Raw genomic sequence first — 72,089 nt, 5'->3', positions numbered from 1 at the left:
TACCACTTGATTTAGAGATCGAACGCACGCTTAGCAGGATTCGAAAAGCCAAGAAATCTATCAATCTTGAATTAGAGTCAGAATCTGAATCCGAAGTAGAGATGGCGGACAACCGTACTGTTTGGGATCTGATTAGGCCGCCAGTTGAAGTTTATGGATCTAGCATAGTTCGCCCCGCTGTTGAGGCTAACAATTTTGAGCTGAAACCCTCTACTATTCAGCTGATCCAATTGCAAGCTAGATTTGGGGGCACATCTGTGGAAGATCCCTACGCTCATCTGGAGCGATTCCTGTCAATCTGTGACACATTCAAAGTGAATGGGGTAACATCTGATGCAGTGCGACTGCGATTATTCCCATTTTCTCTATAAGGCGAAGCTGTTGAGTGGCTAGATGATTTTCCTACTGGTTCAATTACTACATGAGATCAACTTGTTCAGACTTTTCTGAACAAGTATTTTCCTCCCACGAAGATGGCAAAACTATTTTATTACATCATCTTATTCAGGCAGAAGGAAACTGAATCTCTACACGCGGCTTGGACCCGATTCAAAAAGATGTTGAGGATGTGTCCTCAACATAATCTTACTCAGAGCCAGCAGACTCAGACCTTCTACAATGGGGCGGATCAATCTGTTCGATCCATGTTGGATGCTGCTGCTAACGGAAGCCTATTCAGGAATTCACCGGCGGAGGCATGGGAAATCATTGGAAATATGGCTGAAAGCAACATTGGATGGCCAGATGCTAAAAAGGAGAAAAAGGCTGGAATACTAGAAGTTGATGCATTGACAACACTGAATGCCAAAATCGATGCTCTTACTCATCAGATGGCAGTTATGCAGGAAACTTCAGCCAATCAAGTGCAAGCTCAACAGCCCGAGGAACAACAAGTATTTGAGGTTGATGCGGCAAATTTCATGGGAAATCAATGGAGACAACCATACAATCCCTACAGCAATACTTACAATCCTGGCTGGAAGAATAATCCAAACTTCTCATGGAAAGCTGCAGATCCCACAGCCAACACATCAAAGCCGGTCTAGAAAAAGCCCTCCTTTGAAGAAATCATGATGAAATATATAGCTGGTACTGAGTCCCGTCTACAGAATCAGGAGGCAATGTTGCAGAAGTTAGAAATACAGATGAGCCAGATAGCAACACAGCTGTCAACTAGGCCAGCAGGATCGTTGCCTAGTAATACTGAGAGGAATCCCAAGGATGTCAATGCTATTCTTGCGGTGACTAGATCGCAAGCAGATACTACGGAGAAGAATACCGAGGATGAGGAAGCAAGTGAGCTAATCAAGGAAAAAGGGCTAGAGGAAGCGCCAAAGCAGTCAGAATCGATGCCTACGGGCAAGAAAGGTAAGCCCTCTAACCCAATTATTAATGAGATTATTGATTTGAGTAAACTTCCCTTCCCCCAAAGAGCAAAGAAACTGCAATTGGATAATCAATTTGAAAAATTCTTAGAGATTTTCAAAAAGCTTCATATTAATATTCCCTTTGTAGATGCTTTGGCTCAAATGCTCAGTTATGCAAAATTTTTGAAAGAGATTTTGTCTAACAAAAGAAAATTGGTGGATTTTGAAATTGTTAAGTTATCGGAGGAATGCTCTGCTATTTTACAAAATAAATTACCTCCAAAACTTAAGGATCCCGGTAGCTTTTCAATTCCATGCACTATTGGAAAATCATTTTTTAACAAGGCTTTATGTGATTTAGGTGCAAGTATTAATCTTATGCCCAATTCATGTTTTGAAAAGCTAGGAATTGGTGAAGTTAAGCCAACTACTATCTCCATGAAATTAGCTGACAGATCTATAAAATATCTAAGGGGAATTGTAGAGGATGTGTTAGTTAAGGTTGATAATTTCATATTTCCAGTGGACTTTGTTGTGCTTGATATGAAAGAGGATCGTGAGATACCTCTTATTTTGGGTAGACCGTTTTTAGCCACTGGAAAGGCGTTGATTGATGTGCATAAGGGAGAGTTGATTTTGCGTATGAATGATGAGAAAGTGATATTTAATGTTTTTCATGGACTTTGATATCATGTAGACAATTCTGAATGTTTCAAAATTGATATTACTAATGATTTGGTTGAGTGTTATTTGCGAAACAGTTGTCTGTGGATCCGTTAGAAATATGTTTGACAGGAACAATTGATGAGGAGCGTGTCAGCAAGGAAGTTCATGAAGTGGCACGATATCTGGATTGGAGTTTACCCTTTGACAGACTCATCAATACCAATATGGGGGAGCTTGAACATACCCCAAAACCACTGAAGCCATCCACCGAGGAGCCCCCCAATCTTGAACTTAAACCACTCCCTTCTTATTTGAAATATTTGTATTTATTAAAGAATGACAAACCGCCAGTAATCTGTTCCTCTTCTTTGACAGGTTGTAAGCAGGAAAAACTGTTGCGGGTGATTCGAGAACACATAAGTGTTGGATAACTCGGCGATCAGATCAATTAGGATTGATACCCGGTGCAGCGAAAGTTTAAAATTTTTTTATATGGAACGATTCCATAATGGGTACCAACCTTACGATTAAATTGTGTGTGTAAAAATTAAATAACGATTATAAAATTTTTACCTTTAATCTCGAATCGAGATTTTGGACACCAACAGATTTCTCTGATCTTGTTGTATATCCCTGGAACTGATGGACGAACTGTTCTTCAATCAGGTCCACGAACGGATATTTAATCCCTCTGATAGATTGCACTAGAAAATCTATCAGAAGTTTCTACGAAGAGATTAACGAATTTGATCCGTTAAACCAGACTGTAATTCAAAATCACAGGCTGGATTTTACCGAGTAGAGAGGGAGGGGGGGCGGCCACTATTGATAGAAAATACTTAGGTTTTCGAAAATTGTGACCTGTTGTGTGTAATTTCTGTACTGCAATAACTTATTTATAATGTAGGCCACTAACAGCTTAGGGCCCATTAGTCATAAGTTCAAGCCCGACAAGCAAAGCCCGCATGTTCAGAAATTAATATAAAATTCATCGTGACTCCGATTGATAAACTGATTTCATCAATGTGCACAGAAACCATTTCTGCACCTTTTAAAGTCAAGATAAATTTTTCTGAATCCGAATTCAGTGATTTCCAAAAATGCCCATCCCTATGTCATTTTAGGAAATCTTACTCCTCTACTCATATTTAAGAAGTCCAACTTCTTTGTTCATTAAATTTAACTCTTTAAATTTAACTATCTCAACGGGGATTAAAAATCCATTACACTGTGTGACCCTCAATGGTTCAGGGATACAGCTAGCCGTGGGCTCACAACTTCTTGTGACTCGGAACAACAATTTCCGACTTGCCCATCGAATCATGGTAAGAGCGTCTAGCAACATCGCCCCATGATTCCCTAGGTATCACTGATAGTGCCTACAAGAACCAATAGATTTTGGTTAGCGTACAGTATGGTCCCTTCATCCATATATCCCGATCGAATCAACAACCATTGGTATATCGAGAGTCGCTCGAGATTCGATAACTATGCAACACATCTTGAAGATCAAATAGTGACATCGCATGTGCTACTAAGAAACCATTTCTTAAACCACATCATGTACTCTGGCCAGAGATTCGTCACACTAATATCTCCTCAGATCGCATAGGATATCCACACTCGCAAGTATGTGGTGAATCCTTGACAACAAAGCATCGACTCCTATATGTGTTGTAACTGTACCCAATCCCGACACCTGATGACCCCAATAGAGTCGGTAAACGAGTCAAAGCACAGTACTAGCATATAGAGTCTCAATGATGTTTCAAGTAGTAAGGACTAATGGTGTACAACCAAAACCGCGGACTATATCCACTCGATAAGTGATAACCACTTGGAAAGTCCGGATAGGGTAGTTCGATCATTCATAATATGAATATCCATTTGCATGCTTTGAACATCTCTATGTTCCTTACCAATGAAACGTGGTACTCCGCATCGCAAATGCTAGTCTCAAACTCGAGCGATCCTTATCCTTATTATCGGACGGCTCAATCGACTAGGAACAGTTTAGAATATACAGTGACTATAAGATGTGTTTCATGATAGACATCTTCATGTTCTACCACATCTTACATACACTATAGTATATTCAAGGTCTTTATCAAAACAAAAATAGTATATCACAATATAACAATATGAAGAAAGATAAAGTCATTGCCATTAATAAAAGTGTAAATAATATTAAACAAAAGATTGTTTATACAAAGAGTCATCAAAGCCCTTAGCCACAAGTTGGCTCACCGGGCACCCACTCTTTCAATAAGAGCCATAGGATGGAGCCTGGCCGATATAAAAGGGATTAGTCCAACCATGTGCATGCACAAAATATTGATGAAAGTGGAGCACAAGACATCTACTCAATCACAGACGACACTCAACCCAGCTATGCAAGAGGTAGTGAAAAAGGAGGTGACAAAACTCCTGGATGTAAGTATTATCTATCCTATATCTGATAGTAAATGGGTGAGTCCAATTCAAGTAGTGCCTAAAAAAGGAGGGATGACTATTATTGAAAACGCAAATAATGAATTGATTCCTACTCGAACTGTTACGGGGTGGCGAGTTTGTATTGATTATAGAAAATTGAATGATGCCACTCGTAAGGATCACTTTTCCCTTCTCTTTATTGATCAGATGGTTGAGAGACTTGCAGGACATGCGTTTTATTATTTTTTGGACGGTTATTCCGGATATATGCAAATTCCTATAGCACCTGAGGACCAACATAAAACCACCTTTACATGTCCTTATGATACTTTTGCATATAAACGGATGTCGTTTAGTCTTTGTAATGCCCCTGCCACTTTTCAGCGATGTATGATGGCTATTTTTTATGATATGGTCGAAAAGTTTATTGAAGTGTTTATGGATGATTTTTCTGTGATTGGATCGTCGTTTGATGCATGCTTATTCAATTTGAAAAAAGTGTTGCAAAGATGTGAAGAGAGTAATCTTGTGTGGAATTGGGAAAAATGCCACTTCATGGTGAGAGAGAGAATTGTTTTAGGACATAAGGTGTCCGAGGTAGGTGTGGAGGTGGACCGAGCAAAACTTGAAGTAATTGAAAAACTTCCACCTCCCACGAATTTGAAAGGAATTTGGAGTTTTCTTGGGCATGCGGGTTTCTATAGGAGATTTATTAAGGATTTTTCTTCGATTGCTAAACCTCTTAATAATCTGTTAATCAAAGAGGTGCCTTTTAATTTTTCTGCTGAGTGTTTACAGGATTTTCAGATTTTGAAGCAGAAACTGATAACTGCACCAGTGATAGTAGCGCCTGACTAGAATTTGCCGTTTGAGTTGATGTGTGACGCTAGTGACACTACATTGGGAGCCGTGCTTGGACAAAAGAGGGACAAAGTACTTCATGTGATTTACTACGCCAGTATCACCATGTCAGCCGCCCAACTGAATTATGCAACTAATGAAAAAGAACTTCTTGCGGTAGTATTTGTCTTGGATAAATTCAGGTCATATTTGGTGGGAAGCAAAGTCATCGTTCACACGGATCATTCGGCATTGAAGTATTTGATGAGCAAAAAGGATGCTAAACCCAGGTTAATTCGTTGGGTATTGTTATTGCAAGAGTTTGATTTGAAAATTATTGACAGGAAGGGCTCGGAGAATCAAGTTGCGGATCACCTTTCCCGTTTGGAAAATCAAGGAGCTGAAACACAAGTAATTCATGATGATTTTCCAGACGAATAGTTGTTTGAGGTAACGAATTTACCATGGTATGCAGACATCGTTAACTATCTGTCAAGTAAGTTTCTTCCCTCACATTTAACTTATCAACAGAAAAAGAAATTTTTCTCAGATTTGAAATATTTTTTGTGGGAAGATCCTTTTCTGTTTAAGATATGTGCAGATGGTATTATTCGTAGGTGTATTCCAACGGAAGAGGTAAGTTCTATACTCTCACATTGTCACACAGGTTCGACTGGAGGTCACTTCGGCGCGGGTCGTACCACTGCTAAAGTACTTCAGTCGGGATTTTATTGGCCTTCGTTGTTTAAGGATGCATATGCCTATGTGATTGCGTGTGATGCTTGTCAAAAAGTTGGAAATATTTCTAGGAGATATGAGATGCCCTTAAATAATATTCTTATGTGTGGGGTTTTTTATGTGTGGGGTATAGATTTCATGAGACCGTTTCCTGCACCTGAAAGGGAACAAATATATTTTGGTTGCAGTCGATTATGTGTCTAAGTGGGTTGAAGCACTTGCATGTAGGACAAATGACTCTAGGGTGGTTGTGAAATTACTGAAAAAATTCATATTTGCTAGATATGGTACCCCTAGAGCCATAATTAGTAATGGAGGAACCCACTTTTGTAATAGTAAATTTGATACACTTTTGACAAAATATGGGGTCACTCACAAGGTGGCAACACCTTATCATCCCCAAACTAGTGGGCAAGTTGAGATTTCTAATAGGGAGTTGAAAAGAATTTTGGAAAAAACTGTGAATTCAAACAGGAAAGAGTGGTCGAATAAATTGGATGACGCATTATGGGCATATCATACTGCTTTTAAAACACCTATAAGAACTTTTTCCTTTAGGTTGTTATATGGCAAAGCGTGTCATCTTCCTGTTGAACTTGAGCATAAAGCACTATGGGCTACTAAATTTCTGAATTTTGATGTGCAGGCTACAATGAAGAACATTTGCTACAGTTGAATGAACTTGAGGAGCTTAGGTTGGATGCCTATGAGAATGCCAGAATTTACAAAGAAAAAACCAAGAAATTGCATGATCAACGCATTGTCTCACGTGAGTTCGAGGTAGGTCAATCTGTTCTATTATATAACTCACGTTTGAAGCTCATGCCAGGAAAGCTACATTCGAGATGGTCAGGACCGTTTACTATCAAGCAAGTGATGTCGTATGGTACGGTAGAAATTCATAGTCCTGCAATAGAAGAATTCAAAGTTAACGGGCAAAGGATAAAAGTTTATCGAGGTGGTATCGTGGATCAAACACAGACCACCGTCGACTTGCAAGATCCGATAAATTAAAAAGGGAGGTACAGTCGGGCTATACACTAAAAATTTAGCGCTGACCGGGAGGTAACCCGGTGCTCTTTTCCCTAATCTATTTTGTTTTGGTTTTCTTTTATTATTGTTTTAAGTTTTTTTTTTTAGTTTTATTTGTTTTCCTTGTTTTTTTTGAAAAAATTAAAAATATTTTTTTTTTCAATGTCTCGCTCGAGCGAGCACCCCAGCTCGCTCGAGCGAGCTATTCTCTGTTGAAGTTTTGTTTTTGCAAACTTTTCTCACTTGAGCGAATACCCTATCTCGCTCGAGCGAGAAACACTCTGACCTCGACGTTTTTTTGGTCTCGCTCAAGCGAGCTCCCTAGCTCGCTCGAGCGAGCGGGTCTTATATGAAATAAGTCGGGAAGCCCCCTTCTTCTCTCCCTCACTTCTTCTCTAAATTTCTTCGAATCCTAAAACCCCAAATCACTTGATAATTCAAAAATCTCACAAATTTGAAGGCTAAGAAATCCCGGGCATCCCACTACCATCTTCTCCGTCGGACATCACCTTATCATCTCTGATTGTGCGCCAGGTTCACCAGTTCGCCACACCACCGTCACACAAGTCTTGCCGGAATTTGCTAGTACACTTTAAATTTGATGTGTCCAAAATGAGCACGATTGGATGGCGCCTCTTTATCCCAACGAGCTGCGGCGTCTTCGTCTTCCTCGGGCATCGCCGAAAAATTTGTCAATGCCTCTGCAAAATACAGGTATGATCGAGCTAAACTGAATCGCACCCCTATTCCTGAGAGGTGTTGAATTAACTCATAGGGACAGTGCGGTCGCAATTTTTATTCATCATTGGAATTGGGATTTTTTCTGTCAACAACCAAAGGCGGCGGTTGTGCCTTTAGTTAGAGAGTTTTATGCTAATGCTGCTGAAAGAGAGGATGGTAAAGCCTATGTTAGAGGGAAAGTAATTTCTTTTGATGAAAATGCATTGAATGCTTTACTTCAGACTCCTGCTGTTGATGATAGTTTGTATCAGAGTTTGAAGGTCAACCCCGTTTATAATGAAATTTTGCAGCAATTGTGCTATAAGGGGGCGGTTTGGCATGACCCGATTGCATATCTACATTTTTCGGAAAAATATCTATTGTTGGGCGAGTCCACTTGGTTCGCATTTGCTGCAAAGCGTTTGATGCCTATATCTCATACTAGTAGTGTGAACATGGCGACTACCCTTCTGTTGTATGTCTTGAGTTTGGAGTGGCCGATCAATGTCGGTCGGCTTATTCCTAGTGAGATTCGTCGCTCCATCTATACGTCATCCCCCTTGGGTCTTTTCTTTCCAACCATTATTTCTGAGTTATGCATTCAGGCTGGGGTCCAGGTTCGAGCTGACGAGGAATGGCAGCAGCCACGACAACATGTTGATGCCGCACTTTTTGCGAAGAAGGAAGCGAAGAGGAAGAAGGACTTTCCTCAGGCCGGACGAGCGAGTTCTAGTTCTGCTCCTGCACCTCCACCACGAAATCCCCATCGTAGGCCATTTCCTGAGGCCATTCATGAGCTCACTGCTTTTGCTCATGTTCAGAATGATTTTATGGCAGCTGCGACTGCAAATTTTTAGAGGATGGATGCTCTTCTCTATGGCATAACTACACATTTGAGGCTCGACACCTCGTCTATTCCTGATGTTGTGCCATACCCGCATACTTACCATTTTCAGTACGCTGCTCCGGCCCCATCATTTCAAGATCACCCATTCCAGTACCCGCCTGCAGCTCAGGATGATTATGTTCCACAGCCTCCTCCAGAACATGAGGAGGATCCCGACGCTTTTGCACCGCAGTAGACCAGGGGAGTTCCTTTTTATGTTTTGTGCATTATGTTTTCAGTTTTATACATTGCATTTGTTTGTGTGTTTGTTCTGGGTTTCTGAAGCATTGAGGGCAATGCTTTAGATAAGTATGAGGGGTGTTTAGTTATCGTGTTTTGTTTTCATTCTGTTTGCATTCATTTTGTTTCGTTAGTTGCATCTAGTTCGTATTCATAGCATGTCCTTGTGTTGCTTATGTGTTGAGTCAAGAAAGAATTGTATAGCATGGCCAATGATGAGACTTTCTTTGCTTTGTTTTGAAACTGTAGTCCATGACCGTCTGCCTGTCTGACCAATTTTAACTTGTGAAATCAATTAGATGAATGATCTCTGATATACTCAATGATTTTTGCTAGAATCTGAGTTTGAAAAGTGCAAACATAAAGATGATTGAGGCGTTGTTTGGATTTTTGGGCCTAATTTTATTTGAATTAATTATCTCTAGATGCCCTTTTTGAGCCTACACTTATATGAGTACATGAGGTACATATTCTGAAATTTGTTGATAATCATCGTTCACTATTGATGATTGTTTGTTTCTGCATTGATTGAATTTGTATGATTTGATTGTGAATTGAAACTTGTCTAGAACTAGTTCAAACACTCTTCGAGGCACAATACGGGCATAACTGTGATTAGGAATGATTTAGGCAATTTTTCTGTGAATCGTTTGTGAAAGAGTAGGTGCCCGGTGAGCCAACTTGTGGCTAAGGGCTTTGATGACTCTTTGTATAAACAATCTTTTGTTTAATATAATTTACACTTTTATTAATGGCAATGACTTTATCTTTCTTCATAATGTTATATTGAGATATACTATTGTTGTTTTGATAAAGACCTTGAATATACTATAGTGTATGTAATATGTGGTAGAACATGGAGATGTCTATCATGAAACACATCTTATAGTCACTGTATATTCTAAACTGTTTCTAGTCGATTGAGCCGTCCGATAATAAGGATAAGGATCGCTCGAGTTTGAGACTAGCATTTGCGATGCAGAGTACCACGTTTCATTGGTAAGGAACATAGAGATGTTCGAAGCATGCAAATGGATATTCATATGATGAATGATAGAACTACCCTATCCGGACTTTCCAAGTGGTTATCACTTATCGAGTGGATAAAGTCCGCGGTTTTGGTTGTACACCATTAGTCCTTACTACTTGAAACATCATTGAGACTCTATATGCTAGTACTGTGCTTTGACTCGTTTACCGACTCTATTGGGGTCATCAGGTGTCGGGATTGGGTACAGTTACAACACATATAGGAGTCGATGTTTTGTTGTCAAGGATTCACCACATACTTGCGAGTGTGGATATCCTATGCGATCTGAGAAGATATTAGTGTGACGAATCTCTGGCCAGAGTACATGATGTGTTTTAAGAAATGGTTTCTTAGTAACACATGCGATGTCACTATTTGATCTTCAAGATGTATTGCATAGTTATCGAATCTCGAACGACTCTCGATATACCAATGGTTGTTGATTCGATCGGGATATATGAATGAAGGGACCGTACTGTACGCTAACCAAAATCTATTGGTTCTTGCAGGCACTATCAGTGATACCTAGGGAATCATGGGGCGATGTTGCTAGACGCTCTTACCATGATTCGATGGGCAAGTCGGAAATTGTTGTTCCAAGTCACAAGGAGTTGTGAGCCCACGGCTAGCTGTATCCCTGAACCATTGAGGGTCACACAGAGTAATGGATTTTTAATCCCCGTTGAGATAGTTAAATTTAAAGAGTTAAATTTAATGAACAAAGAAGTTGGACTTCTTAATTAAGAGTAGAGGAGTAAGATTTCCTAAAATGACATAGGGATGGGCATTTTTGGAAATCACTGAATTCGGATTCAGAAAAATTTATCTTGACTTTAAAAGGTGCAGAAATGGTTTCTGTGCACATTGGTGAAATTGGTTTATCAATCGGAGTCATGATGAATTTTATATTAATTTCTGAACATGCGGGCTTTGCTTGTCGGGCTTGAACTTATGACTAATGGGCCCTAAGCTGTTAGCGGCCTACATTATAAATAAGTTGTTGCAGTACAAAAATTAGACACAACAGGTCACAATTTTCGAAAACCTAGTTATTTTTCTCTCAAAAGTGGCCGCCCCCCTCCCTCTCTACTTGGGAAAATCCAGCCTGTGAATTTTGAATTACAGTCTGGTTTAACGGATCAAATTCGTTAATTCTCTTCGTAGAAACTTCTGATAGATTTTCTAGTGCAATCTATCAGAGGGATTAATTATCCGTTCGTGGACCTGATTGAAGAACAGTTCGTCCATCAGTTCCAGGGATATACAACAAGAGCAGAGCAATCTGTTGGTGTCCATAATCTCGATTCGAGATTGGAGGTAAAAATTTATAATTGTTATTTAATTTTTACACACACAATTTAATCGTAAAGTTTTGATACCCATTATGGAATCGTTCCATACAAAATTTTAAACTTCCGCTGCACCGGGTATCAATTCTGATTGATCTGATCGCCGCGTTCTTCAACAGTTTGAGCCTTTCAAGCTACCCATTGATACATTCTATCCCTAGTACCTTGTTTGAGCTTTAATGAAATCGAATGGCATGCGTGAAAACGTGTGGTAAACCCCCATTCGGCATCTTTTACAGATCCTGCACTCACTACCTAATAATAGCTTAAACACTAATTCCCACCTTAAAAGGAGTAAGTTGAATATGTGAATTGTATATCCTCCTGAATTTGAATTTGAATTTGAAGAGTGGAATGGTGTGAAAAAAAAAAAGAAAAAGAGAAAAAAGTAATGGTTGAAAAGAAAAAAAAAAATTGATAGAATGAGTTGAAAAGGAAAATCTGAAAAACAAATTGAATCAATGGTTTGATGAGGTGATTTGGAATGAAACAAGAAGAAGGAGGTGAATAATAATGGTTAGGCGTCATTTACTCCTTTCTTTGAACTGTTATCCTTCATTTGTAGTCATAAGCCAGGCCGAACGTTACAAGCTTATTAAGACCTCTTGACCGAGTCATAGTTGCCCAATATACTAGTGGAGAAGAGTTGTGAGAATTTAGCATATGGACTGTTGATAGACACTGTTGATGAGTATGAATTTTCAATCAAAACACGCACGCATGATTTTTCTTTGTATTAAACTGATTGTGAGTGTTTGATACCATCTATTTGATCCTATGTTACCTTGAAAAGTCCTCATGATCTATGAATGTGTGGATTGAACTTGTATGAAGGTACTTTGAAGCATGAGTTTAAGAGATTGTAAGTTTATGCAGGGAACTAGTTTATTTTTAAACTTTCAAGTGTTAGTAGGTTTGATGTGATTGGATTTGAATTTTTAAAAAATATTGCTGAGGCCATTGCTCCATAGTATTTCTTGATTCTTGTTTGTGTGTTTGTTTGGTCTTGCTCGAGGGCGAGCAATGCTTAAGTATGAGGGAGTTGTTAACTGTGTTTCATATGCATATTTTTTAGGTTAGTTTTGCATGCATTCATATGTTATTGTTGTTGTTTTATTTAGTTTTAGCATGTTTAATTCATCAATCTGCATAATACTCTTCCTGGTCCGTTTTGTAGGGAAACTCGGCAAAATTTTGGTTTTTTGACAGAGCTTCACTCGCTCGAGCGAAGGGTTATTCTCGCTCGAGCGAGATCGAGATAGCATGATTTTTCCAGAAGATTGCTCGCTCAAGCGAGAGGCTATGCCCGCTCAAGCAAGAGAAAGAGTGACAATCGAGACAGAATATTTCTCGCTCGAGCGAGAGGCTATGCTCACTCGAGCGAGCGAGGCGTGAAAATTTACCTTCGGGGGAGAGGATTGCTCGCTCGAGCGAGAGCCTATGCTCGCTCGAGCGAGCTACGCGTACAGAGTGTTTTAAAAAGGAAATTTTTGCTCGAGAAGGATACTATCTTTTGAAGACCCTTGAGCATATAAATAGGAATTTATTTATCAGAATAAGGGTTACACACATCTTTGAAGGCAAGGAGGCGGCCAACATTATCTTCCATTCTTCTCTTCTTGTTTTTATTTTATTTGTGATTTTTGATTGATGTTTTGGAGTAAAAACTCTTGTTGATGAATTATGTTGAACTTTGAGTAGTAGTTTTTCTTCGATCAAGGCCATGTGATTGGGCCAGACAATTTATGTAGAAAACTTGATTTTTTTATTTGAGATTTTCAGACTTGATTTGATGTTATTGGTTATCGAATTTATATTTGTCTTGTAAATTTCCTGGCCAGTTATTTGCTTGCATGTTAATTGATTCCAATTCGACAGAGGAGGTTTCGATTTTGATCACTTCGATATTCAACATAGTATAAAACTGACTAGAAATAGAATTTGATTTCATTATGCGGTTTGGGTGTAAACTGAATTTTCACAGTTATTCATGCATTCAAATTTGATTAGAATTACGAAAGATTAATCCGTCAAATTTGAATAGGTTTGCTTGTTCTAGAAATAGTATTTTGAACAAATTAGGAAAATTTTCTTGAATTAAGATTAAGTCTGATGTCTTAGATCGACTGCTTGTTACATGAATTGTCTGGTACCTACGTGAGTCCTTGATCAAACTTTTCCCATATTTGAATTAAACCAAATTTCTGCTGCGTTTTAATTAATTTTATTTTAATTGCAATTTTAATTATTAGTTTAAAAATCTGAATCACTTCTATTCATTGGTCTAGATTAAGTAGGAATAAATATATTTTGGTATTCATATTTATATAGTCCATGTGGGTTCGACATCTGGACTTTTGTCCACTATATTATAACTTGACCTGGTACGCTTGCCAGTTGATTTTTATCATACCGATTTAGCCGGTCAACTTGCCAGCCAACTTGCTTCATTGAAAAATATTTCCAAGCAAATTCTACACTCTCAGAGTCCTGTGAATCTATTGGCACAAGGCTTTCAGGGACCAATAGTTCATCCATCCAAGAAAAATCACAGCTCTTCTTATCCAGTACCTCCGCCACATAGACGCTAAACCCGGTTGCTTCGTTATTTTATCTACGATTGTATTTCGATTTTCTGACATTAAGAAATACACCCTTTGTTCTCCCACATACTTTGTTGGTTTATCAAAAATGGGGAAAACAATTCAGTACAAATTTAAGTCAGTTTATATCAGTTTTATCTGAGTTTCGATAAACACCAAAAATGGGAAAATTGTTGAGAATTAAGTTTCGATGTTTATAAGTAAAGTGCTAAACTGATGGAATAAACTGATACAAGTTAAACTGAAGAAAGCTCAACTGAAACTACTTCGAAAAAGGGGAAAGTACGATTTTATGAAAAAGGGAAATACGATTTCATGAGAAAAATTGCTCAACCGAATATTCAAGGAAAAAAGCCACTTTATTAAGAAAAGCGCTAAACTGAATGTCTTGCTTTCATGACAGCCAAACTGATTCTTCCCAGTTCAACTAAACTGAAAACACTAAATTGAATCATCAACTACCTAAACTGAAGTGTTAGACTGATCTTATGAAAAGCCTCACACTACATCAATCTACCATCACGATTATCAGTCTATCAACGCGAGTTGATTGGATAAAGTTTTCGATGTCTAGATTTACTAAAATATTTCGATTGCGAGATTAAATATTATACAGGGAAATCCAATGCAACTGCAGATGCCTTAAGTAGAAAGGTATGTTCTTTATCTTTGTCTACGATGGGTGTATCTCACTTGATGGAAGATTGTTGTATTTCTGGATTAGTATTTGAGACATATATGCAGCCTATCTGATTTTGTGCTATTAAAGCTGAGCAAGAATTTTTATAAGAATCAAAGAAGCACAAAAAGAGGATCAGAATATTCAGAAATCGATCGATATGGTCAGATCTGGGCATCAATTTGAATATCAGGTCAGTGCTGATAATGTGTTATATATGAATAACAAATTGGTTGTTCCAAATTTTTCAGACTTGAAACAGCAGATATTAAATGAGGCTCATAGCAGTAGATTCAGTATTCATCCTGGTGGCAGAAAAATGTATAATGATCTGAAGATGCAGTATTGGTGGAAACAGATGAAGTCAGATGTGACTGATTTTGTGTCCAAATGTCTGAATTGCCAACAGGTGAAAGATGAAAGAAAGAAGCGAGGTGGTCTATTGCATTGTTTATCAATTCCAGAATGGAAATGAGATCACATTTCCATGTATTTCGTTACACAGCTACCACGTTCATCCAGAGGGTGCGATTCCATTTGGGTGATTATTGACAGATTGACGAAATCAGCATGTTTTATTCCGTACAGAATGACATACAGACATGATCAGATGGCAGAGATCTACGTCAGAGAAGTGGTAAGATTACATGGTGTGCCTAAATCTATCGTTTCAGATCGAGACCCTAGATTTACATCACACTTTTGGCATAACTTGCAAATAGCTTTGGGTACTCAATTGCATCTGAGTACAGCTTATCATTCTCAAACAGACGGACAGTCAGAGCGGACTATCCAGACACTTGAGGATATGTTGAGAGCTATAGTACTAGACTTTGGTACGAGTTGGCAAGATTCATTACCACTTACAAAATTTTCTTATAATAACAGCTATCAGACAAGCATTGAGATGGTTCCATTCGAAGCACTGTACGGAAAGAAATGCAGATCACCGTTATATTGGGATGATATCTCAGAAGTACCTGGCGTTGGGCCTGATATGATTCGTGAAATGACTGAAAAGGTGAAGCTTATTCAGAAAAGAATGAAAATATCTCCATTCAGAGGTACAATCAGATTTGGAAAGAAAGGAAAGTTATCACCGCGTTTTATTGGTTCGTATGAAATTATCGAGAAGATAGGCGATCTTTCTTATCGACTCGCTCTTCCTCCATCTTTGTCTAGTATTCATGATGTATTCCATGTCTCTATGCTGCGGAATTATCAACCTGATCCTTCCCATATTCTTCAGCTTGATGAAGCTGAACTTGACGAAACTCTCAGTTATTTTGAGCAGCCTATTCAGATTCTTGATCGCAAAGACAAATAGCTCAGAAACAAGATTATTCAGTTAGTCAAAGTTCAGTAGAGTCGACATGGCACTGAAGAAGCGACTTGGGAGACTGAGTCAGACATGAGACAGAGATTTCCAGAGTTGTTTCATTGATATGAGTTCTTATTCTGTTTTCTGTTATTTCATTATCTTATGTGTATACAGATTGCATATGATTTCGAGGACGAACTCATGCCTTAAGGGGGGAGAAATGTAAGACCCGAGATTATTTAATTTTAATCCGAGAATATTTAATTTGGAAATATTTAGAGTTTAGAATTAAATTCTAATATCTTAAATGAATAAGGATTGAAATTGAATTAAATCGCTTTTCCGGAGACTGAATTGCAAATAGCCAAAAGTTAAGGGACTAAAGTGAAATTTGGCTATATATATCTTAATTCCCACTTGTAATATATCATTTGCATGTGCATAACATCAGATTATAAGGAAGAAGAAGAACATAAGGCTCCAAAACGCCATTTTCAACGTTTGGACCTCCGATTTTCTTGCGATCCGGCCGTCAAAAATTCGAGATAAATATATATCTGCGATCACCGCTCCGAGAGCTTTGTTTTGGTACAAGTTTCATTCACTTTTCTCATAATTGATTTTTATGTTGAAGATGGGTTGTTATTATTTTTTATTATATATGTGCTTGAGCTAGTACCGGTTCCGTATTCGCAGACGGATCGAAAAAAGACTGTTATTCGGATTTCTTGTGATTTATTGCAGCTATTTCAAAAATCCTCAAGTTTTGAATATTTTTTAGTCGTGTACATATATGCTTAATTTTTTAGGGATTTGGTTGGTTATGAATGTGGTATTGATATCGATATCATTTCGGTTGCCGGTTTTTAGCCGTTACGCCGTCGGTTTTAGAATTTCTACACATTTGAATGAGCTGTGTATTGTATTTGTTTAGAAGATGATATTTATTGTTCCAAACACTTCATTTCAGCTTGGTATCAAAGTGTGTTGAAGTCGAGACGGTAGCCTTCGAACCGAGAAAGATTGCAGAATGTTTGAAGTAGTTTGATTGTTTGACTTGCAACGAATTCGGGCAGATTTTGATTTATGTTCGTCATGTTATGTTTTCAGATTTGACGTGCTTTTAGACTCTACATTGAAAGGTATAATGACAGTATATCTAGATGGGATAGAACACTCAAGATAGATATGATTCTCGAGTATTCCCTTGTCAATCACATACTTGCTTGCTTATATGTCTTTACATGACTTTGATGAATGTGTTTCTTTGATTGCTTATGTGATTAGATGTTCAAGATGTTTTATAGTCTTTAATTCATACAGATTATGTTGCATTCATCTTGAACTTCAATGTGAAAATCACAGAGGGCTGAAAGGTCTAGAGTGCAGATGACGTTTGGAGGGCTATAGTTGAGTGGCACGGAATGTAGATTTACTTTCAGAGCTATATGACTCACTATAGTTGCACCAAAGTTGAGGAAAATGAGATACTTGACATCACCTCGATTGGTGAGTTGGTGATTGGTTGAGATTTTATTCCCCGGGATCCCAAGAACCAAAATTCTATTGTTATCAGACTTGATAGCCTACCTTTGAAGTATGCATTGCATTCATGCTTAATATCTTGCATGTTATGTTATTTATACTGGGAATTGTATTTCTTACCGGAGTTTTCCGGCTATTGCTTTGTTTTGTATGTGTGCATGGCAATAGGCGAGATCGAGTCAACAACGACCAGGATAGGTTGAGATAAAGCTTAGCACGTGAGGACTCGGGTTTTAAGCAAGAGGACATGTTATATGAATTTCTAAACATAATAGAAAGGAAACAAGATATTTGTATATATTTACTACTTGTTGTAACCTTGTTTATAACTTAGCTTTTCTTGTCTTTGGATCATTAGATGAATGTGTTATTACCTTGTGAACATGTTTAGAACTTGTTGGTAATGAATATGCATGTTTTAGATTGAAAAGAACAAGTGTTGAAAGCTATTACCCAAAGCAAGAAAAGGGTGCAGCAGACAGGGCTGGACACTGCCTATGGGAGCGCCCGAGCTGCACAATTATGCAGCCTGGGCGCAGCCCATAATTTCCCAACCCGTAGGTTGGGATAAGGGCGCCGCTCGAGCGGCCAAATATGGCAGCTCGAGCGCACCCCTCCATAAAAAAAATTGTTGATATTTTTGCGACGTGTTTTTGCATCGCCAAATATAAGGTTTTGCGTCGCCAATTTTCCTGTATTACAGATTGACTATTTATCGTTATTAATCTCCCTATAAGATTAGATTAGCACCCGAGATCCCCACAATATCTATTGGAAGTGAGCATAAGGTATGCAAACTTCAGAGATCTATTTATGGTCTCAAGCAGGCATCTAGGAGCTGGAATCTCATATTTGACGGTACAATCAAAGAATTTGGCTTTATTAAGAATCATGAGGAACCCTGTGTGTATAAGAAGGTCAGTGGGAGTGTTGTGACATTTCTGATACTTTATGTTGCTGACATTATACTCATGGGATATGATGTAGGAATGTTGCAATCAACTAATGTATGGTTAGCGAGTAAGTTCTCGATGCAAAACTTGGGTGAATCATCTTTAGTATTAAGAATACAGATCTATAGGGATAGATCGAAAATATTGCTTGGTCTCACCCAGTCCACATACATTGATACCATCGTGAAGAGGTTCTTGATGGAATAGTCCAAGAGAGGACATCTACCAATGTGTCATGGCGTGTCCCTATTCAAGTCTATGTCTCCCAAGACTGATGCAGAGATAGAGGCGATGACACGCATTCCATATGCATCTAAAATTGGTAGTATCATGTATTGGATGATATCTACACGTCCTGACGTGACATTTGCACCGAGTATTGCAATTAGATATCAATCGAACCCCAGTCTTCCACACTGGAAAGCTGTGAAAGACATCCTAAAGTATTTGAGAAATACTAAGAAAATGTTCTTGGTCTATGGGGGTGGAGGACTGAAATTGGAAGGCTATACTGACTCTAGCTTCCAAAGCGATATCGATGATTCGATGTCAACTTTCGGGTTTGTATTCATGCTCAATGGTGTTGTTGTCTCTTGGAAGAGTTTCAAGCAAGGCAGCACTGCGGATTCCACCACTGAGGCCGAATACATTGTTGCATCAGCTGCAGCTGCAGCAAAGGAAGCTGTTTGGATAAGGAATTTTGTCTAAGAGTTGAAAATTATTCCTAATGGAGTTGGTCCAGTCCCGGTGTACTGCGACAACACGGGCGCCATTGCTCAGGCAGAGGAGCCAAGGTTTCATAAGAAATCCAAACATGTACTAAGAAAATACCACATTATCCAAGAAATTGTGGAAAGAGGAGAGTTATCATTAGACAGAGTTGACTCCGCAGAAAATGTTGTTGATCCACTAACTAAGCCTTTGCGTGGACCATTATTCAAAAATCATAGCGAATCAATGAGTTTGAAGCATATGGGTAGTTGGCTCTAGTGCAAGTGAGAGATTTTTAGGGTAGGTGTCCGTCGAGCCAAGTTTTGGTGGTCGAGGGTCCTTATTATAATTATTTGTATGACAATATTTATTTTAATAATATTTAAAATAATTAATTTGACACATTTTTATCTGCATATCCATGCTAGTTGCATAGATAAAGTTCTTGAATATATAAATAGTAGAAAGAATATAAGATGGTCATGTGGTGACTGACCGAAAATTTCGGTTGGGAATAAATCTAGAAAGCGGACTAGGTCAAGTAATAGTAAATGAATGATGAGTCCAAGTATCGATCCCATAGAGATTGTAGTTAATTATCAAGATTTAATTATTTTACTTAATCAAGACAAAATAATAATAAAAAAAGTATGATGAGTTGAATAAAAATTCAATTACTATTAAAAAATAAGAATTAAAATAATAACTAATTATAAAACTATCTAACAACTAAAACTCAAGGAAAAATTCAATTAAAACGAGACAACCAAGACACACGAAGGTACCGAGCTAATTTATGCACCACGTAGCACAGATTGAAAATTATGTTAATTCCTATCACGGTTAATTTTCCTATATTATTAAAAATCTATTTCTAGACTTGCTAAACCTATTCAAGTTGGACAGATTAATTATTTTTAATTAATTCTAATCAAACTCAAACACATTAAATATTTATGAAAATTCAGTTAACCTAAAATCGCATACTGAAACCGAATACTATTTTTAGTCGGTTTAATCATATGTCGATTGACATCTATGAGGCTATCTTTAATCAATCCTCTTTCGATTCGTGATTAATCAAGAAACATGTGACTAGGTGATCAAGCTATTCACAAGAAATATTAAACTAACATCAATCAATAATTGAAAATATTCAAAATATGCAACCACGTGTCAAACATAAATTAGTCTCGACCCAATCTCGTGGTCTTAGTTGAAGAAAAAACTACTCAATAAACGCAAACATAATTCAAGAAATAAGTTCAATCATATAAAGAAGAAGAAAGAAAGAAGAAGACAAATTGTTCTTCAAAGCCTTCCAAATCTTCAAGACCTAGCCACCGCCTTCGATGTGAATCCCCCCTCTTTGCCTCTTAAAAACTCTCTTTTATATGTCTTTGAAAGCCCATGAAACAAAGCTCGGAAAGTCGAGAAATTTTGAAATCTTATTTTTCTTCCAATCTCGCACCGCAGTGCTTAGGTGCCACAAATCGGCGCCTAGGCGCTCGACTTCAAATACAAGGCACGGGTGTGCCCTGCGCTGCCCCTGCTTCTCTCACGGTGCAGCTGCGCCTTCTCAAGGCGCAGGGGCGCACAGGGTTCTTTCTTCTGCGCGCTCGAAAATCCTTCTTTCTAATGCGTTTGAGCGGCCAAATTTGCATGCTCGATCGCATAACTTCTGTTTTCTTCAATTTTCTTCTTGGTTTCTCTCTTTCTACCATATTTCTTGATTTTTCCATTGTACCTAAAATTAAACCAGGAGAAACGAGAAGTAGACCGTATGCATAAATATTAAATAAATAAAACAATAATGACCTAATGACGCAACAAATGCATACAAAATAGACTCGAAAAATACACAAAATAATATATAAAAATAACACTTATCAGTGACTCTCATGAAACTCAAATTTGGAATACTGTATATTATAAACCATTACTATTCGATTCATCCGCCACTAAGAAGGATAAAGGGCGCTTGAGCTTGAGACTAGTATTTGCGATGTGAGTACCATGTTTCATTGGTAAGGAACATAGTGATGTCCAAGCATGCAAATAGGTTCTCCTTGTAGAGTGCACTGAACAACCCTCCCTAAAGGACTTTCCAAATGGTTCTCACTTATCGAGTGGAAAGATACTTTTTTATGGTTGTACACTATTAGTCCTTATGGCTCGAGACAACATTGAAAATCTATGTGCTAGCACTGCAATTTAACTTGTTTACCGACTCCGCTGGGGGTCATAAGGTGACAAGGTTGGGTGTTGTGTTGAAACATGTAGATGTCGATGCATTTTAGTCGGGGATTCACTGCTTACTATCAGGTATGAATATCCTATGTGATCTCATGTATTTGTAGTTTGAAAATATCTGATCAGAGTGTAGGTGGTAATTAAGAAATAAGTTTCTTTAATTACACCTTCGATGCAACTACGACATGACACATAGTTATCGATTCTTTGAAAACTCTCGATATACCAATGGTTGTCAAATCAGTCGGGATATATGAGTTGAAGGGACCGTAATGTACGCTAACCATAATATAATGGTTCTTTCAGACACTATCATTTGATACCTAGGGAGTCATGTAAGCGATGCTAATAGACGTTTAACATGACTAGTTGGGTACCATCAGACTTGAGTTCTGACGTTCTTATTATCAAAGAGTTTATAAGTAAGAATGGAGCTTATTAGGGTAAGCTCATATAGGGACTTGTGTGACCCCGAATCACACGGAGATGTGAACCCACTGCTAGTTTTATTATTGAAACATTGAGAGTCGCATAAGTACTGACTTTATATATCCCGTTGAGAAGAAAAATTAGTTCAATGAGTTGAACAACTTATAAAGAATTTTATAAGCGTAGAAAATTAGAAATATGACTTCTAAAGGAGAATAAAGGAGAATGTAACTTTTAATTTGTGAAAGTGTTCCAAAATTAAAAGTTGACTTAAATAAATAATTATTTTTTGAAAATGATGATTTTCAAAACTATTTTTATGAACTTAATTAAATTAATTCAAGAGTAAGATATGCTCTTGGAAGCTTGTAGAGGAGGTCTACAATTTTCAAGAGCCAAGTTGTGTACAACATGGTTGAAGCCATCATCAATCTTTTAAGATTGATAGGTAAAAAGTTCTTAAACACCCTATGGAAGTTTATGTTTTTCGAATGCTACACAAGTGCTCGATTTTTATATAAATTTTGAAACTTCCGCTGCGTTTTCGGGCACGAGGAACTGGTACCCCAACAAATTGATCATTCTTCAAATAATTCCCCTTCAATCCTTGTCTTCTTAAGTTGATAAGCTCGTGAGGGTCCAGTTGCGAATACTTTGATAGTTTTTAAAGAAAATTCTTCAGTTCAGTAAAGGTAGTTCAGTCGTGATATCAGTTGGGCTTTCACCAGTTGACCTTCATCCAAGAACCAAAACTTATATTCTTTTCTTCAGTTTCCATTCTTCCACATATAATCATTGTGTCTCTTTGCATTCGAATATTACTTGAAGAGACATGAAGGATGATGAACAGATATGCGACTCTTCACATACTCAAGTTTTACTAAGCAGAGCTTGTCAATAAATACAGTGAAACTTCCTATATTTTAAACATACTACTCTTAAAAAAAATAACAACTGCAGATTATAAGCAAGAGATAAAATAAAAATGGACGCGGCAGGATCTTCGTCTACACCCTCAAAGAAAGACTTAGCCGAGGCTTTTGACAAGTCTATGCTAGAGGCTAGGAAGACGATGTGTAAAGACATCATCTTTCAGAAGACAATGTCTACTTGGTCAAAGATCGAGGAGATGCGGAAGTACAAGGATGCACCTCTCCCACCTAGAAGACTATCAGACTCCAGGAGACTGGCGTCTACAGAGAAAAAATACAAGAAAAGATTTGGCACAGTCAAAGCTGAGGACATTTTAAAATATGAAAATGTTCTTCTTCTATTGCTCATAAAAGAGCTTCAAACTCTGAAGAGAATCTCCTCTTCTTAGGAATTCTTGAAGTCATCCGCAGGTTACCTGTATGAAATTATGGATAAAAGAAATTGAGTGGGAGATAGATATTGTACAAGATAAATTATAAATAAAATGAACATATATTTTACTATGTTGTCTTTTTCTTATGCAAAGAATTACAACGAACAAAAAAAAATCAACAAAAAAATGTAACTATTAATCAATAAAACAAAATGATAAATATGAATCAAACTAGAGTCAAACATTTTTCAACCATGGGATAAGGTCAGTTGAGCTAAGAGTCCAGTTAAACTAGTCATTTGAACTCAAGGCCAACTGACTATGTCTTATCAGTCGTCCGTTTGAAACCAAAAAAATTAAAAACAAAAAGAGATACAAAAAGAAAGATAGGGATAAAAAAATCTTAGTTATAAGTCGTGGAGTGTCGTTCAGTTGTGGTATGCTCCAGTCATCGTTCTGCTGTAATGTATAAGTTTTGCATTGATATTCCCTTAAGTCATTACTATTTGAGCGTTCTGATCTCCATGGTTTCTCTTTAGAATCGATCTTCTCCTAAATTTCTGTTCTTGAACTGATGTTCTTCCTGAATCAATTCCCCATAAACTAATTTCCCTTCAATTTGATTATCTTGTGAAGGTTGGTATGTCTTGGTAGTTAGTTTGGCTATCAGATGTCCTTTGTCAAGACTGATCTCTAGTTCCTGTTACCTGAAAACACAAGATGAGATAGTTTTTGGTACCCATACTTACTTGGGTCCTGGATAGATTAGTCCTTTTGGAACCCAAAATTTGATCAATTTGATTGGTCGATCATTGAATGTGTCCCACAAGGTTTGTGCTTTGTACTGTGTGTATGGGTAATGTGTTTTTGTATGATATGTGTTATATGCATTGTGTCGTGTGTGCTTAGGAGGTGTTTGTCTAGATTGATTTTTCAAGTTAGGCCTCCGATATCTCTTTTGAACTGGTCTATTTTTGAAATAAGGTGGTTTTTTATGTACCTTCATAGAGCCTTATTGTAGTAACCTGAGTTCCACTTTTCATGTTAGAAAATACCATATAATTTTAAAAGTGGCAAAACATGATTAAGGAGTCATTATTTGGTGCAAAAATAAGTGGAAATCAGCTCTGAAAGTCCGAAAATGGTAGGAAGAAGCCCGGGGGTCTCAGAAAGTTCGGAAGCAGCCAAACCAGTTTGGAAGGAGCAAAGCAGTTCAGAGCTTCTAAACCAGTTCGAACCTTCCGAACTCAGCAGGAACCAGGTGACAAGGTGGATTGAACAAGTGGCAGTTTGTAGCTTCCGATACCAGTTCAGAGCTTCTGAACTCACCTGCGGTTTGAGGTGTCAAAATGCTCTCTACAAGTGGAATTCATGCGTAGATCGGAGCGTCCAAACCCAAATCAGACCTTCCGATCCCTGGTCTATAAATAAGCATTCAAACCTCATTTTCAAGTGAAAATTCAGAGGATTTTTGAACCATTAGTTTTTATTTGAGTGTTTTGGGTTATATTCTCGAGGGTAGGGCACTAGCGAGGTGCTACCGGGCTTATAGCGAAGATGTACTTGGGTCAGGACCTTCGATATCAACGGACTGACGACGGACGCAGGTATAAGTCTAGACTCTTAGTAGCTAGAGGGAGTAGCTATTACTCTAGTTAAGACTTGTAGAACAGTGTTAGTAATATGGTATTATTGTCTTGTAGGCTTGGATTGTAGAAGCTTGTACATCTAGGCCAGTTGTTGAGGTACGTAAGTACTGACCAAGATAGCTAGTGAGTATGCATACTTATATGTTGCATTTTATGTGCCATTATCCATGTTTTACTGCCTTGATATATTATGTTGCATGTTCATACATCATGTTGAGCCAGTATATCCTTCGATATAGCCTTAGTTTTATGGCCGCTCAGCCCTATATCATTGTTATACTGATGGACATCGGGAGATACCATGACAACAGAGACTGACGCTACGGTGATCCTGATTATTGTATGGATGTACCCAGCGGAGTTGACCCCGGATGGTACTACATGCTCATTGACACCTAGATTGACAAGGACTTATGATAACCATTACCCAGTCATATGCATGCAACATATTAGGTTTGTAAACTCGTGCTTATTGTACTGAGCGTAGGTCGCTTACGTCCAGTGTTTTGTTTCTTGGACACCCCATTCGACGGGGCAGTTGCAGGTTTCACATGAGTTGGACTTGTGTGTAGTTGGTGGCCAGAGCTTGGAGGCATGGATTTCCAGTAGATATAAACTAGGATATTTCTGGTATTTCCATTAGATTGGGTTGTATAATTTTGCCTTGGGTTATTTACCTGATCTATCTTGCCGGATTGGTTTGTATTTAAGCTTTCACATATTTTCTTTGATTGTATTTCCTACTTAAGTTTAATTGCATGCTTAAGTCTCTGTTAGTAGATGATTCCGGAGCGGGACACTACATTTGTCTTGTTTGACCAAAACTAGACCGAACTAGTCTATTTTTGTTCCAACTTGACTTAGAACTCTCAGACTCTTCATATCTCAGTCCTTGATGGTAAAGTGTGTTCAGTTGAGGTATTGGTGGACTAACATGAATCTCGGGTTCTAGATTTTCATATATCATGCTGGACCTGAAAAATTTCAAAGATTTTGAAGTGTTCTTGTCCAGACATGATTGAGTGTTTGTCTCAACTGTTTTGCAGTCCTTGCCAACAAAGCCAAGACTAGTCTTGTCTCCAACAGACTTTTGTGACTCTTGCATCTCTGTTAACAAAGCTGATGACTTATTCCAATTGTTTATCGGTTCAGTCAGCCTCAAATTTTTTGATTTTAACTCTTGAATGTCCACTTGTATCTCATCATTTTCAGTCTTGAGCTTAGAAATCACTGTCTCTAAACTGATCTTCTCAACTAGCATTTTCCATTTAGGTTCAGTTGAGGTTTTTGACATATCATTTTGCTTTGATTTGACTTCCTCAAATGCTAAGCACAGTCTTTGGTACTCATTAGCCATTTCGTATAGTGCATCGGCTAACTCTTCTCGTGTAAATTCATTAAGTTAAAGTTTAATACATGTGCAGTAGAAGAAGAATGATAGACATCTTGTCCACTAGCAGAGGGTTGATCATCGTGAGCCATGAAACATCTATCTTCATCTTCGTCAGTGAATATTGATGAACTATCTGAGCAGCAGGGTTCTTCAATAGAAACAATCGGTTGCCTCCTGCTCTCTTTATCGTTTGGGTTATAAGAACTATCTGAGCAACATGGTTCAATTAATGGATTCTTGTTCTCATCAGTCTTTTTATCCTCATCATCTAGCTTGATCAACTGTTGCCAAATATTCTTAGCAGTAGAACATGTCTCGATAGTCTTCGCAGTGCAGTTGTCCAGAGTGTTGTACCAGAAGCTCTTGGCGATCTCACCAAATGAAGCCATTTAAAAAATTCAGAGACGAAAAGGAAGCCTCGCTCTGATACCACTTGTTGGGATCGATTGAACCTCTATTGGATCCTCGAATGGTCACTAGTCGACTGATCTGCTACTTTGATTGTGAGTTCAGTTGTGGTTAGCAACTGGACTCTAGTTTTTCTCGCGTGCCGATGCTAATTGACCAACGGATTGATTATGTTCGGAAAGAGGTCAACTAACAGATTGAACAAGTATCAAATGACCTGAATGAATATGTGCGTGAGTGAGAGTGCTTGACTAAATAATAGAGTGACACAAAGAATTTGTTTCTAGATGTTCGTAGACTGAAACTTCTAAGTCACCATTTCTTCCACCTCGAAAGGATTTACTCTAGATCACTTTGACTATTACAATTACTTTGCAACAACTCAATCCAAAACTAGGACTTACACTCAACTGCCTATATTACAACTCCTAGACTTAACACAAATTTATTTCTCGACTGAAATCACTTACAACTGAATGTGTGTGTGTACAACACTTAACTGATCTTTATATAGAGTATAACAATTCGATAGACTTAGCACAATTAATCCTATACTTGATCAAATATATCTTGAGATGTGTGCTTGATCGGTTTGCTTAAACTGTTCTTGAAGCTCTTTGCTTAACTGAGTGACTGCTTTGATAATGCGAGAATATACATAGTGTGAGAGTTCTAGATTTCTTCTACTTCTCAACTGATCTTCTTCTGCTATTTATAACTTTGGATTGCAACGGTCACATTTGAATTAGAGTTGTTCAAACACATAGCCGTTGCTTTGTCTTTTAGCTTTTGACATTGTACTCTGTTCTGTGCGTTCTACTCTTCTACTCTTTTGTACGAGAAAAGATTATTCAAAGGTTATTGACTTTGACTAATGGTTTCCTGAGAAGTTGATCGACTGAACGTACTGTGTCACTTCCCGTTGAGATTTTATTCAGTTGCCTTGATATATTCAATCTCGCTTATTATTTATTGTTTATGATGATCATATATTTCATATTTAGTTTTTAAATATTAAAATATTACTTTATTTTTAAATATAACCTAAATTATTTATGTATGATAATTAATATTATTTATAATAAATTTAATGTGAGATGATATCAAAAATTTATATTCATGACGTAAATTGACTTGATTCATATTTAAATTAAAATTTTTTTTTTTTTTTTTGAGTAAAAAATCTATTTCATCTAAAGGGTGGAGACCCTGCTTTTGTGCATCAGTTGAAGCGTCAGCAGTTTACTCTATTTGACTCATCGGCTGTTGAGAAGAAACAAGGAAAATTAATTAAGCAAGAAAAATGGCGGAAAGCCGAGTAGTTACCGTCTCGGCTCTGCAATTCGCTTGCGCCGACGATGTCTCCACTAACGTCGATACGGCCGAAAGGTGCAACCCTTTTCGGGGAATCCCATTTTTCTTGTTATGAATCATTGTTAATCCACTTTCTCGATTCGAAGTTTCCAATCTTTGAATAAGATGTGTATTCTGCGGGAACAAAACATAGTACGTGCTACTGAAATCTGCCTCACCTCCTTATTTTGAATTGATTTCTACTGATCGTCTAGAATCAATTTGCAGTTTATCCTCAACTTTTTTTTTGGAAAGTTACTTTCATGGATTAAACTTCGTGGGTCACTGCGTATTCTTAGTTATGTACACCATTCGAGAGATTTTCATTTTTTTTATGAAACAAATTGCGATTGAAGTCACTGCGACTAATTAATTTTTACTACAGATTGGTTAGAGCAGCTCATCAAAAGGGGGCAAATATCATCCTTATCCAGGTATAATTTTTTTTTCAAGTTTTGATCTTTGGGTGCCTTTTTTCTTGTCATGACAATGTTATACTTTAGCGTTTCTTTGGTCAAGAATGTTAGTGTTCCACCAATACGTTTTCCTTGCTTTCTGTAAATATTGTACAAATCTGCACTTATCTCTTCTAAGGCTGAACGAGTAAGAGTTTTTGTCTCCTCTTTTACTGTCCACGTATGTCTACTTAGGTCCCTCAAGAACATAGAACTCTTGTTATTGTCAATTATGTTTATTTTTCCGTTTTGAACTAGGAATCATTTCCAAAGTTGTTCTATGACTGGATATTGCAGGAATTGTTCGAAGGGTATTACTTTTGTCAAGCACAAAGAGAAGATTTCTTTTCGCGCTCAAAACCTTATAAGGGGCACCCGACTATACAGAGGTGAGAATGATCACCCATCTATTTCTGGATGTCACTAACTTGTTCATGAAGGTTGTATTTTACTTGGTCAATGTTTACTCAAATGGGTTTTGAATGTATGGGTGCTTGTATGAAAGAGTGGGAGTTTGTGTATCTGGATTTGTATTTCAGGATGCAGAGTCTGGCAAAAGAATTGGGAGTTGCGATACCAGTCAGCTTCTTTGAGGAGGCAAATAATGCTCATTATAATTCGATAGTTGTAATTGATGCTGATGGAACTGATCTTGGCCTTTACCGCAAGTCTCACATCCCAGATGGGCCAGGTTCGCGAACTTCAATTTTACTTCTGATATGATAATTGACCATAATTTTTATTCGCAAAAGGTATGCTCTCTCAGGTTACCAGGAGAAATACTACTTCAATCCAGGGGACACCGGTTTTAAGGTTAGTGCCTATGAATATAAATTTCCTTTGTCAATTTTACCTTGATGCTGATTGTCTATCCTTGATTTTTCCGCAAACTTGTTACTTTTGTCAACAGGTCTTCAAAACTAAATTTGCAAAAATTGGAGTTGGTAAGATTTCTTGTATCCCAGTTTGAAGATTAAAAATTAGCTACCCCCTACCTTTCATCTTTCAGTTGGAAGCTAAAGATGGTTTCTTGTTCCTCTTCAGGAATTTGCTGGGATCAGTGGTTTCCAGAGGCAGCTCGAGCTATGGTGCTTCAAGGTGCAGAAATATTGTTCTATCCCACAGCTATTGGTTCTGAACCTCAAGACCAGGGCCTGGATTCTCGAGATCACTGGAAGCGGGTAATGCAGGGCCATGCTGGGGCCAATGTGGTAAGTTTCAAACGCGAACTGCATGTTACCTGTTTGGTATATTATGTGTTGAGACGACGAACCTAGATAAGAAGCAAGAGTGTCGCTTCTTTATTAAAAGAAATATTCTTCTTGAACTACAAATGAGTATTCTAATTTTCGTGTCACATGGTCAGTAAAATTCGAACATTATTTTTGATATCATCAATCTGATTTAGGACCTGTAATGAAACTATGGTTATTTAATTATGAACTTTTCGTAATAATGCCTCTGTTGGGACTTCTCATTCGTTTCTTTTCTACTAATGGTCTAGTGCTTACCCACCTTTTTTCGTTTGTTATTTTCTTGCCCATGTTTGATGAGATAACACGATAAAAATCATAAAATCATTAATTTCTTGTTGATTTGTCACGCTGTAAGAAACCTTTTTATGCACTCGTTTTCTTGCCAATGATTGGTGAGATAACAAGGATAAATATCATAATACTGTTTATTACTCATGGATTTGTCATTTTGTCAGAAATAAACCTACAGAGCCAAATCAATACTTCAGTTATCTCATGATTTTGAAACTTGCATTCATTCAGGTACCCTTGGTAGCTTCAAATCGTGTTGGTAAAGAGAAAATTGAAACCGAACATGGAAAAAGTGAAATTACATTCTATGGGAATTCTTTCATAGCTGGTTAGTGTTTTTTTTTTTTTGTAATTGTTTGAGATTATCAATTCCTCAAATTCATTTACTACATGCATACATACAAGAACTTTCAAAATAAAATGCTTGCTCTGTTAAATAGGACCAACTGGAGAATTAGTTGAGATTGCTGGTGATAAAGAGGAAGCTATCCTCATTGCACAATTCGATCTGGATAAACTCAAATACAAGAGAAATAGTTGGGGCGTATTTCGTGATCGACGCCCAGATCTATACAAGGTGCTATTGACATTAGATGGCAGTGATGTTTCTAAATGATTATCTGCTCGTTTTAGAAATTATTTTATATTATTTCTGAAGCTGCAACTCTCCCATCAATTGGGAAAATGGCATTTCGTGCCCTGATTATGAACAATTTTTAGCCTTTTTAGTATTCTCTTCTCTAAATCGCAGAATCTCTCCATTTTTTGGGACTTATTTTAGAAGATTTCATCTGTCAATCACCATGCATGGCTTTTGGCATGTGCATCATGAGACGATGTATAAACATATGATGTGGATGTTATAATAACCCTTGTCTGTCCCCATGTGTTTAACTGTGGCTGATGATTCTTGAAAATTTTTTTACCATGTATCAATACCGTTTGGCTGTATAAAGGATGACAATATTTCGTTTTCTTGTCTCATAATGTGTGCTGTCTCATAATTGGGATAACCTTTTGCATATGATAACCGTAGCTGTCAATGAAAACTTAGTAGAAAGATCTTTGGCAAGCCTCGTTACACCAATTAAATGCAGGATTCTATCATACCTTCCAGCGCTGTGGTGTATGGTTATTGGTTACATTATTTTCGTCGACTAGACATCTTTGCAGATATTTTTTTTTAGCATCTCATATGCATGTTGATGTGGTGGTAAAGCCATAGTGTGTGCATGTTCAGAATTGATTGGTTTCAAAGTTGAAGGTTTCGTGTTCGAGATCCAATTATAACAAATCTCTTTAATAATTAATTTGAATTACTGAATAATGGAATTTGTAATTTTGAGAGAGCTTGGGGAAAAATATGATATAAATGTGTGTGTATTACTTTATTTTTGGGATAATATTTTCTTCGTTTCTTGCGTCCTCTTAAACAGCTGTCGTTGTATCCTCACCATGCGAAAATTAAAGCTACAAGCCTCAAAAAAATCAAATAATATTCCTTCTTGGAGGGTGCCATTTTTTGTATTATTATCATTTAACAAACTTGCAGGAATTTTAACTTGTTAACTTTGCGCAGTCTCTAATTGGCTAATGCTCGCTTCTTATGTTCATGTATGAAACGACGAAAGATGCTATGGCACGGGATGATAAATCAATATATTTGGGTAATATATAATATAATAGAGCATGACATTAATAGTTTCAATTGAATCAAGTATTTAGCAAAACAAAGATGAATAATTAATCAAAATCTCAAGGGGTATTCAAGTAGGTGGAGTAGATAGTAAGAATTTGGTCGGTGGTGAGGTTTCGATTATCTCTATTAACATTTTATTAATCTCAAGGGGTATTCAAGTAGGTGGAGTAGATAGTAAGAATTTGGTCGGTGGTGAGGTTTCGATTATCTCTATTAACATTTTATTGGACTAGCTTGTCGACAGAGTTTGCTCAGTTCAGCTTACCTGACTAGCGTGATTTGCAGGCTATTATGTTAGTCGGTGGATTTGCACACCGAAAAGTAGTGGTTGCGAGTTCTCACATCATTAAAAAATGAATAATCAATCAATATCCTATATTCCATACCACATAGTGTCTTAGTTAATTAATTCCAAATCGTAATTAAATTGTTAACATGGTTTTATAACTTTTATTACCCAGAGGGGTCTTAACGAGTTTCATGGTATCTATTGAATTCTATAATCAAGTAACTTTTCCATTTTCCTAACCCAAATCTACAAATTGTAACCAAACTCCCAAGCTGAGTGTATTAGAATTCAATACACACAACGGCTACTTTAGTTACTTCTTTGGTCTCATGTATTTCCATGTATTTCGGATGAGTTTTCTTTTTCATTTGTCTCAAATTATAGAATCAAATTTTTAGTATTATTTTATCGATTTTTTAAACCAAAAATATCCCTATTTAATTTATTTTTTTAATTATTAATTTGTCCACTTAATTACTAAAATATTCATGAAATAAGGGTAACATAAGAAATTTCTTTGTAAAATGTATTTTCAATAACTCTCAACCTGAGCAAAAAACGCACCAGTCTAAACATATGGGATGAAGAAAGTATTTTGTCTTTGATTATTTGTATATTCATTTTGATACGTAGATTTTATATTTTATCGATTAAAAAAGAAGAAAACACTGTACTATTCAATCTGCAGTAAAATTCAACACACAAAAGAGACCAAATAAAAACAGGGAAAGAAAGGCCTCCAAGACCATAAAATCCTCCTCTTTCAGAACCTTCTTATTAGCATAAACAAGTAAAAACAAAAAACAAAAAAAACAGATCTTAGATTATTTTATGTGCAGAAAAAAAACTAACAAAAATTCTAATATTTTCAAGAAACTGACCCGAACATTATGGCCATAGATCGATCTCATGCCGGATAAAAGAAACCGAGCTGAGGCAGCTGCCAATTAACGATCGATCGACTTAATTCATCTACTACACTACGTCGTCGCCCCCTGGCTTCTTAGACCAATATTATTCTCCTCTCCATTTATAGCCTCTTGTTCCTCCTCCGTAGGTTCTTCTTCTTCAAGGATTTCATCATCAGAATGAACGAACCGTAAGCGTAAACGCCCGTTTTCGCGGCATGCATGCAAGAATTCTTGAGTTGGGATCCTTACTTCTTTGAGAATGAATCTTCCATCTTCTCTAAATGATTTGAAACAAACCCATGGCTTACCGTTTCTTCCTATACAAGAAATAGGTGGAGGAATCTCCCTTGTGCACCAAACTTTTGATCTTCTGGAATATTCAGTACCCCCCCAGTGATTATTATTATTTTCTGTAGAATACTTCATCACATTAGTAGTACTCCTCCTCTCTTGATCTTGATTCCTCCATTCATTACCAGTACTAGCCTCATTTCCCAACAAATCTTCGACATCATCGGAGCTTTCGGACCCCAGCCCTTCAGTGCACAGTGACAAACTCTCAGAATTCATGGAAGAAAAGGAATCAGTACCATGCCTGTAATGTGTATTATTAATATGCCTCGAGGGGTCATAATTCATGAATATGGGATTCTTGATTTTTTCTTGCTGGATGCTAGAAACTCCTGGAATATCCATCCCAGATTGATTAGAATTGGAAACAGAGGAATATGAGGATAAAGATGTAGGTGAGCTGGATATCTCATTAACATGGCTTTCTTTCAAGTGTAATTCACCAAATAACTCGGTAAAAGAGGACGAACCGTCGACCGATTTCATGGTTTTAATCTGTCTCCATGGCGAAAGGGATTCAAGAAAGGTTGAGTTATCTGGTAATGGCTTCTCAAAGATGTGTTCTAAGCTTGTGCCACCACAAGCTGCCATTGTTGGATATTTTGCAGTTTCCTTCCTTTTTTTTTTTTTTTTTCTTTTTTGTTTTCTGAAAAAAAAAATGAAGAAACAAATTTAATTTTCACCAAAAAAAAGGTGTGTTTGTTTGGATTTAAGATGGAGATGCACACGGGAAGAGGGTGAAAATTGTTACAGATAAAGTCAAGGGAGATGGGAACTATTTATTAGGGGTGCTGGTTTCCAGGGCTGCCTAGAATAAGGATTGGTTGTTATTGAGATTCTCAATTTTGGTGGTTATAAATTATGGTAAAATTCAATAAGTCCTTTATAACACTGCATTTTAGTGTGATATTTTAGTTAGTGAAACATATTATATATTGCTTTAAATATGATAATATTGATATAAAATATTAATCTTGTTTTTTTTTTTTGTGTGTGTTTAATAAAATTGTTGTAATCGAATTGGATTCTGAGTACATATCACTGCTCAAAATAGGAATCGAGATATCCAAAATTCCGGTTAGTTCGATCCGAAGATATGAGTAGTAGCTTTATACCAGATCCAATTACTACGAACACTTGGCTACTATCATTTTTCCATGTGATGTGATTTAATAACAAAAATTACATTTGTTTGTTTGATTATGAATTTGAAATTTAACATTCTCAACGCTCACTCTTTATTTAGTTTTTGTATTTTTTGCGATGTAAATATATATATATATATATATATATATATATATATATATATATTCGACCAAAATCATATTTCAAAATATCCCGAATAAACCCCTAATTCCTCACAAGGGATTTTACCATCCTCCACCAACTGAATTTCACCGCTCAAATTGAAGTCCTCGAATTTCATAGACCTTGTCACATCTTATGAGAGATCACTCCCATCATATTACCTCAAAAAAACATCTAAAAGTAAAAATTTATCAATATATTTAGGTCTATTATTTTTTTCAGTGTATCTTATTCTGACCCAATTATCCCTATTTAGCCACACTAAATACTAAACAACGTAAAATTTGTACCGAGCAACACAAAAAAGAGTAAAAGATGTCTTTACAATTTGATCCAGCTTAAAAATATAAATCTTAATTTTTAATCGTTAAAAGTACACTGAAGTTTTAGGCTCTCTTTTCATATACATGGATATTGACTTTGGCTAATATCCTTGTTAATTTGTTATATGCCAGAAATAAAGGTAAAGAATTAGACTAAATTTCCTGTGATTTTTCAGCTGTGTTCCTCGCTTTTCTTTGAAAGCAATATTTGGAAAAGATGACAAATATATACTATAATAATAATAACAACAACAACAATAATAATAATAATAATAATAACAATAATAATAATAATAATAATAATAATAATAAATAATAATAATAATAATAATAATAATAATAATAATAATAATAATAATAATAATAATAATAATAATAATAATAATAATAATAATAATAATAATAATAATAATAATAATAATAATAATAATATAAGATCCCAAGCTTTCTCTTCCAATCATTAGTTTGAAATTTAGAACCTTCTTGTATTCCTGGTCACGTTACATTACAAAGAAGGGAGGACAAAAATCTTGATATCATAGGCAAAATAATGTAGACCCTTGAAATCACATCCAAGAATCCTTTTAAATTGTAAAATATCATATGATTTCAAATTAGCTATGCAAATTTTTAATCTATCGAGCTCAGGAAAATTACGTTCTCTCCTCGTAAAAAACAAAAAGAAAAACAAAAACAAATCTTCACAAAAAACCCGAAATATTTATAACAACTCTTTGTGAAAAGTCTAATAACATAAATCTAAATAAAATTAATAGAATAATGCATAATTTTTTAAAAGCAAACACACGTCACCTCTATATGATAAAAACCTGACCATATTTACCCTTCTTGTAAGTTCTAGGGATTTATATCCATGATTTTTAAAAACGCCTGATCTAAAAATGTTATCCATTTTATATCAGTTTTTTTTATCCATTTTATATCAGTTTTTTTTTAATTTTTTTTTTAAAAATTACACCGTAATATTGATGCAATTGGCTTAAAAGTCGGTTAAAACACTATTATTCAAAATTTTTACATACTAGCGAAGACCAATATATACGTTGCGTGTATGTAACAGAATATATAAACATTATTTGTTGCTAAGTGTTTTTTTTTTTATTTTTCAACTATTGTTTTAGATATAATTTTTTATGTTTAAATGATGGTTAAATATAAAATGATTTACTAAATATTAGAAATTAGTTGAGAACTAGGAAAATCTTGGTGAGATGAATTAAAAATATAAGTGCACAAAATAAAATATCTATTTATGTAGAACTCATAAAATCGAAAAGATTTTTGTGCAAAAAATCATATTAAAACGATTAATCTAACGGCTTCAATTTTTTTATGAGACAAATAATCGAAAAGATTTTTGTGCAAAAAATCATATATATAATACACACATGTAAGATATTTTCATAAGAGTTCATGTTAATTTTATGAGATAAATATTTTATTTTGACCACCCGAGTAAATATATTATTTATTGTACCGAAAATATTGATTTTTATTTTAATTTATGTCAGATATGAACAAGGTTGACATGTTTCATCAATAAAGTTCATATAACAGTCTCACAAAAAATTTATTCATTTAAAAAATGATCACAATTGCAATTTCCCTTTTAAAGTTTAATGTCGTTCACGATTTATATATATCTCATTTAAATTTCCACGTAGAAACGAAAAGAAGCAAGCAGATTTTTTCCACCGGTGTGTGGAGACCAAAAACTAAGAAAGAATATACCATGTTGATTCTAAGAAACCTTCACATATAATATAATATAATATATTTCCGTAAGTCCATATTTAAGTCAAATACAAAATATAGGTTCTCCAAGAAAGCTAGATTGTATATTGCTAAACTCTAGGAATTGAAAGTGCGAAGATTATTTTAAATCGTTTTCTCAAAATCAGAATTTCCCAATTTTCACAAATCCTTAACAGTGCAAAGTGCCAAAGTGTGTGTAATGAGAGAAAAAAAAAATGAGATTTGGAATTAAATTCAATTTTAAGTTTTTGAAAACATAATATTTCAAAACAAGATTGTTATTTGATGAGATTTAATTTAACTAAATGAAATCTTTGCCAAATTGAAGAGATTCCAATCATGGTGTCAAGTGATCATTATTTTTTATTCTATTTTTTTAAAAGATTCAAAATTAAATATGCTATAGTATTGCATAACGTAACCCACACCAACTTTCGGCATCGTACACAATAAAACTATCGATTACAGTTTAGCGTGCCATCAAACAGTTGTTCCAGATATTGGTATCAGAATCGATATCAAGATATCAATTCCCGGAGTCAAATTCTGGTTGTGTTTTATATAACCTCAAACATTTGAAAACTAATCACTTTTCTCTGTAATGCAACGAGCAGATATGATTGTTTGAACCTACGTTAATCGGACATAGCACCGACAAAACGAGTCTGATCAAGATTGAAGTCGAATAACAAGTATGCTTCAGCACAAAGCTTTAAAAATTTTTTGCTCAAGATCGATCAGTTGGCAGTTGATAGTCATTTCAATTCACTGAAAAAGTGGTATTAAAGTTCACAGGTTCCAAAAGGTGCACGTCAATATGTTCCAGGACAGCAGTGAAGAGAAGAACACATGATAAAGCCAGATGACATCGCCATGAAACAGAATTCAACAGGTCAAAAGGAGTTTACATGAGTTTGTTCGGTTTTATTCGATAACCATGTTGAGAAAATTACCTCAATCCTGCACTTCTTCAGGTTTTGCCTTCTTCGACCCAAAGAGATACCACCCACTGGCAGCAGCAATAGTTACAAGACCAGCTACAACAGCATAATTTTTATAGGTGTCAGTTGATGTTTTAGAAGTCGAGGACGTCTGGCCACTTGGGTTAGCATCAGCTACATTGGCTGTGCCTCCTGAGCTTCCTGCCGGAGCTTCACCTGCCTTAGGGCCCTGCGGTGGATAAACGGTCTAAGAATGGTTTGATATCAAGACATAGTCGAGGCAAAACAAAAACTCAGTAAAAACAACAAATATCCATTATTTGAAATTATAAAGGCCTTTGTTTCCTATGATGAATCAACTGTTTAAGAATGAATCAAAGATTCGAAATCAAGATACATTTTGATGCAATAGAATAACAAAATCACCAAAAATTGGTAAGCTTAGGTTTAAAGACTTAATTGGTTGGAAAAAAATTGGATGTTTCAACAGCCTTGATCATCACTAATACCAATGACATGCTATATTTATCTTCGTCATAGAAAGTAGTGGGTGAGTAAAAGGTTTTTCACTAAATTCAGTTCTATTTTTCATCTAGAGTAAAGAATTTTTCCGAAAAGTTGGAAGGAGAAAGACGATTCCAGTTTTTTTAAAAAAGGAGACAGAGGACATGAACTAGAATCGAGCAAAAGATAAAACCTAGTCAATCACAGGATTCTAGATGTATTGTCGAACATGTCCATACCTTCCTAGCAAGCTTCTCCAATTTCTCTTGCTCCATTTTCTGTGAAATTTCAGAAAGTTCAAAAGTGAGAATACTAATAAGATAGATTCATAATGTTGGTGTTTAGGAATGCACGAGCATGCATTTTTAGCATGAAACCAAAATAAATCAGCTCCTGATGCACAAGAATGGAAAAAAAGTTCTCATATAAATGGTCCAACAGAAAATTCTCAAAGTACCACATCCATGATTGATACATGTCAATGAAGGTTGGGAGGTGGCAAATAAAATCAGACAGTTCCAGAAATATGAGGGTTAGGTTACCCCCCATGAACGAAGTAGTAATATTATTCACTCAATTAACCACAAGAGAAAGAAGGTCCATATTCAATTTGCATAGCTAATTGCTTATACATTCCACTCATGTTATTTCCTCATTCTTGGCACAAGTATCCTGATCTTCTTTTATAATCCTCCTTTGCTATGATTGCATTTGCCTCAATTCATATCTGACGAAACAGTGAGCATCGAGATGTCAACAAGTAAATGCAAACCCAAAGCCATTTATACCTTGAATAGACTATATCATTTTTTGGGGGCAAAAACAAAACAAAAACAAAAGAAGCAAATAGTCAGATCTGGGTCCAATAGGAACAAAACCCTTGGGGGTAAAACGACATCACACCAATATCAAAAAAATGAATAAAAAGAAAAAGAAAATTCCGCCTCTTGAAATTCAATACCAGACATGTGATTAGAGAAATGCAGGCATCATTAAAAACTGCAAGTGACTGTTGATAAATATCTTAAAACTTCAATACAAAACATACAATCAGAGAAATGTAGGCATCATTTAAAACAGTCAGTTAATATTTGTTGATAAATACCAACCTTCTCAGGCAATTCAAATATTCAATCATATTAAGGCAAGAAAAAAGCAGAAGCTTAACGTGCAGAAATAGAGATTAAGAAAATCACCTTGATATAGATGTTTTCTGCAGCCTTCTCCTCCTCACTCAGGACTTTTCCACTACTTGACATCCTACGAGATACGACATATCTAAAAGCATTTCGGGACGCCATACCACAACAGATTTCCTGTCAAGAATCAAACTTCTGTCTGCTGTCAGGCACGATAGATTTCTCAAAGCCACAACAAAGCCAGTAAATTTTAACTCTTCGCGATCCAATTTAACTGTTTATTAATAGATAAGTTTCCATGAATTCATTAAGGTACTGGTAGTGAAGGCATAAACAGTCGATCAATGGGGTACGAGTACATTACTAGAATATTAAAGCTACACTCTAGTTGTGAAACGTGCATAACCAACACCGGACATTCCACCAAACATGTTTTGTGATTCAGCTACAATATGACAACCAGGTGAATTAACAAGAAGAACCCCGGACTATAAATCCTCAGGTAAGTACAAGTTTGCATCACATCCAAAAACACCATTCTCATCGTTATAAAACAGCATACCAAAGCAAGGACAATAATATTGGCAAATGGATGCTACGGCATGCTCGTGTACATATAAATAATAAATAAATAACTATAAATATATATATAGAAAAAAGGAATCCCAACATTCTGAAAAATCATCAATGTCACAATCTGAAAAATCGAAGGTACCGAATATAAAACAGAAAACCTAAAAACTTAAGATAAACCATACAAACAAAAAACAAGATCGGGTGAAAACAAAAATATTAAACTGGCATTCAACTAAGAAAATGCACATGTATCTACACAGATAAACGAATAAGCATACGGCATTCTTCTCCTGAAATATCGCAGATGAAAACCAAAGGCACGAACGGAATACCAAACATCCAGAAGAAAATCAAGCCACGGTGCTAAACAACACAGAATCAATAAAATTTTAAGCAGAAAAACACACATCAAATGTAATTATGCGTATAGATTGCGTAATTACCGCAGCACCTGGAGCTGGTCCGAGAGAAATGGGTTTCGGGGATTTTGGAATGAAGTGTAGAATGGGGAAGAAGAATATGGCTACTCGGAGGCTTGGAGACTACGAAATCAATGTGGGCCGGCCCGATAATTTTTTTGTTTGAATCGAATATTTATTGTTATTTTTTTTGTAAAATCAGTTTAACAATTGACATAATAAATTTTTTTTTTAAGTCACATAATAATTTTTTTGAAGAAACAAAAAAAAATTGTTATGAATCTTATGGTGTTGGGATGTCAAGATAATCTTCTCAATGTCAAGTTGGGATATATCGAGAATTTAATACGATAAATAATAAGTAAAGTAACGCAAGATATATGAAATTTCGAAGTCAAAATCTTTCTACGTCTCTCTTTATTCCACACAAGAAATAATTCATTAGAAAACGTTGGTTTATACAAATCTTTTCAACACTAATATTGATCCTTTGTCTAAGTCGAAACTCCTAACATTCATTTCACAACGGTTGAGACACAAAGTCACACAACCAGTACAACTTGAAATAAACCAAAAGAATGAATCCTAAGATTCAAACGGTCGAAAAACTTCTCCAACTGTTTTGATTGAAATAGTTGAGTAGTTGTCTGAAGCTCTATATGATCCTTGATGATCTAAAATATATTCTTTCAAGTGAGAAAAGTTGAGCAGTTATAAATATGATGATTTAGAGTGCTTATAAAATATCTTAGATAATTCAAGCTTGGGTATTGCTTTGTATCCGAAAAATCTCATGTCTCTCTCACTCTATCTCTTCTTGCAACTTCTATATATAGTGTTCTTTGCATTTATCCATTCAACGTTTGGCTATAGCTCATAAATGCAAAAGCAATGTTGTTATTGTCCTGTTAAATCCATTAGTTTTGGTGATAATAAATGATAATTAATTATGGTAAATCTTGATATCTTGATTTGTAAAACATGTTCTCGATCGCTCGCTTTGAAGATCTCTCGCCCAATCCTAAGAAGTAAAGTTCTCGCCTAGAATAACACTCGCCTTGGTTGTACTAAAAGCATGACACTCACCCAGTCATGCTAAAGAAAAAGCACTCGACTGCTCTACACAGTCCTCGACCGCTCTGATAGGATCGATTAAGGTGTAGATGGGGGGTGGGGGGTGGGGGGGGGGGTTAATACACCACAAAAATTTCTTCAACAGAAACTTGAATTCAATTGGGATGGCAACAGAATTCTCTCTTTCTTGGTTAACGATGCTAATTGACAAACAAATGTATTGTGCGGGATAACGCGGGAAAATTTCCACTAGAAGACTTTGAACTTTACAACACTTTGCAAAATCTCAATCCAAGACTAGGACTTACACCACTTCCTATCTCAGAACTCCTAGTAACTCAACTCAATAATACAGTCCTAGACTGAATTTATTACAAACTGTTTACAACTCGATTAAACTAACACAAAGTGACACTTAAATGATCAGATAATTTCTTCGAATATGTGCTTCGAGTTCTTGATCAGTTTTTCTAAGTAAACTGTGAAAGCTTGAGGTAGATTGATATATGTGAGAAATCAAGTTCGTGCGAGAGAGCCTCCAAAATCGATCTTGTTGCCTATTTATAGGCTTTGGTGCCAACTGTCATAATAATTTAAATAATATTGTTCCTCTCAGGATTTACTCGTTGCACTGTTTGTATTATCACGTCAACATTCTCTGATGAAATAGTACAATTGTGTGTGTGGATGCGGTTTCAATGTGTCAGTGTACGAAAAACTTTAACCAATGAGGTAGACTGTCATCAATAGATTATTCCGAGAATGTTGGTATACTAACGTCATCAAATGCTTCTGAGTGACGTGATTCAGTCTTGCTAAGTTTGGTTTGACAGTAAGCAGTTTGGGTAGCAGTCTGGGTAGGTAAACTGTTTGGTCTATATAGCAGTTGGGTCGGGAACAGTTTACTCATCCAATTTAGGTTTGTCTTGTCCAGTTCAGTTTGGTGATGCAGTGTAGCTTTGAATTTGAATTAAAATGTTGAAACTTAATTTCTCCAAAAATTTTCTCTTTTTCGGTGTTTGACAAAACTTAGCACTTGAATTGTTTTTGTCTTTTAGTCAAAGTGTCTTAACTTAACTGTTTTCCCCCTTTTTGACAAACGCAAAATGTATAAGCTGCAGAGCATTGTTCTTGATAAAAATTCATTAAATATTCATAGATAGAAATTCTGATTGATCCAACAAACTAGTGTAGATAAAATAAGAAGTGAGGATCTCTTATCGGTTGCTATACTCATGACGATATGTTCCAGGTCTGCAATTGGTAGGAGTTGGTCTGCTAGATTGGCCCTGATGGCCTCCTCGAGATTGAGTATTTTGAGAAGTAGTGGATTGATTGATCAGAATTTGCTGAGTGAGAGAAGACATAGACTTGATCTGAGTAGCCATAACATGAAATTTATCAGCCATTGTCCCTTGAAGAATCTGAACTTGAGAAGATAAGTGATCCATTTTATGTTCAAGCTTCTCTTGAGACTGGATTACCTGAGGTAGAGACGTAATTGCCTGATTGAAGTTGTCTAATTATTTGAACAACAATTTGAAATGTCGTTGAAGCAAAACAACTTCTCTTGTCATAGTATCGCAAATGGAAGAAATGTGGTTACCAACTTGAGATTGATCACTTCTGATGGCTTGGATATTTTCAGAAAGTGTAGACAGAGTGGTCTCAATTCCATTCAGAGTGCTTGTCAAATCATCAAATACGTCTTGTTCAGTAGTCTCAACAGCTTCTAACTCATTCTCACAAAAACTGGAGGGACCTTCTTGACCCAGACTCAAGTTGATCGACTGGTTGGCTTTGGTAAAAAAATCCTCATCTTTCTCAACCTCAACTAAAAAAAATCTCAATATCAGTTTCTTTTACTTCAGTGTTATCTGCTTCAATGACCTGTTTCCTCGCTTTGTCGTCAGAGTTAGACTATTGAACAATCTCAGTTTTGGTTTCAGTTTGGAGTTTTGGCTCAGTTGGTCCTGACTGAATAATCTCTTGATCGTCAATAGACTCCATGGACTGGTTATCTTCAGAAGAACTTACATACTCAATAATTGGAGCTAAAAATTCCGAAGTTATTTCAGTAGCTTCAAAAAAGAATATTGGAATAAAAACAATCTCAATTTTGGTAGATGGTCTTGTGTAGATCACCAATTCCAAATTGGTTGGAAGAATTGATTCCGTCATTTCAACATCCTTTACTGAGCTCTCAAAATCCAAAACTTGTTCCTTGTGATGTGCAAAATATTCATCCATTTTGCTCTCAGACTGATGGTCTTCCTCTGTGGTTCCAAAATTTGACGAATCATGTTCAAACTGAATGTCGCTTGTAACAAGATGCAACACTTCATCATCATTGACTCTAGTCACCTCAAGTAAAGAAAAGTTGCCCAATTGTTGTTCTAGAACTGAACTGAGAATAGGTTCAGTTGGGTATAATGCAGTCTGATCAATTACCTGGTCTACTTCCTTCTCAACTTCTCGAAACACTTGGTCAATGGTGTACTCAGATGATTCAACTTCCTTCTGAGCAGGTTTTGGAGTTTTTTTAACTTGGGCTTTAGATTTGGGTTCCTGTAGGGCTCGGGAATGACGAGTAGTTGATCTTGTTCCCAAAAATTGACCCTACGCTGGAAAGAATAAAGGTCGGAATCCAATTGAGTAAACACCGCTCTATTTTCATAAGATGTTCTTGTAGTTGGATCTTAGTTTTCCTTTAGTTGAGCATGAATGACTATCAATCTTTTGATTCGCATCAAATCAAAGAAATATTTTCTCCGATCCAGATCCACGGAGATATCAACAGTTTTGACTGTCTTGACTTGTGAACAATTTCCTCCAATATTATTTATTTCCTCAGTTCACCCTTTTTCTTCTATTTTTTGGCAAGGTGGCCATCCTATATTTGTACCATTAATAAAAAAATAGTGTAAGTAGTGTTCTCAGCAAATTAACACTTCATCCATTGTGAGATCAATACGTGTTTGAATGGAGTTGGTAGGTCTGCAAATATCTGACGATGAGGCCACATCGTATCTGTCTTATCCATTCTTTCTTAAATCAAGGCTAGAGTGAGTGGATTCGACTATTTTATGAGTAGAAAAACCTCCAATAGGTCTAGCTGGAGGCAAAATAGTTGGAGAGAAAATAGTCTGCATGGGAGCCGGAGTGCTTTTAACTACTTCTTCCACTTCTTCATAATCCTCCTCACGAGCAACTGCAGTCTCCTGGACTGGAACTGCTACTGCAATAGCTTTGCCTCTTGGATCAGATTTGAGCTTGGTGCGTTGTTCATGAAAGGCTTCGTCGGATGAACTTGGACTAGTTTGAGTCATGGTGACTATAGTTTTGGAAATTTAAACCTTTGTTTGAAAATAAACACAGATAATATAGATAAGATGAAAATCAAATAAAACATATTTTATAATATATATAATATTGTAATATAATATTATATAATGTATATTATATTTATATTTTAAATTTTATTAAAAAAGATTGACCTCCCGGATAATTTCACTAAATAGCCTCGGTCATTTTTTTTTAAAAAAATTTGACCCTCCCGGGTAGGGTCAAATATTTTTTTTTAAATTGACCATTCTGTTGTGAGATAAGGGTATTTTTTTTTTAAAACCTCGATTTTTTAAAAAATTTACCTCATGTTTAGTGTATTTCAAATACACTTGGGAAGATCGTTTTTTTTTTTTATAAAAAAAAAATAGTTGACCGAGGTTATTTTTCCCAAATTTTCCTCACTATAGCACTGTTCAACTGCTTGTAATCGATATACATTATCATTGTTCCATCTTTCTTCTATACAAATAGTATTGGAGCACCTCAAGGCGACATACTTGGCCTGATATAGATTATAGCCTTTTCCAAAGATCCTGTAATTGTTCCTTAAGTTTTTTCAACTCATCTGGGGCCAAACTGTATGGTGCTAAATACGATTCGTTCCTGGCATTAGATGAATGCTGCAATCTATTTTTCTTTGAGCCGGAGAGCCTGAAATCTCATCAAAAAACACATCTGAAAATCCTTAACAATAAGAATGTCTGACACTTTCAATCTTGTTTCCTGTGTTGCATCAAAAGCATAAATCATGAACCCTTTATTCTAAGTAGACAATAGTCGGAACATTCCCATCGCTGACACCAACGGAATGCAAGACTGCAAATCACTACCATAAAAATTCCATTTACTTTCATAATGATTATTAAATAAAAAAATAATATTTTGTAATTTGAGAAAAATAATATTTTTGTTTATTAAAAAAAAATAGCAAAACTTAGACACCAAAATTAGTTAATATAATCTCCTGAATTTTAATAATAAAATATAGATACATACATGTCTGTTTTTTCCATAAGGTGGACTTCACTTTTGTTCCGAGTATGTGACACGATTAGGAAAACAAAACTGAGCACTTCTTACATTTGAAAGTCATGCAAATGAAATAAATATATGCACCAAGTTGTCACTACCAAGAGAGCTAACATAACATTTCTGTTGTGCACTTCTTACATTTGAAAGTCATGCAAAATAAAATAAATATATGTACCAAGATTAGCTAACATAAGATTTCGATTGAGATTTAAGGGAACAAACAAGGAAGAAGAAGAAGAAGACTCTTTTGAGAGAAGAGTCGGGAATGTGACGACAAGCTGACGGTTGCCGATTAACCTGTGACTTTTGGTCTCCACCCCTGGATCACGTCTTCAGTCAGAGCTCGTGTTTTGATGAAGGAATCCCAGGAAAATATAGTCTGACGGCATTGCAAAGAACAAAACATGGCAAGAAAATGTTATGTTATTAATTTTTGGACGAGAAGCACAAGAATACCAGATGAACAAAGAAAAAGTGAAACCATCGAATACGGACTCTTGCTTGAACTCACGGACAGACAGTGGCAAAGTTGGAGGTTTCCCGAAGAAAATATGAAACTAAACCTCGAAAATTTAGGGAGACCAAAATCATATTTATGTTCATGTGTAGGAAAATTTAAAAGTGAGAGGACCACCATCCTTGTCACCCTCCTTTAGCTCTACCATGGGACATGAGCATGAAATTTCCTAAAGTGGCCAAAATTTCATCTTGGTAACTCATATTTTATACTGATGGTGAGTTGAATTGCTAATATTTAATAATTATGCTTATGGCATGGCATAAAGCATACCTTCATGTATGACTTGAGATATGTAAGAGAATCTGGGACAGACCAATTCTTAAAGTGCCCCAAGGCAATTTCAAGATGGTAGAGCTTCGGTCCAAGGGACAAGTCGGCTGCTGAAATCTCTTTTCCATTGATAAATGGGCCCTACATGTCGAAAATTAAAAACGTCTGCCATGCTTAAACCTTGGATACAATACTGTGCGTTATATCAAATGTTGTAAAATTAGCATGATAACAGGTATAAAACAGGATGAAAAGAAAAGGATATGCTTCAAGAGCTACCAGCAGAGAGATGTGTGTTTCTTTTGCCTCTAATTCTCCTTGTGAACTTTTTGTGCAACCTTCTGAGAAAATTTATCCCTACACTGCTACTTCGACATTTCCAAATCCTATCACATTTACGTCAATTCAATTTCAAAATTATCATTTTTACCAAAGCCCGTTTCATTAGCTTCTCTTGCTTCTTTCTATCATCTCCTCATCTCACATTATAATTTCTGAAAACCTAACCTTTTTTCCCGCGCCACATCACTTCTCAAACATAAAACTATTACATTATTCTTCAAATAGGAATTAGGTATTGAGGTTAACAACTTGACACTCATATTGCTGTCAATCAATTTTCTTCTCCTAATTTCTCAATAAGCTGCCCATACTTGATTATACAACCTTAACAATCTGGTATGATGTGACAAATCATACATATACATATGGGAAAAAAAATGGGTTACTTACATTTTTTTCAATATAATCATTGAAAGCAGTCAGTTCACTGAGTAATGTCGGCTCAGTTCCATCACTGGAGTCCTTGCTCTTAAGAAAAGCAATGAATGCAGGGAAGATCTTCGAGCCACTACAATAATTCATAGAAGTTTAGGAAAAGATAGTTGAATTATTACATCCATGCTATTATTATATAGCACAAGCACTGGGGGAAAAATGGTAATGCTACAGGGAAATAATACAACAAAAAATGCAGCATATTGTATCAAAATGTCCTAAATATTCAGCTAAAATCTCTATCCATGTCGGTTAAGGCTAATTATTCAGATTTTGAAGAAGTTCCAAGTGTCAAATCAACAAAATAGGTGTTACTTTTGAATGTATGTAAATATAGAAATAACCTTCATGAAAATTAAGAACAAAAAGATGTGTAATACACTGAAGCCTTCTCGACTGGCGTAGCCAATGATGGCTCAGGGAACTTTTCTTCAAGCGCCTGTGTAATAACATCAGAATCTGGAATCCACTGCTCGTCAATCTTCAACACTGGAACTTTGCCTTCTGGACTTATTTTTAAGAACCTTCAAAAATAGTTGAGAACATTGGTATGAAAAGGAAGTAAAAGAAACAGTATAAAGAAAACGTAAATGAACACAAATATGTAGCACCATGATTGTAAACTATGTACAGTACCAATCTGGTTTATTAGCGAGATTAACCAATTTCAAATCATAGGGAAGGCTCTTTTCCTCCAATGTAAGCAAAACTCTTTGGGTGAAGGGACCTGAAACCAATGTCAAAATGACATGAAAATTGAAAACAGGGAAAAGTATAAATAACATGAATTTAGTATTCCAGAAAGAAAGAAAAAAAGATCTCTATGCTTTCTAAATTAAATAACCACAACACTTTTCAATAAATCATATAAGTATTTATGAACTGGTTGCAGGAATCCGGACGATTTATGGTTTCAATACGAAAATCCGTGTCTAACTGGGAGATGGTAGAGCTGTGGAGTGCAAGTGAATTTCACTAATATAGGAGAGAACACCGAAAATCGAGCTAAAACGTGAGACAATTTAGGGTGGCATTAACTGGCGCCTAATTCTTATTGTAATAACCAAAAATGGAATATTTTAGTGAATTTTTATTTTTATTTTTATTCACCATCATCTCCCATCAAAATGACTCTCTGTAATATTGCAATTGGATCAGAACTGTTGCTACAAAGAACAAACCATGATTCCTTGTCCCGAATCAGAATAACAATTCATTCACAATCCTAATTGTATCACACTTTCCCATTTAAACTTGCACAAACTCACTTACCATTTTTTTGCCCTGCGCAACTGAGATAGCTTAATTAACTACACTACTACTGAGTTTTACCATAGTGAATTAAGAGAAGTCAAAAATTGCCAATCTTAACACATCAATGTCAAAGCCAGTCCATAATACTGTAAAATTCGAGCATCAAAAGATACATCCTCGAAATCAAAAGAGATTGAAACAAACCAATAACAAGTTCAAAATTTTGCGAAAAGCAACTTACAGTCTCCAACCCTATTGGGCGTGGTGACTGATTCTTTGGCGCAGACTTCAAGCGTGTCGGATGCTTTCGAGCAAATCGTTAAGGCCCGGTTCCTGCGTCGAGTGAAGAGGATTCGGGTCGGAATACAGTAGACAGCAAGGTGATTGATGGTGGTGGACAGCGCCGCCGCTGACGGCGTAATCCTCGCCGTCGACATAGCTTGCCTCTGGTCTGTGAGTTCGGTTGGTTCACAACAGTCAACAGGGTGTGCCTACGTGTGGCATGAACTTGCCCCCAATTCTGTATCTTGACGCTGCAAGTACGTACTGTAAATGGGAAAATAGAAAACAAATGGAACTATTAACTAGAGGTAGCTTTCGATGTGCACCCAATAAACCCTCGTGTAGTATTTGCAATTCGTACTGGATATAAATTCTGTGTTATTGGTTAGTAGAAGAAATTGTTGGTTGGGAAATCGAACACATCCCAACTGTGTGATTTACTAGTCCAAAAAATGACGGTCGAGGAAATAGAACACTTAACAACTGTGACCCTATCCGGATCACTTACTAACCAAAGTATTAAGCATGCAAATTAAAATAAATAGAAGTTTAATCAAAGATACTGCGGAAAGTAAACCAAAATACTAAATCGACGAAATACAATAGATAAGTAAAACGCCAAATGAAAGAATAATACTACCAAATCGAAATATCAACTTAAATAAGTTAACAGCAACCTAGCAGCTAATTCTGCAGTACAGACTTGGTCACCAACTAAACCTAGGTCTACGATAAAACACCTGTAACTATCCCACCAAATGGGGTGTCCAAGAAACACAATAGCATGGACGTGAGCAAACTATGATCAGAACGTAAAGAACGAGTAATACTACTGATATGATGCATGCAAAATGAATGACTGGATAACTGTGTATACTGATCAACTGTAATATCCGGTATTTTTCATACGTAAATCCGCATGCATAATTAGGAAAAATAATTGATTTAAAATTTAGAATTTGGGTTAAATGATATTTATGTGATATTATGTGAATTATGTGCATGATTTAAAGTTTATTTTAGCATTTAACCCGCAATTATTGAATTTTTAGATTTTTGATTAAATGATTAATTTTATCGCATAGACGGGACCGTGGACGGACGAGATGTTGGATTTTCATCCAAAATATTTTTATGAGATTTTTATAGGCCTTAAAATATTATTTTAAGGTATTATTTTATGAAAATTATAGTATTAATAATTGGGTTTAATGCATACGGCCCCCTTGTAAATGTTCTAATTGGCTCATAACCCCTCGTATTATTTTAAGTGGCTCCACGGTCCTCGCGTATTTGAAATATTAGCTCATGTGCCCCATGCTCAATTATAATATGTTTTTAATATATCTTAATTATGAATTGACAAATATACCCCGGTAATATAATGTGTATATGCTTTAATATTTAGGCATTGATTACCCTTATTCAATCTCTTCCCCAATTTCACACCACAAATTCTCACGCAGAAACCCTAAACTCGAACCAGATCTTGGAACAAATATATTCGTTGATGGGATTCTGAATTTGAAGTTGGAAGTGTGGTGGACTAGGTAATCTTCCATTTCTTATTCTTACAAACAGTACATTATGGAGTCATCAGTTAATTTTGAGATGTGGGTTGGTGGTTTGTTTAAGATCCAAAGCGAGCCCGGAAAGCCAAAAATAGTTTATGTTGGGGGGCTTAAGCATGAATTTAAAAAGGTTGACTTTGATAGGTTTAACTACAACAATTTATATGATATGTACCGTTTGTGTGGTGGCAACAAGTTGAATGTGCATTTTTTTTTATAGAATTCCTGGGTATGTAATAGAACATGGGCTTACAGAGATATCTGGAGAAAAGAAAGTTACTGAAATGTATGATTTTTACAAGAACTTAGAAACAGTTCCAATTTGGGTTGAGGAGACCATGCCAGTTCCAGAAATGGTGATGGATCCTGATGGGAATGTTTTTCCTGCTAGTGAATTCATTCATTCAGGTCCAGTAGGCTATATTGAATATAAAAAAGAGTCTTCTAGTGGTCATTCATTCCATTCTCTTGATGAAAATCATTCTAGGTCTTGTCATGTGTCACCAGAACCTCAACCAAACTCCCCTGTTTTATCACAACCTCAACCAAACTCTCATGCTTTTGATTTAAATGCTCATGAAATACTCGAGGTGAATACATGCTCTGGTCCTGCTCTTTCATCTCATAACTCTAGCCATGTAGAACATGAATTTGATTCATGTGATCAAGAAGATCATACAGATGTATCCCATAAAAATGGATTTAGTGACATTGATAAAGGTATTAGTGAGAGAAGTGAGTTTGATGACTCATCAGATGGAAATTACTCTATGTCAACTGAATATTCTGAATCTTCTTACTCTTTTGAATCTGATGTAGAAATTAATAACATTGGAGTTGAAATTAATGATGTAAGAGAGGGAGGGACTAAGGAAAAAAGTAATGACAAAGGTAAGAGTAAGGTTTGTGAAAAAACAAATGATAAAGGCAAGAGTAGGGTAGGGGAAAAAAGGAAGGTGGGTGAGTGTCATGATGATTGGGATAGTGATGATGGTGAGGATGATGAGTTGGTAAGTCTTGATGGATCAGGAGATGAGGGCCCTAGGCATCCTACATACAGGGAGGGTCAAGATATGGATATATTTCAGCTTGTGGTTGGTATGAAGTTCAAGAATGCAAGTGAATTCAGAGAGGTTTTGAGGGACTACATGGTGAGACATGGATTTCTATTGGATTTTAAGAAAAATGAGTCCAAAAGAATAACTGCTGTGTGCAAAAATGAATGTAGTTGGAGAATTCATGCTTCTTTAGTTATGGGTGGGCCTACATTTCAAATAAAAACAATTACTGGGGAACATTCATGTGCTAGAGTCCGGGAAAACAAGTTTGCAAACTACAATTACTTGAGCAAAAGGATTGAGAAATTTGTCCAAGACAATCCTAACATAAATATTGAACAACTTAGCAATTTGATAGTAAGAGAGTGTGGGGTTGAGGCTAGCTACTGGAAGGTGTTGATGGCAAAGAAAGCTGCCATGAAAAGAATTAGAGGGGTGGACAGTATACAATAGCAGCTGTTGTGGGATTACTTGGAGACAATATTGAGATTCAATCCGGGCAGTAAGTTAATGATTAAGAGGAAGGAAGATGTGGAACCACCTACATTTGATAGGCTATATTATAGCTTGCAAGGCATGAAAGCTAGTTTTTTAACAGCATGTAGGCCTATTATAGGATTGGATGGTTGTTTTCTTAAGACAATTCATGGAGGGCAGCTTCTAGTGGCTATTGGTAGAGATGGCAATGATAACATGGTCCCCATCGCCTTGGCAGTTGTCCAGGTAGAAAACAGAGAGAATTGGACATGGTTCCTTAGAGAGCTATTGGATGATATAGGAGGTTTGGGTGAGAATAAGTGGACATTTATTAGTGATAGACAGAAGGGACTTATTGAAGCATTAAAAGAACTTTTACCTGATTCAGAGCATAGGTACTGCTTGCGACACATGTACCAAAACTTCAAGAAGAAGTATAGGGGAGTGGAATTGAAAGGATTGTTTTGGAAGGCTGGATGTACAACAAATAAGTTTGATTTTGAGAATTACATGAAACTTATTGCTGAGGCAGATCCTAAAGTGAATCCCACTTATGAGACAACTAGTGAATGGCTACAAAAAATCCCAGCAGAGCATTGGGCTAGAAGTCACTTCAAAACAGATTGTTTGAGTGATGTGGTGGTGAACAATCTTTGTGAGTCATTCAACAGCTACATCTTGGGTGCAAGAGATAAGCCAATCCTCACAATGCTGGAATGCATACGAAACAAATTGATGAAGAGAATGCAACAGAAGAAGGCTGGAATGGAGAAATATGTAGGTGACATTTGCCCCAACATATTGAGGAGGATCAACAAGAATCAGAAAATTTCCAGGAGCTATTATGCATTCTACTCAGGAAACCAAGAATATCAGGTTAACTGTTTGTCTGCCCAAGGTGTTTTTGGACAATATGTGGTTGACTTGAGCAAGAGGACATGTACATGTGGCATGTTCCAATTGTGTGGCTATCCTTGCTCGCATGCGTGCACATCAATTGGTCAAGGAAGACAGAAAATTGAAGATTTTGTCCACAAGTACTACAGCAAGATGGAGTACTTGAGGACATACTCTCATGTCATTCATGCTGTTCCTGGACAAGAACACTATTTCAAAACTCAATACCAGCCTTTAAATGCTCCAGTTTATAGGAAACAAAAGGGAAGACCACAAAGATTGAGAAGAAAAGAAGCAGATGAAGGTGGTAGCATTTCAACAAGGAAATGACTGAAGCATGCTTGCTCAAGATGCTTGGAACTTGGTCATAATGTAGCAACATGTACCAATGAAGTTCATCCAAAATCAAAGTTGTTTAAGGTAATAAAAATGTAATTGTTAAGTTCTTTTCACATTGATATTGACAGTGTTTTGTGTGTTAGGTGCACGGAAACCCAGGGCAATCTCAGACTGCCTCTTCTAGGCCATCAAAGCAACATCCATCGTCTAGGAGACCACCAACAAGGGAGAAAAGTAGAGGTTCACAGCCTTCATCAGCTCAAGCATCTCATCACTCAAGACATCCAAAGGTAGAAACAAATTAATTTGGAATTATAATGCTTCAATTTACTAATGTCGAACAGTTCTTCACAGGATAACCTTCAACAGATGGATACACAATCAAATTCTGAGCCACAAGCAGACAATGCACCATCAAATACTTCTGCAAATGGATCAACTGCTTCTGTGAAGGTGTATTCACATATGCTCAAAATTCGATTTCCATTTTGGATTCTTATCTTCTCATGTTCTATCTTCTAAAGCACTTTTTGTACATTAGAAAATGCAGAATTTGAATAGAAGAGTGCAAATGAGTCACTACAGCAGAGCAATGGCCAATGCAAGTACAAGTGCAAATGCAAGTGCAAGTGCAAGTGCAAGTGCAAGGATCAGGACAAGTGCAAGTGCTTTGGGAGGGGCAAGTGCAAGTGCAAGTGCAAGGGCAGGTGCTAGTTCAATTGTAGGTGCAGGTGCAGCTGCCAATGCAGGAACTCAAGCAACAAGTGCAAATGTTGATGCACATGTTAGGACAAGTTCCAGTGCACATTCTGCAGAAAAATAGGGCCTTTAGTTTGGTGTTTATCAGGAAATTTAGAGAAAATGTCCTCTAATTTAATGTTTTGTATTTTGGTTTAATGGAAATTGTAGAAAACTTTGACTCTAATGATAAAAACTTGAATATGATGTCTTTTGATTTTGTTATGTGTAATTGAGCTTGTGGTTTCTGAATTGTATTGAGATTGTATTGAGCTTCAGACCTTTATTTTATATTGATAACACTAATGCAGTAAACAAAAACTTATCAACACAATAAACATAATTTTGATCTCATTCATAACCAAATACAGGAGCAAACAATCCATGACCAAATGCATACGATACTGGAATTCTCCCATACTACACCAAAATTCTACCATAACTAAAACTCCAGTACTTAATACATCAAAGCACATGATAACTACCAATTACATGAATACACTATCACTTAGAAAGAAGGCCGATGAGCACAAGGAAAAGCAAGGCACAAGAAACCCAGGAAACATGCATATAACCAGTGACCGAAGGAAACATGCACATAACCAGTGACCGATGGATCTTGCATCAATGCTGGCTCCTTGGAGTTAGCTTCGCCATCTTCAGGAGCCTTGACTCTAGTTTCAGGACAACTGAAACTGCTGCAATTAGTCTCCCTTGATTCTTCTTCGCCACCATTTGGTACCAACGTGTGTGTCTCGGGCTTGTACCATCCAAAGAACCCACAGTTGTTCAATGTACAACTATAATACAACATACCTTTTGATTTTTTTCTCTCGAACATCACAACCTTAATTTTTTCTCTTTTGTTGCAGGCACACAGTGGAGTAATCGGATACCTTAAGTCCAACATGGGCTTCTTGGTTGAATTAAATGGAGCTTTGGATTCCATGACTTTGACTGGTAAAGTGAGAATGAAGAAGACAACGAAGGGAGATAAGAATAAAACCGAATAATTGATTAAAATAAATGAGGAGAGGGGCATTTTAGGAATTGAATATAAAAATATGGGTAACATACAAGCACCACCTGCATCTTACGCACGTGCAAAACAAAAATGATGGATCGGGGACACGTGAGCTAATATTTCAAATACACGAGGACCGTGGAGCCACTTAAAATAATACGAGGGGTTATGAGCCAATTAGAACATTTACAAGGGGGCCGTATGCATTAAACCCATTAATAATTATATATATAGTATTCCTTTTTCCTTCAAAATAAGCCATTGACTTTTAAGGACTTTTAAAAATCCCTTAATATTGTATTTCGGGATTTTCATTATGTTATCAGATTTATATTTTTATTATGAGTTTTAAATGTATTTTATGGTATGTTAATTAATTTAATTAATTAGTGTTATTCTAACTAATTTATACCCTAATTACTTACACTAATCACGCCTCCTTTCCCCTTAGCCGATACCCCACCCCCTTCATCATCTTCTTCATCGTTTTCATCAGAAAACTCAGCCTCTATAGCCGTCCCCTGGTGTTTTTAACCAAGCTTGTAGATCCGTTCGTCTCGGAGCGCCGTACACGCGATATAAACTTTGTTTCTCGTATATCTTCATCAAAGGCATGTTGAATAGATTTTCATCGATTAGTTGATGTCATTCACGATTTTGATAAAGCTTCTTGGCTAGAACATGAACAAATCATGATTTTTGTTTGTTTCCATGCAATTGCTCACGTTTTCTGACAAGGTGAGGATCTAGGCTGCTGACTCAAGGTTAAAGGGGTGTCTTAGGGTCTCTAGGGTCGAGCTTGGTTAGGGTTTGGGGTTGGAAAGGGCTGAAACCGAAGCCATATCTTCTGATGCGCAGCAGATCGCGCAGGTTGAGCGAGGTTGGAAGATTGGCTCGTTCTCGGTCCACAGAACGTGTTTTAGGGTGATTCTTGTTGTCTTAGAACCCCAAGACCTTGGGGAAGGTATTCCAGGTGGTGCTTCGGCCGTTATTTTTTGGATATGGGCAGCCAAATGGCCTGAAGTCGGGACTAGTGTTCTGTGCGCGAGTAGAAAAATAAGCGGTGTTGTTTGGTTCGTTCTCCTTCTACAAGTGTCGGTTTTGGTTTGTTTTTTTCTTGTTGAAAACATATTTAAGTGGGCTAGGTGTAGGTTTTGGTGCTTTGGCCAGGGGTGGCCGGAGTTGTAACACCCCAAAAATTTATTACCGAATTAATTGGTAATTAAAATAATTATTGAGTTGGAAAAATAATTATTACTACCAAATGAGTTATATAGTGTATTTATAAAATAACGTGTCAATTAGTCAATAAGTTTGACTATTTTTTTTAGGTATCTGGAATATTTGACATTTTGGAATAATTATTGAGATATGAAAATAAAAATAATTAATTATGTCAGATATTTTTTAATTTTGAGAAATATTGACTGAGATGATTGGTCAGAGTTTAAGTTGGACTTAATAATTAATTTGAGAAATTATAATTCTAATTGACTGGTCAAAGTCAACAATTTTGAAAAATGGTGCTTATAAGGTTGGGTGTGTGTACCAGAAAAATATCAGAATAGAGACTAATTTTACCAGTTGGATATCAACCAAATTAGTCCGGATCAGAAATTTTTGATTTGATAGAGATTGCAAAACACACACTGAAGCATACTCAATAAAGCACAGATATCAGAATTTGGCCCAAAATTCCCAATTTTCTCGGCATTACTGTAGCACGTCGGAAAGATGCCGTTGTCGGCCGTTCACTGGAGCTCCGATTGAAGATCCGAACAGTCACTTTGTAGCCAACATCAAGACGAGTCTATTGGTACCAATAAATCAAAGATCCAACGGTTGGATCACCGGGAAATTGACGAAGAACAGTTGGAATTCGCGAAGGTACTATTCACCGTCTTCTTCATTTGAAATTTCGCGATTCGAGCTCGTTTTTGTTGGTTTTTGAGTTGCTAGATGATAGTAGATGATGTATAGAACATTTCCTAAGCTTTTTTAGCTTTTTTCGGCGTATATAGGGCGGATCGGAGCATTTTTGCGTCACCGGAATTCCCTCGTTTTTTTTAGATCCCGGCCGCCTCGATGGTCCATTCCGGTCGTGGATTAGTGCAATAGAATCATCTCGTCGAGCTCTACAAGTCTGCCAAATTTCATAATTTTTGGACGAAGTTTGGATCACCGCCGCCGTGCTGCCGCCGTGTCGCCGCCGTCTTCCCCATTTTCCGGCGACCTTCGACGTGTTAACCATTTTTTTATCGTCTCGACGTGATAGATCCGAATATCCAAGTTTTGAGTCGTGATTCGAAATCGTTAAGCGGTGAGAGCGCAATAAAGTTCGATAATTTTTGGTCAAAGTTTGACCAAAGTTGACCAAGGTTGACTTTTGACCATCATATGATTTTTCGCAGATCGGAAGCCCGTTGAGGATAATTAGAGGCAGAAATTAGTAGATTAGGGATTTGATCTTCAAGAATTGAATAATTATGAGATTTCCGAGTCCCGATATGCGCAACCGCAACTGTATGGGTTTTTCGTGCGTTTTAAACGCAAAGACATGTTATACCCTTCCTTGCTCACACCGTTTAGATCAGTATATTCACTTTTTTTGTTATTAAATTGTGTTGTTCCATTTTTATGTGGATATAATAGCTCAAATTTTAACTCATGCATTATTCACGTTCTTATGTATTGCGAATGATTTTTCTGCCATGGTTAGGTCTTATTTGTTTTTCAATGGTTGATGGTTGGATTAGGTCCCTTTGGGTGTTGATTTAAGATGTCTTGAAGTAGTGTCGGCTAGGTGAACAGTTGGATGGTTGTAAGGGTGGTCTATTTAGCGGGCAGCTCAGGCAGGGCTCGGGCGAGTGGGTTTTCCGGGTCGGATAAAGTGTATTAGGGTCATATGTTATGGTTTGGTTCCAGATTATTTTATTTTGGGCCGGGTAATTTATTTAAAAGTCTAAGTGTCTAGTTTATTCATTGGGTCAATTTTGTTATTGAGCCTAAGATGTTTATTGGACTTAATTTATTTATTGGGTCTAAGATGTTTATTGGACTTGAGTTGTTTATTTGAGATAAAATGTTATTTGGGCTTGCATGAATTGATTTAGATATTTAGTCAAGCTTATTAGGCTTAAGATAGTTATTGGGGGCTTAATTTATTAATTGGGCTAAATTCGTTAATGAGCCTAAGTTGTTTAATTTATTTGATTGAGCTAAATTCTAAGTCGGGCTAAGTACTATTAGGCCAATCTAAGTCTGATCTGGGTCATTTTAAGTGTGATGGAGCTAGTCTAAGTATTTTTGGGCTAGTATAAATGTTAATGAGTCAGTCTAAGTTTATGGGCTTTAGTTAAGGGGCAACAACTCGAACTAGTCAGTGACAAAAAAAAATATTCCTTAAATATATTTAATAGATGTATATGTATATTTTGATATAAGTATGATTTTTATTATGAAAAATGAATTAAATATATATTTACGGGCAAAATTTTAAGAAAATGATATTTTTAAGTTCATGATTCATGCATGTATTTTATGTTAATATTAAGGGCATGTAAAGAAAATATTTTTGGGAAGTTGATGTGAATTTTGACAATTATGTTCAGGAGCCTACGGATCCCCGTGTTAAGGTTGGGTGAAGTGGCATAAGAGGCGTAGGGAATCCCCGTGTTAAGGTTGGGTGAACCTCGCCGCCGCGTACGTTGGTTTATAGATTGATCAATCGTTTATGTTTATGGTCACACTTCACTGATATGACCCACAGGAAATGATTTTTATGTTTATGACATGTCAATGCTTATGTTATGTATTATATTACGTATTATGTTATGATTTAGATTACGACGCAGTTTATGCATACAATTTTACGATCATGCATGCATTAGAATCCTCAGGTTATTTTTATATACGTTATGTGCTTGCATGTGGTTTTATTTAGTAGTACTCGTTATTAATGGTAGAGCATGCTGGGCCTTTAAGCTCACTAGATCTAAATAGTGTGCAGGTGAGATTATTGTTATTCAGGAGGTTGTGGTCCCGACTGGTGGTGAAGACCTCTGTGCATTCGTGTCAAGCTAGCACACCCGTGACCTTCGCACTTTTATGTTTAAATGATTATGGCATTGCATCAAACTATTTTCCGTATTTTACGTTATTGAATATTTACGCATAGATTTATAATGTGTTTGAGTATTCAATTGTGACATGAAATCGCTTTTTATTATGTATTAAATTTTACGAAAATCTATTTTTAAGTATAGATGCATATATGTATAGCATATATGTAATATTTAAAAAAAATTCCTTCGAGTTTGGTTCGTTTCATTTGGTATCAGAGCAAGGTCCTTGGAGGGTTAGCTAGCCTGCTACGTGGAGCTCAGAAGTCGCACTGTCAGCCTGTAAGTTTTAAATGCTTTTAATTATGTTTTAAGATTGGGACCCATGAGTTAGATTTTTCACTGAATTTTTTTATAATGGTTTTATATTAAAATACATAGCTATGCAATACGGTTGCGTGAGGGATTATTGGGAATAGCGGTATGTCTCCGAGTCGCGTAGTTTGCGATGCGGGCAATCAGGATCCACCATCGCCTCTACCTTCACCTGCAGCTCTACCACTCGCAGCTTTTGAGAGGGCCAGCATGGACATGCTAGCTGGTATCACGAGTTTACTTGAGCATCAGGCTATACATCTTAGGAGGGCGCACGAGGAGGACATCACTGAGAGGTTCTGCAAGCAGGGACCGAAGGAGTTTGCGTGGACCCATGATCCACTTGTGGCTGAGGAGTGGATTATAGCGTTGGAGATGATCTTTGCCTACATGGGGACCCAGGATGCCGATTGGGTCAGATGCATAATCTACATGATGAAGGATGATGCAGCTCTTTGGTGGGAAGGTACAGTGACTGGTCTTGATCTGGCTAGGATGATTTGAAGGGATTTCAAGACGGCTTTCTTTGAGAAGTACTTCACAGAGTATGTGCTAGGCCGGCTGATTTGTGACTTCATGAGCCTCCGACAGGGAGACAGGACTGCGGCCGAGTATTTGAGGAAGTTCGAGCGGGGTTGTCACTTCGTGCCCACGATTGCTACAGTGGAGAGCGAGGGGCTGCGACTTTTCACTGATGACTTGAGGTCCGACATCGAGTTTATGTTTCCATGGCAGACATGACAAAGCACAAGGAAGAGGTTAGTCAAGCGTACCAATCCGAGAAGGGGAGGAAAGAGATGCAGGCTGATTTTCAGAAGTAGAGGCACTTCTAGCAGTCATCTAGAGGACATTCTTGGCAGCAGCCAGCGAAGGAGTCTTATTTTGGGTCATCTAAGGGATCAGATTCTCCTAGACCGCGTTAGCAAAAGTATAGGCCGCAAGGCCAGTGGGGACAACAAAGATAGGGGTAGTTGCCCCTAGCACTGGAGGTGTACCTTTCTGCAGACAGTGTCAGAGGCCTCATGTTGGAAATTGTTTGGTTGGTTCAGGAAGGTGCTACCATTGCGAGGATCCTGAATGATTTTGGGGAACTGTCACATGGAGAAGCAGACCACAGGGCGCTTCTTTGTGGTGCATGCTGAGGATACAGATCATGATACTTCTCTTATAGCGGATAGTTCTAATTTGCGTTCTTAAATTTCAGTTAATGGGATGCTTAGTTAAGATTTGTATTGGAAATTGCTTGGCTATTGTGTTTGTGTTTTAGAAATGGATGTGTAGGATTAGAATTGAGAATTGGTGAAATTAGCATGCTTAGGATTGAACTTAGGATGCTAATTGGTTGCTATAGAAGAATGATCTATATCTGTTGGGAAATATTTTGTGTACATGGAAAGTTAGCATTAGAGGTATTGTTACGTTTGTGCTGCTAGATTCTGGAGCTACGCATTACTTGTATCTCTCAGTCATTCATTTAGCAGGTAGGCAATATACTCGAGGTGTCTAGTACTGGGTAGGATATTATCGTACCATCTGGTGAGGTACTTTGTACCGCTAGGGTTCTCAGTGGATTAGAGTTGGAGTTTCAGGGGCATGAGGTTATAGCCGCACTGTTTGTGTTGTTGATGTTAGGATTTGATCTCATTTTAGGTATGAACTGGTTGACCGTCAATGAAGCTTTGATCGACTTTCGAAAGAGGAATGTAGCATTAAATTCTACGAGTGAAGATCCAATTATCTCCTATATAGCCCGGAGCAGCAGCGTTCCGCATGCCATCTTTTGTGTACGTGAGAAGAAGTTATTACGTAGGGGTTGCCAGAGATTTCTTGCTAGTGTGGTTGCAGTGGCAGAGCCGCCTACTAGTTTTGTTGAGAGTGTGGACGTTGTACATGACTTTTCAGACGTCTTATCGGAGGATGTAGCTCGAATCCCACCAGATAGAAGGGTGAGTTCAGTGTTGATTGATGCTTAGTTGATTTTGTGGGGAATTGGAAAAGTGCTTTTGGGATAGCGAAAAAGTCAGTTACTTGAGTCATCTTATCGATTCTTTCTGAAAATATTAAATCTTTCTTGTAGTTCATGCATTCCTTGATTCACATGACATTGGTCATTGAATATTAAATCATTTTGGCATCGATTGATATTTCGATAATAAATTTCGGAAATTTTTATTTCTTGAAAACTTAAATTCTAATTCTGGACATGTATATGGTTTTGGGTGAATATGATTATTCTATTACATTGTGTTCTCGATTCTATTATTGTTGACATCAGATTATGCCTTGGGACTTTGTTTCATTTTCGATGAGTGGGTGCAAATTTTCTCGTAAGTAAGGCTACGCTGACAGCCTTGATTTTGATTTTTCTTGATGATGGGCATGATTTCCTACCCGTTAAAAGCGATCACCTGATTTGATATTGATTGATTGACTCGTATCCCTTGTTCATGGAGCCTTGAGTTGATTCGCTCACCCCTTGTATTAGACTGCAAACGAGTTGTTTTCTTTTAGCAGATTTGTCTCCCAGATTATTGTATTTTGATATTGTTCTGAACCATGTCTCTTCGATTTCGATTTGATTATGACCCAGCAAGTTATTTATTGAGCTGAGTTATATTGAACGTCGTCTTGACATTGTTTTGGCTCGTAATTGATAGTGATTGATAAAACCATTAGAAATTAGGGTTTGACGGACACTAGATAGGATTGGGAGTCTGTTGATATCGAGGATAGATCATGGTATTCTGAGTTAGATTTTGATGCAGGTCCGTTGTTGATTCGTGTAGCTATGTCTTAGTTCGTTCGAGTTTCTGGAGAAGATTTACACGCTAGCATATCGCGTAGCGCTACCGTCTAGCCTTGCAGTAGTATACGACGTGTTCCATGTCTGTATGTTGCGTAACTCTATCTCCAATCCATCTCACGTATTGGATATGAGCCTCTGCAGTTGGCGTCAGACTTGTCGTCCGAGGCACGACTAGAGAAGATCTTAGCACGGGAGGAGCAGAGACTTAGAACATGAGTCTTTCCCTTGGTCAATGTCCGGTGGTAGAATCAGTCAGAGGAGGAGGCTCTCTGGGAGGCCGAGGTCTTTATGCGGACATATTGTTCAGAGTTTATCGGTACTTACTCCAATTTCGAGGACGAAATTCCATTTAAGGGGGGGAGAGTTGTAACACCCCAAAAATTTATTACCGAATTAATTGGAAATTAAAATAATTATTGAGTTGAAAAAATAATTATTACTGCCAAATGAGTTATATAGTGTATTTATAAAATAACGTGTCAATTAGTCAATAAGTTTGACTATTTTTTTTAGATATCTGGAATATTTGGCATTTTGAAATAATTATTGAGATATGAAAATAAAAATAATTAATTATGCCAGATATTTTTTAATTTTGAGAAATATTGATTGAGATGATTGGTCAGAGTCTAAGTTGGACTTAATAATTAATTTGAGAAATTATAAGTCTAATTGACTGATCAAAGTCAACAATTTTGAAAAATGGTGCTTATAAGGTTGGGTGTGTGTACCAGAAAAATATCAGAATATAGACTAATTTTATCAATTGGATATCAAACAAATTAGTCCGGATCAGAAATTTTGATTTGATATAGATTGCAAAACACACACTGAAGCACACTCAATAAAACACAGATATCAGAATTTGGCCCAAAATACCCAATTTTCTCGGCATTACTGTAGCACGTTGGAAAGATGCCATCGCCGGCCGTTCACCGAAGCTCCGATTGAAGATCCAAATGGTCACTTTGTAGCCAACATCAAGACGAGTCTATTGGTACCAAGAAATCAAAGATCAGACGGTTGGATCACCGGTAAAATTGACGAAGAACAGTCGGAATTCGCGAAGGTACTATTCACCATCTTCTTCGTTTGAAATTTCGCGATTCGAGCTCGTTTTTTGTTGGTTTTTGAGTTGCTAGATGATAGTAGATGATTTATAGAACATTTCCTAAGCCTTTTTTAGCTTTTTCCGGCGTATATAGGGCGGATCGAAGCATTTTTGCGTCGCCGGAATTCCCTCGTTTTTTTCAGATCCCGGCCGCCTCGATGGTCCATTCCGGTCATGGATTAGTGCAATAGAATCATCTTGTCGAGCTCTACAAGTCTGCCAAATTTCATAATTTTTGGACGAAGTTTGGATCGCCGCCGCCGTCTTCCCCATTTTCCGGCGACCTCCGATGTGTTAACCATTTTTGATCGTCTCGACATGATAGATTCGAATATCCAAGTTTCGAGTCGTGATTCAAAATCGTTAAGCGGTGAGATCGCAATAAAGTTCGATAATTTTTGGTCAAAGTTTGACCAGAGTTGACGAGGGTTGACTTTTGACCATCATATGATTTTTCGCAGATCGGAAGCCCGTTGAGGATAATTAGAGGTAGAAATCAGCAGATTAGGGATTTGATCTTCCAGAATTGAATAATTATGAGAGTTTCGAGTCCCGATATGCGCAACCGCAACTGTATAGGTTTTTCGTGCGTTTTAAACGCAAAGGCATGTTATACTCTTCCTTGCTCACACCGTTTAGATCAGTATATTCACTGTTTTGGTTATTAAATTGTGTTGTTCCATTTGTATGTGGATATAATAGCTCAAATTTTAACTCATGCATTATTTACGTTCTTATGTATTGTGGATGATTTTCTGCCATGGCTAGGTCTTAGTTGTTGTTCAATGGTTGATGGTTGGATTAAGTCCCTTTGGGTGTTGATTTAAGATGTCTTGAACCAGTGTCGGCTAGGTGAACAGTTGAATGGTTGTAAGGGTGGTCTATCTAGCGGGCAGCTCAGGCAGGGCTCGGGCGAGTGGGTTGTCCGGGCCGGATAAAGTGTATTAGGGTCATATGTTATGGTTTGGTTCCGGATTATTTTATTTTTGGCCGGGTAATTTATTTAAAAGTCTAAGTTCCTAGTTTATTTATTGGGTCAATTTTGTTATTGGGCCTAAGATGTTTATTGTACTTAATTTATTTTTTGGGTCTAAGATGTTTATTGGGCTTGAGTTGTTTATTTGAGATAAAATATTATTTGGGCTTGCATGAATTGATTTAGTTATTTGATCAAGTTTATTAGGCTTAAGATAGTTATTGGGGGCTTAATTTATTAATTGAGCTAAATTCGTTAATGAGCCTAAGTTGTTTAATTTATTTGATTGAGCTAAATTCTAAGTCGGGCTAAGTACTATTAGGCCAATCTAAGTCTGATCTGGGTCATTTTAAGTGTGATGGAGCTAGTCTAAGTATTTTTGGGCCAGTATAAATGTTAATGAGTCAGTCTAAGTTTATGGGCTTTAGTTAAGGGACAACAACTCGAACTAGCCAGTGAAAAACAAAATAGTCCGTAAATATATTTAATAGATGTATATGTATATTTTGATATAAGTATGATTTTTATTATGAAAAATGAATTAAATATATATTTACGGGCAGAATTTTAAGAAAATGATATTTTTAAGTTCATGATTCATGCATGTATTTTATGCTAATATTAAGGGCATGTAAAAAAAATATTTTTGGAAAGTTGATGTGAATTGTGGAAATTATGTTCAGGAGCCTACGGATCCCCGTGTTAAGGTTGGGTGAAGTGGCATAAGAGGCGTAGGGAATCCCCGTATTAAGGTTGGGTGAACCTCGCCGCCGCGTACGTTGGTTTATAGATTGATCAATCGTTTATGTTTATGGTCACACTTCACTGATATGACCCACAGAAAATAATTTTTATGTTTATGACATGTCAATGCTTATGTTATGTATTATATTACGTATTATATTATGATTTAGATTACGACACAGTTTATGCATACAATTTTACTATCATGCATGCATTAGAATCCTCAGGGTATTTTTATATACGTTATGTGCTTGCATGTGGTTTTATTTAGTAGTACTCGTTATAAATGGTAGAGCATGCTGGGTCTTTAGGCTCACTAGATCTAAATGGTGTGCAAGTGAGATTTATGTTATTCAGGAGGTTGTGGTCCCGACTGGTGGTGAAGACCTCTGTGCATTTGTGGCAAGCTAGCACACCCGTGACCTTCGCGCTTTTAAGTTTCAATGATTATGGGATTGTAGCAAACTATTTTCCGTATTTTACGTTATTGAATATTTACGCATAGATTTATAATGTGTTTGAGTATTTAATTGTGACATGAAATCGATTTTTATTATGTATTAAATTTTACGAAAATCTATTTTTAAGTATAGATGCATATATGTATGGGCATATATGTAATATTTTTTTAAAAAAATTTCTTCGAGTTTGGTTCGTTTCAGGAGTAGGGCGGCAACAGCTCTTAAAGTCTGCTGCTCATGGCCGAGAGCAAGGTGAAGAGGGGGAAACAGGCTGATGGGTTTCCGGGTCGGGTCTGAGGGTCTGGGTCGGGTCCGGGGTCAAGTTAGTTGGGTACGGGTCTGGGTTATGTTAATCGGACTCGGATATTTTTATTTTTAAGTAATTATTAGTTTAAGTACGTTATTTGGGCTAAGTTAATTGTTATAAATATTATTTGATCTTTTAAAATATTTATTTAAGCCTTAAAATATTTATTTAAGTGAGTCCAATAATTTTCATGGGCCCATGGAAATTATTGGGCCAGTCTGTGAAATTTTGGGTCTGTCAGTGATTGATAATGAGCTTGAACTAGTTATTAGGCTTAAATATTTTATTTGAGGCTCAATTATATTAATTTGAGTTTAGTATATTATTTGGGTCTAATTATAAAATTTGGACTTTAATTAAGTTAATGGGCCAATCTTAAGAATTATGAGTTTAAGTCTAGGGGACCAGCAGTCTGTACAATCCCATGAAAATTTATTGAGTTCGAAATATATATTTAATTTATTTTATTCATGAATTTTATTTTATATACAAATATAAATATTATAAAAATTAATTAAATATATATTACAGACATATTTTAAGTACATGCATAGATGAAATAATTTTATGATGAATTATATGTTAATGTTTGAGCATGAAAAATATTTTATGAAAAATATTTATTTATTTATGATGACAGTTATGGCATGACAAATTTTATTATGTTGCATTATTTTAAGATCACGCATACATGTTCATGAAGAATATATGTATTAGTATGATTATGTGCTTATGTGTGATTTTTAAACCTTGTTATTATGAGATAAAACATGTTGGACCTCTAGGCTCACTACGCTTATATGGTGCAGATGAACATGAGTATGATGATGACACATTAGCTCCGACCGGCGGTGAGGGCCTATGAGTTCACACGCAGATGACACCCGTGATCGATTCTGTTATTGTTCTTATGTCATGAAATTTTTACAGTTCTTTTAAACAAGTTTTTCCGCATTTACATTTTTATGGTTGTTTTAAAATATTAGTTTTATTATGCATGCATGGTGAGTGAATTTAGTTTTAAAAGTTTTAACCAAGCTAATATATACTCCCTAATACTAATAGGAATCTCGGATTATATCTGCATCCATCGTCAGTCCGCTGATGTCGGAGGCCCCGACTGCACAGCTCTGCTAGAAGTCCCGTAGCATCTCGCTATCGCCCGACCCTTGAGTATAATGCTAAAACTCTAAGAATATACACTGATACATACTCAAACACCTCAAACATACACTCAAATTTGAGGATTTTGATCCCTATTTATAGGCAAGGGTTCGGAAGCTCCGATCCCTGGTTCAAAAGCTCCGAGCTCTCATGTCTTTCACGTGTCGAACTGCCCTGTTCGGAAGCTTCAATCTCCTTCTTCGGACGTTTCGATATCATGCATGTGATTACGTGTCAAAACACTGGCGACACGTCATTAGCGCGCATGGCCTAACCTTCGGATGTTCCGATATCTGGTTTGAAAGTTTCGATCTCACTTCCGAGATCCTCCGCTTGGTCCGACCACTACGGACCTTCCGATCTCCCAATGGTTCATTTTCGGACCTTTCGAACTACTCGAGTCAACTTTGAATCTAGGACCATATTGGACAACTTGGAGTCGATTTCTTGGTCTTCATTAAATTCTTTAATGAAGTTTAACCATTTAAGCTCGTAAAATAGAATACGGGTTACTACAGGTTAAGTGCTCACAATACTCCACTAACGTGGACACCTCATTTGGGGGCACAATGGTAGTTTTTTGTTATCACATCAGATACATGGTGTTATGGATGGGATGAATGAAAGATATGTACAAGTGTGATAAAAATATGATAAGATATGGATGAGTAATATGTATATGGTACTGTTTTATACAATAGATGAAAATGAGATGAACCACAATTTTTTACTCTTCCATGTTTGTCTCATTTTTTGATTTAACTTAATTTAATCACATGGTCCGTTATGTCATTGTATATGGGTTGGAAGAGGCATCACTCTTAGCCCATTTGATGAGGACATGATTGATTTGTTATGTGTGAAATTTTACGAATATAACCTTTTACCCCACAATTGTTTGCGATTAACAAATGCATTTAAGACATTATATAATATTAAATATAATAATCCTAAAAAATTAAAAACATACTAAACAACCTATATATAACGTTTGATATCATGTATTTGATGTATGAAGGATAAATAGAAGAATGATAAAAACATGATTAGATAAAGATAAGCAATATGTAGAGATGATCAATAATATGTCGTTTTGTATTTTTTTTAATTTTGTAGGATATTGTATTTATTATTATATAATATATTAATTTTTGCTGTCAATTTCACACAATTACAAGTTTATAAAAAAAATATCATTCATTTCTTATGAATGATAAAATTTTTTGTTGTCGAGATCAAATAGTAGTAAAATTCCAATGATATCAAGCTCATAATCCACTAATCACATGGTGATAAGTTATGACCCAATTTGACTTTTTTTTCGAGTCCAAGCCCAATGACTCAATCCATTTGGGTCTCATATTATTTAGTTATTTATTTGGACACTTTATCAAGGCCCATAAATTTCTAAAAGCCCATAAGAGGCTCAGACCCATGAAACTCTCCGACTAATCTATAAATAGCTCAAGTCCTCTCATTACTAAGGTACGCTCTTTATAGTCAAATGCTCTAGTTTTCTAGAACTTTTATTGGGCAAATACTGACTTGAGCGTCGGAGTGTCTTCGCCGGAAAACCCCCGGCGTCACTCATTTTGCTTTGTGATGCAGGTAACAACCCATGAAGTTCGGTCTTTGGAACAACTCGAGTATTAATCCGGTTATCCAGATCTCCACCAGTTATCCAGATATTCTCAATCGGGTTATATCAATTTTTTGCTACATCACATGGTCTGGGAGAGATTTTTTTATCTAACCCACTATGTCATAACGAGTAATGAGATGACATTGGTTTAACAAAAAAATGTCAGAAATATGGAATAAGTAAAAATTTGTGACTCATCTCACATTCATCTTGTGTATCAAACGGTATTATATTACTCATCCATATAATTTTATATTTTTATCACACTTGTATACATTCTTCATTTATCTCATTTATGATATCAAACGATATCTGATGGTTTACTTCAACTCGGCTTCAAGTACTATCCTCATGGCAAATTCAATGTCTATTATTGTATTAAAAATATTTTTATACAGTTCAAGTATGAACCTCACATATTGGACGAATGATGACCAGCATTATCTGAGATTGAATTCAGAAAATAATTTCTATTATATCACTAAATCGCATCCATGCAAGGAATATTTAACGAAATAAATTTCGTTTGACGTAAATTTGAAATCTAATTTTCACAATTTTAATTTAATTTTTGTTTTGTTTTTGTTTTTGTTTGAAGGTCATTTAAAAAAATAAAAAAAAAGTTACAATTAAAAAAAAATATTTGACCAAGTTTATTTTCAAACTAATTCTGTGAGATGAAACTAAAATTAATGATTTTAAAACTATAGGTTTGCACCGGTTGGTTCCATGTGGTTTTATTTAATTTTAGTTGAATGTAAAATCAAATCATATTATTTCAGTTTGATTTTCTTTCTGTATGGTTTGATTTACATGGTTGGAGTATTAAGAAGGTGTAAGATTATCAAATACAACTTATAACCTGTATAATTTATAAGTTGTTTTAAGAGTTTATATGTTACATAATTTCTTTCAAATATAAAATTATTTTAGACCTTATATATGTTGATGTGTTTGATATTATAAGATATTTTTATTTTCAAAATTATCAAAAATGGTATAATAATATGAAATAATGTAAATAGTTATACACATAATAAAATAGTTTTAGAATTTTATCACATATGTGAACTTATTTTTAAAAAATAAAACTATTTTATATTTAATTTAGAAAATTTGATATTATTTGAATTTTTTTTTAAAAAATAGGTAAATGACATGGTGAGGATTTATGACATATACAAAGATATATTTGAGAAGTAATATGGTAAAATAATTTTTTTCAGAAAAAGTGTGGTCACCCCAAATTTTATAAAGCAACTTATAAAAAATTTTAGAAACATATTTTAACACCTTAAAAGCTTTAAAATAGCTTATAAACTGTTTTTAGAGCATATAAGTTCAACCAAATACCATTGTCTGAACTTACTAAACAACATATAAACTATTAGAACGTATAAGTTGTTTTATGAGACTATGTTGTTATGATTTATTTTAAAATAAGTTGTTAAATTATTGGGATAAACATATTTTAAACTTAATGTGTTATGTGTTTGGTATTATTCAATATTTTTATCGTCAAAATTATCAAAAAAAAAAATATAATACTATGAAGTTAATGTAAATAGTTTTATATATATATATATATATATATATATATATATATATATATATGACATACTTTTATAATTTTATCATGAACCTATATTAAAAATTATTAAAATTGTTAGATCGGGGATGTGTTCTAGAGGGGGATAAATAAACACTTCAAAATTTTTTTCTAAAACACCAAGTTTTTTTGTGACCAGTCTTGATAGTGTTAACTATAAAAGATCTAAGTTTTTTCAGCATACAAAAGCAGTTGGACTACAAGTAAAGCGCCAAATGGTCTAACAGCTTTTTTTTGACAGTAGATACTCAAATAAAGTAGATCAACAAGATAAAATATGCAAGAGAAACAATAAGTAAGAAGACACATAGGCTTATGGAAGTTCGAAAGCAATATCATTCTATGTTTTTCCTTGTTTCTTTTAAGAAGAAATTCACTAGAAGACTTTGATTTTTACAACTCTTGTACAAAACCAACTTCGACCTTAGGACTTATCCAATGCCTAAGTCAAAACTCCTAGTTCACTTTACAACAACGGGTGAGACAACAAGTCACACAACTAATACAACTCAATAAAGATAGTAGAATAAATTCTCAGATTCAAATGGTCAAGCAACTCTTCAACGGTTTGGTAAAAACTGTTAAATGGTTGTCTAGTGCCCTCAAATAGTAGAATAAATTCTCAGATTCAAAATCGATAGCTAATATTTGAAGCGAGGGAGGTTCAGCGTTTGTAGATATAAAGATGAAAGTGCTCGAAAAATTCTTAGAAAATTCAAGCTTGTTCAATCGTATCAACATATATATTATATCATTAGAATCACTTCTTGGCATCCTTTATTCATAAGGTTTTTTCATTTGTATGTTCAACGTTCGATTGTAGCTCATTAATGAAAAAGTAATGATTTCTTCATCCTTTCTTGATACATCGTACGCTTCATTAAATGAGTAGTTTGATATTTTCCAAATGCGGAAAGAAATGGTCTCAGACAGAATAAATTAGCCAGCCCAAAGCTTTGTGTATTTCGACATTCTGATCTTCTGAAGTCTTGTTTCTTGTCTATGATCATTCAATGAGATATTTTGATATGGTAGGTAGAATTTTTTGTAAAATATGTAGCTTCTATTTGAAGATATCTTATTTAACCTTTTTCAAATGTATGTGATAGGTTGAACAACTGAACAGACTAATGTATTGCAGCAATCTTATACACTAAAGTGTGAGTGGTTGAAAGGACTTCATACTTGCAGTAGTCTTGTACAATGAGGCTTGAATGGTTGAATATCTTGGGGCACTGAGAATGTTGAGTAGCTTCCTATGTGTCTTCAAATAAACAGTCTTGTACATGTTAATACATCCAAAAAAAACTCAATCTAATAACAATAAGTCATTTTTTTTATCACCAAAACTAAGAGACCTAAGAATTTTTCTCTTTTGGAGATGACAAAACAGAATCCCCAAAAATAATATGAAAGAAAAATTGCTGAAAGAAATAATGAATTTCATTATGATAATAAAATTCATTTTTACAAGGGCAAAAACATAAATTAGTAAATCATTATACACCTACGTTCATAAAAATTAAAACATAACATTATCGCTTGAACCAGAAATTACCACCTTGTCTTGATCTACACATCTCTACGATTTGTCATACTTATGCTTTCTTCTTCAGCCGCTCTTCTACTCGCCTCATCTTGATTATTCTGGCCTCCTCCCGCCTTCTTATTTATTCCCCCTTCTTGGAATTGGCCCGCTGTAAATGTTCCATGATCTCATGAAACTAGGTTCCAAGGTTTCCTGTAGGCTGTCAATGCATGCCACAAGCCGTTATTAAGTCTGATTTAACTGACTAGACAAGGTTATGATGACATCATCGGTATTCTTCTTTGCAGTCCGAAACTCAGTTAGACAAGATTTGATCACTACTTGGAGGCAAGAAAAATTTTGCACGACCACTTGGTGAAGATCAAAAATGCTGATGGCTGAAGTAGTTTGACAATCTTCAACCATCACGCATTTTATTTTCTCAGATGAGAGTAGATATTCGCGAAATAAACTTTTACTTCTACCTCAGAATTATCATTTC

General features: G+C 36.1%; 3 protein-coding genes across 4 annotated transcripts; 1 reads left to right on the top strand and 2 right to left on the bottom strand.

Moving 5' to 3' along the window:
* The first annotated feature begins 27,792 nt into the window (after positions 1 to 27,792).
* On the top strand, positions 27,793 to 30,860 carry LOC140874867 (N-carbamoylputrescine amidase). 2 transcript variants are annotated; one of them, XM_073278324.1, is made up of 9 exons: positions 27,793 to 27,940; positions 28,290 to 28,338; positions 28,657 to 28,748; positions 28,899 to 29,050; positions 29,126 to 29,172; positions 29,270 to 29,303; positions 29,404 to 29,570; positions 30,138 to 30,234; positions 30,347 to 30,860. In XM_073278324.1, the coding sequence occupies exons 1-9, from the start codon at positions 27,855 to 27,857 to the stop codon at positions 30,520 to 30,522; spliced, it is 900 nt and encodes a 299-aa protein (XP_073134425.1). In that variant the 5' UTR covers positions 27,793 to 27,854; the 3' UTR covers positions 30,523 to 30,860. The 2 variants fall into 2 exon arrangements, with proteins under 2 accessions (XP_073134425.1, XP_073134426.1); XM_073278325.1 differs by lacking the exon at positions 27,793 to 27,940 and adding an exon at positions 28,041 to 28,057.
* A 6,401-nt stretch (positions 30,861 to 37,261) lies between these two features.
* On the bottom strand, positions 37,262 to 40,296 carry LOC140875577 (uncharacterized protein At2g27730, mitochondrial). Its single transcript, XM_073279292.1, has 4 exons — positions 40,167 to 40,296; positions 39,205 to 39,324; positions 38,248 to 38,286; positions 37,262 to 37,733 (listed from the first exon to the last, which is right to left on the bottom strand). Exons 2-4 carry the CDS (start codon positions 39,307 to 39,309, stop codon positions 37,518 to 37,520), a joined length of 360 nt encoding a protein of 119 aa, XP_073135393.1. The 5' UTR covers positions 39,310 to 39,324; positions 40,167 to 40,296; the 3' UTR covers positions 37,262 to 37,517.
* Positions 40,297 to 45,684: 5,388 nt separating this feature from the next.
* Positions 45,685 to 49,028, bottom strand: LOC140874717 (probable glutathione S-transferase DHAR2, chloroplastic). Its single transcript, XM_073278078.1, has 6 exons — positions 48,659 to 49,028; positions 47,800 to 47,890; positions 47,544 to 47,687; positions 47,119 to 47,236; positions 46,387 to 46,527; positions 45,685 to 45,975 (listed from the first exon to the last, which is right to left on the bottom strand). Exons 1-6 carry the CDS (start codon positions 48,852 to 48,854, stop codon positions 45,889 to 45,891), a joined length of 777 nt encoding a protein of 258 aa, XP_073134179.1. The 5' UTR covers positions 48,855 to 49,028; the 3' UTR covers positions 45,685 to 45,888.
* Between the last annotated feature and the right edge of the window lie 23,061 nt (positions 49,029 to 72,089).

This window comes from Henckelia pumila, chromosome 1 (assembly GCF_033568475.1).
Source record: "Henckelia pumila isolate YLH828 chromosome 1, ASM3356847v2, whole genome shotgun sequence".
NCBI lineage: Eukaryota > Viridiplantae > Streptophyta > Magnoliopsida > Lamiales > Gesneriaceae > Henckelia > Henckelia pumila.
Note: the sequence above shows the minus strand (reverse complement) of the source record. Positions and strands in the feature narration are given on the sequence as shown.

What these genes read in the sequence shown, in the direction of transcription:
- LOC140874867 (XM_073278324.1), top strand. Translation starts at nt 27,855, where the DNA reads ATGGCGGAAAGCCGAGTAGTTACCGTCTCGGCTCTGCAATTCGCTTGC. An exon ending in GGGCACCCGACTATACAGAG is followed by an intron (nt 28,749 to 28,898) that starts GTGAGAATGATC and finishes TTTGTATTTCAG; the next exon opens with GATGCAGAGTCTGGCAAAAG. An exon ending in TCACATCCCAGATGGGCCAG is followed by an intron (nt 29,051 to 29,125) that starts GTTCGCGAACTT and finishes ATGCTCTCTCAG; the next exon opens with GTTACCAGGAGAAATACTAC.
- LOC140875577 (XM_073279292.1), bottom strand. Translation starts at nt 39,309, where the DNA reads ATGGCGTCCCGAAATGCTTTTAGATATGTCGTATCTCGTAGGATGTCA. An exon ending in CAGAAAACATCTATATCAAG is followed by an intron (nt 38,287 to 39,204) that starts GTGATTTTCTTA and finishes GAAATTTCACAG; the next exon opens with AAAATGGAGCAAGAGAAATT. An exon ending in TGGAGAAGCTTGCTAGGAAG is followed by an intron (nt 37,734 to 38,247) that starts GTATGGACATGT and finishes TATCCACCGCAG; the next exon opens with GGCCCTAAGGCAGGTGAAGC.
- LOC140874717 (XM_073278078.1), bottom strand. Translation starts at nt 48,854, where the DNA reads ATGTCGACGGCGAGGATTACGCCGTCAGCGGCGGCGCTGTCCACCACC. An exon ending in GCCCAATAGGGTTGGAGACT is followed by an intron (nt 47,891 to 48,658) that starts GTAAGTTGCTTT and finishes CATTGGTTTCAG; the next exon opens with GTCCCTTCACCCAAAGAGTT. An exon ending in ATCTCAAGTCATACATGAAG is followed by an intron (nt 45,976 to 46,386) that starts GTATGCTTTATG and finishes CAATGCCGTCAG; the next exon opens with ACTATATTTTCCTGGGATTC.